This window comes from Quercus lobata, chromosome 3 (genome assembly GCF_001633185.2).
Source record: "Quercus lobata isolate SW786 chromosome 3, ValleyOak3.0 Primary Assembly, whole genome shotgun sequence".
Classification (NCBI taxonomy): Eukaryota; Viridiplantae; Streptophyta; class Magnoliopsida; order Fagales; family Fagaceae; genus Quercus; species Quercus lobata.
The window spans coordinates 23540692-23612780 of NC_044906.1; the positions used below are offsets into that span (position 1 = coordinate 23540692).

Consider the following 72089-nt stretch of genomic DNA (forward strand, 5'->3'; position numbering starts at 1 on the left):
GTATGATTATCACTACATTAAATGAACTAGAGACAAGTATTTCTAGAAGGCTAATCATGGCAATAAGGAAAAAATTATATTACCTGGAGCTACGTATCCAAATGTTCCGGCAAATAAAGTCCAATTGGATGAGTCAGGCTTCAAAAACCTAGCTGTGCCAAAATCCGAGATATGTGCCTCATATTTTGAATCCAACAAGATGTTTTTGCTAGATATGTCTCGATGAACTACGGGAGGTGAGCAATTGTGATGCATATAAGATAAAGCATCAGCCACGCCTCTAACAACATTTGCCCTTTTGATCCAATCAAAACTAACAACCTCTTCTTTATTGCTCAATAAATCTTTCACACTACCCCCTTCTAAAAACTTGTAAACCAAAAATGATTGTCGTGGATGAGAGCAAAAGCCAAAAAGCTTTACCACGTTCCGATGCCTAATTTTGAGAAGAGCACGAATCTCGTTTTCGAAACCCTTTGTGTTGGTAATATCACCATCTTGTACTGAATGAAGTTTTTTCACAGCAACAACTTGACCTGATTGTAGCTCTGCTTTGTAAACACTTCCACACCCTCCCACTCCAACACAATGTTTAGAGTCAAATTCCTCTGTTGCTTCAATGATGCTTTCATACACCATTTTCCCATCATAGCTCCAGATTGCAAACATATTACCATTTTGTGCTTCTCTTGTATTACTTAGCTTGTTCCTCAGTCTTGGGCGCTTCAAAACAACGTAAAGAATCACAAATACAATCATTGAGAGAAACAATATGCTTAAGATAGGAACAATAAAGATAATCACAACTTTATTTCGCCTTTTCTCACTGGGATTCTTGCTCCAAGTAATGGAAGAGGGGCAAGCCTTTAAACTAGAGGCATTACCACACAATCCTCTATTATTTCTTAATGCTTCAAATGGAGCCTTGCTAAAGGCCTTATTGTTGGGTAAAGGACCTTCCAAGCAATTGTATGATATATCAATATTGGTCAAGCTTGAAATTTCTCCAAAAGTGGCTGGAATGGAACCAAAGAGCTCATTATGGGAGAGATTCAATGTTTCTAAGCTTTGCAATTCTCCAAGCTGTAGTGGTATTTTTCCAATCAATAAATTCTCACTCAAGTCAAGCATTTGAATAAACCGTATGTTGTCAATCTCAGTGGGAACACTCCCTCTAATTTTATTTTTGCTTAAGCTCAAGTTCAATAATTTTTTGCACCCTAGTATTTGTTTAGGAAATGCTCCTGTTAAATTGTTGGCTGAGAGAATAAGAAATTGCAGATCAGATAGCATTCCAATTTCCATTGGAATACTACCAGAAAGTTGATTATCACCCAGATTAAGGTGAAACACTGATGTCAACTTTCCTAATTCCTTTGGAATCTGCCCAACTAGATGATTGAAGGAGAGATCAAGTACGTGTAGCTCAGTGGATCTTCCAAGCTCAGGAGGTATTACACCAGAAATTCTATTATTGGAGATTTTTAAGCTTTGCAAACTTTGGCACTGCCCCCACTTTTGAGAAAGTTCCCCATAGAAATGATTATAACTCAAATCGATATAAATCAAATTTGGGTATATGCCAAAGTCTTCTGATAAATTTCCTCTTAATTGGTTTCTCTCAAGTCTCACTCGTACTAAGCTTCTGCAATTTCTCAAACTTATTGGAATGAAACCTATGAAATAATTGTCATATGCTGTGAAGTTCCGAAGGGATCCACTATTACAAACATTTCGTGGAAGATAACCAGACAACATGTTTTCTTCCAATTCCAAATACAGCAAATTTGTAAGATTATTAAATTCGAAAGGTATGGAGCCATTAAGTTCATTTGTGAACAACTTTAGAGTGGTAACAAGTTTGAGCTTTCCTATTTCTGATGGGATATTGCCTGATAGCATATTTATACAGAGATCCAAGACTGTGAGATTCTTCATGTTCCCGATTGAGGATGGGATAGATCCCCAAAAATTGTTTTCACTAATAGATAGTATATTCATGTTGGTCAAGTTGCCTATAGAAGTAGGGATTGGGCCAGAAAGATTGTTCCTATACAGACCCAACTCACGAAGAGATCCTAACTTTCCAATTTCCTGAGGTATGGGTCCAGAAAGTTTGTTTTCATAGAGATAGAGAGTACTTAGGTTGCCTAAGTTTCCTATAGAAGTAGGAATTGGACGAGAGAGATTGTTATCGAACAAACTAAGATAAGTAAGAGAACTAAGCATCCCAATTTCATTACAAATGGATCCAGAAAGTTTGTTTCCACAAAGATCTAAAAGGGTTAAGTTGCCCAAGTTTCCAATACAAGCAGGTATCGAGCCTGTAAGGATGTTTTCATCCAACCAGAGACTCCTAAGAGAAGTTAGCTTTCCGAGTTCTTCAGGAATGGAACCAGAAAGTTTGTTCCAAGAAAGATCCAGAATGAACAAGTTTCTGAAGTTTCCTATTGACACAGGGATTGAACCTGTGAGATTGTTACTATACAAAGATAGCTCATTGAGCAAGTTGAGTTTTTCGAGTTGATGAGGAATGGATCCAGTGATGTTATTTTCATGGAGATCTAATATGCGAAGGCTTGTTAGTTGGCCTAATTCAGATGGAATTCCTCCAGAGAGATGATTGACTGATAAATTAAGGTAGATTAGCTCAGAAAGGTTGCTCAAGTGGGAAGGAATGGTACCGAAGAGTAAGTTGTCGCTAAGATCAAGACTTACGAGACTGTGTAAGCATGAGAAGCTGAAAGTGTGAAGCGTACCTTTTAAAGCAGAACCTATGAGGTTGATCTGAGAGATGCTACTAAAGTTGTTGCAAGAAATTCCAACCCATTGGCAAGGGACGTTTCCAACCCATGAGGACAATTGAAACTGGCTATGGTTATCAAGGCTCGCTTTCCATTCCAATAGAGCCTCTGCTTCTGGTCCCATATTGGAAGGAGAAGTTGCAAAGGGAGAAGAAATAGCAAATTGGGAAGAAGAAGCCAACACAAGAATGATAATTAGGACAGTGGTGAACATAGCTCGAATTAGATTATTAATGGAATTGGGAAGCGGTTTCTCTAGTAAGGAGATCATGGCTTTTATGAGTTGCATGCGAGAACAGAAACGAATTGGGTGATCAGTGAAGGAATGGCTTTATGGTTATGTAGAGGTGCATAGAATGAACTAGTTTATATAGGAAATTTTCCACATTCTATTAGGTGAATCTTCTGTCAGGAGTAGGACTTTCACATTATTTTATTTTTTCCTTGTAATTTGGTTACAAGAGATATCACTAAGAAGTAGACAGTGCTTGAAATTTAAAAAGGCCTCGAGAGGAGCTGTTCTTTAAATTATATACAATGACTTGCGGGATAAAAAAAACAACCATGAGCTTGACTATTTTGTAACAACTAATTGTGTGGTTAATTTTTGTCCAAATAAGAAAGAATAATGTTAGAGATATAAACTTTTTTTTAAAGATTTTTACAAAATACTGATGTAGTAAATAGTTATTGATAAATGAAAAAGTAATATTAATAATAAATCTAAATGAAAACTAATAATAAATTAGTTATATCAACGGTTTGTAAAAACTGTCAATAAAGCCACAATATTAAAGCTTGACCTTATGTCAATAAAGCCTGAAATTGTGGGGAAATTAAATTAAAGCTTGACCTTAAATAGTCATGAACATGGCCTCTTTTATCAATTATCGTGATAGGGGCCTTCAAAACAATATATTTTATCCTGCTAGTTGTTATTAACAACTATGAGCTTGACTCAAGCTCATAGTTGTTGAGTCAAGCTCATGGCTGTTAATAACAACTAGCGGGATTAAAAAAAAAAAAAAAAAAAAAAAATATCCATGAGCTTGACTTAAGTCAATAAAGCCTGAGCCATGTAGTGACTATTTTGTAACAACCAATTGTGTAGTTAATTTTTGTCCAAACAAGAAAGAGTAATGCAAGAGATATAAACTTATTAAAAAATTTTTTTAACAAACTGTTGATGTGGTGAATAATTATTAGCAAATAAAAAAATGATATTGATTGTGAGCTTATATGAAAGCCAGTAATAAGTTGGTCACATCAACTGTTTGTAAAAATGTTATAAAATAATTTATGACTGTAGCGTTACTCAACAAGAAATTATACTTAGTAAATACTAAGTTATAGTCTAAGATCTTTCTCAAAAAAAAAAAAAATTTATAGTTTAAGATTACAACTAATTTTGTAAATAAACTTTGTCTAAACAAGAAAGAATAATACTAGAAATACAAACTTTTTTACAAAAAAATTTATAAATCGCTAATGTGGTAAGTAGTTGTTGGTATGTGAAAAAATAATAATAATGGTGGGTCTAGATGAAAACCAATAATAAGTTGGTTATATCAACAGTTTATAAAAATGTTGTAAAATGGTTGATAGTTGTAGCATTACTTAACAAGAAATTATACATAGTAAACGCTAAGTTATACATACCCCCTCAGAGACCTTGAAAATGTAAAATATACCAAGTTTAGTTAGTTTTCTCTCAAAATTGTTTAGTTGTCCCTTAAATTTTATTTGGGCTCAAATTTCAAATTGATTTAGAAAAAACCTATAAAAAAAATAAATAAAAACAAACAAACAAACAAACATCTTGCCCATATCTATCTAAACACAAATCACAAAACATTTTTTTAATAAATTGCTAAATCAGCCATTTAGGGGGGAAAAAAAAAACCTTTGTTTCAAAATTCTTGTATTTGTGTCTATATATAAATATATATATATATATATATATATATATATACCAAATGGGGGTAAGCTACAACAAAGGAGTGCCGTTCAGAGGGCACTGGGGGCGGAAGCATAAATAGGTTACAAATGTAGTTCTAGTACAAGTGTAAACTAGGGGAGGGGAGGAGAGAGACATTTTGATTACAAAGTATTTCTGTGTACTAAGTAAAACTAAGCCTCTGAGGTAGCTGTGAAAACTGAGCCTGCTGAATACTGAGGAGGAGGCTGCCTTTTATAACTGGAGGAAGCCTTGGATCCATTCAGGAGACTGCTGGAATCACGGGAGGTGAAATGCTTTTACCTTCAGGTGAATATCTTTTCAGCCGAAAGCAATAGTGATTTCCATGATTCTGTCAGGGCACTGTTGAGTGAACAGTAACTGGTCACTGTTTATGAACAGTGTTTTGTCCCCTTACTTTTCAGGAATAGTAACTCTGCATAGTGTTCTGGACTGTGCAGTGAATAGTGCTCTGTCGGTCAACTCTGCTAGTGCGGGTACTGTTCTGAGTAGTAACCGGATTTGCAAAGGTGGATCTTGAGCTTTTCTGGGCTCCTGGAGCTGTTTAAGAAGCTTTTAATCACTGTCCAAGTTGTAACCATCATAAGGATCTTGGGAATCCTAGAATGGGTCAATTGGGACACGATTGCAAGATGCTTCTGAAGAGGCAGGAGAGTTCTTTTCTACTGACTCTAGCTGAGCAGATTGGAGAAGTAGCTGTTGGGCAAGATCCTTGAGTTCTTTACTAGATTTTCCGGAGATCTGGACGGAATCTAGACTTGATTGTGATCTTGTGCAAAGAGCTATTGGCTTATGTACTCGAAGAGGAAAATCTTCATATAGTTTGGAGATAGCATCAGTAGGCCTGAATTTATCCCACCATTTTGTAAAGAATTCCCTATCGAGCAGGTTCTGGTTGATTGCATAATTCCACATGCTTATCCAGTGGATCTTGTACTGTACTGTCATATGCAAGATGGCTGGAAACTGGGAGGAATGCTTGTCTGTCTGGAATCTAGAACTGAAATATCTTAGTGCATCCTGTAGGGGTTCTGGGAAGTTTTGAGGAATTGATCCAAACATATCCCATCACTTAAGGAACCACGAAGGTATCTGTCCTTTGAATTTCCTGTCAAACTGAATGAACCATGAGTGATCATAGGTCTCATTTTGAAAGAATAATACCTTTTCAAATGCATCCATATAGTCATAATAATTGTACAGGGGTTCTGAGCCCTTGAGTACTGTAAGTGTTCTGAGAGTGGAGGGGTGACCCCAATCTTTACAGCTTACAAAACTCTGAATTATGAACTTATGATATAGGACAATTGAGGGATTATTTCTATCTCTGATGTCTTCTATCTTGGCAGACTTTTCTTGGGTAAGAATGCCTTTATAGAATCTGATGCTCTTCTCTGGGCTTTTGGGAAGGAAATGCCATTCATGAGGCAATACTTCCATTGCTAATGCTAGCGGATCCATTATATGGGCCAAGTGTGGCTCAATATAAGAAATATGCTGAACAAAAGGTTTCTTGAGGTAAGAGGCTCTTCCTGTTCTGGGAGGGAGAGTAAAAGAAGGTTGCTTAGTCACGATCGGGCCAAAGGGTTCTTCAACTGTATATGGAGAAGTTACTACTTTCGGAGGCAATGTGGCTAAAGCAGAACTGTAACTGTGTTGTCCTTGGGGCCGTTGGTAATTTGGTTTCGGGATTGTAGAGACCAAATAACGATTAGCAATAATGGAAGGTGACACAGGTGTAATCTTAGGTGAACTGGAAAAGGGTACTAAAGGGCCAGGGTTCGGTGCCTGACTGGTACTCCTAGTGGTTTGCTGTTTAGGCAATTTGGGAGGTTGGGGTTGTACGGGTTTCTTCCCGGACATTTTGTGCTGGATTCTGCAAAAATTCACGGGTTAGGAAGTCAGGGATACTGTTCTGAGTTCCTGCTATGAATTCAATGTCAAAATCGAAAACCGAAAGAATGGCTTGCCAACGTGCAAAAATCTGTTTTGATACAATGTTTTGAACATCTTTTTCTAAAACATGTTTTGCAGATTTACAATCAATTCTTAACAAAAACTTTTGATTCAAAAGATCGCTTTGAAATTTTGAAATGCACAATACTACAGATAAAATTCCTTTTTTAATAGTACTATAATTAAGCTGAGTGGGAGTCCAAATTCCTGAGTGAAAACAGACAATTTGTTCTGGGGAAGTGGGACTAGCACGCTGAAGGAGAATGCCACCATAACCAATGTTAGAGGCATCTGTCTGAACTACCTTGAAGGAATTTTCTGAGGGGATTCCAAGGCAAGGGAGTGTCTTGACATATTTTTTGATCTGTTGAACAACCAAAGTATGAGTGGGTGTCCAAGGAGGAGGGTTGGTTCGGAGTCTATCAAAAAGCGGCTTGCATTGTTGCCTAAGATTTTGATAGAAATCAGAAATGTAATTGAGGGATCCTAAGAACCTTTGGAGTTGGGTCTTTTCTAGGATCTCATCAGGGAACTTTGCAGCAAACTGGATGGCTCTATCTATGGGTTTGATAACTCCATGTTTTATATCAAAACCTAAGAACCTGACACTTGTTTGGAAAAGCTTAATCTTCGGGGCCGAGACAACAAGACTATTCCTTTTGATGGTTTGGAAGAATGTTCTAAGATGCTTCCAATGTTTGTCTAGGGATTCAGAGAAGATGAGTACATCATCAATGTACACAATGGTATGGCTGGAGAATGGATTAAAAATCTCATTCATGATATTTTGGAATTCAGAAGGTGCATTTTTAAGACCAAAGGGCATTACATTCCATTCGTAATGGCCAAATGGCGTGGTGAAGGCTGTCTTGTACCTATCGGACTCTCTGATTTGTATCTGCCAAAAACCACTCTTCATGTCGAACTTACTGAAAACCACTGCTTTACAAAGCCTGTTAACTAAGTCTCTTTTGTTGGGGATTGGATATCTGATCCATTCTAAGACTTTGTTAAGGGGTTTGTAGTTGATGACAAGTCTAGGGACACCTCTTTGTATCTCAGCATTTTTCTGGACATAAAAAGCTGGACAAGACCATGGTGACCTAGAGTTTTTGATGATTCCCTTTTTAAGAAGATCCTCTATTTCTGCCTTGCAAGTATCCATGAGTTCCTGGTTCATTTGGATTGGTCTGGCTTTGGTAGGGATGTTCTTTTCATGGAAATCTTTGATATATGGTAGTGCAACTTCGTGCCTTTTCCTATGCCAAAAGGCTGTGGGAAGATCAGAGCAAACTTCATGCTTGAGTTTTTCTTCAAACTTTCTGATGTCTGATTGGAAACTTTTGCAGGCTAATTGCTCATCAACTCTTTTGTAGCTTAGTTCTTTACTAAGGTACTTAAGGTGTTGGGTTTTGGCTTTGATAAGGTTAAGGGTCTTGGAGATAGAAACCTTTTGGAGACTATTGATGTCTTTAGGTTCAGGGCTCCTAAGAAACTTAAACTTTACTGGCTGGCCAAAAGGATAGGTAGTGATTCCTTCACTGTCCGTGGTGAAAGGATATAACAGACACATGAATGGGTTTCCTAGGATGACCCTATCTGTCATATTCTTGACAAGAACAAAGGTGGTTTTGAAACACGCATTGTCTTGGCAAACATGTGCTTTTGGGATTTTGAATTCAATCTGCATCTTTCCTCCACTTACGGAAGTTAACCGTTCTTTGGTTTTCCGGAAGTATTTAGAGGGAATGATTCCTTCTTGAATGCAGTTGAGATCAGCGCCTGAGTCTATTAAGGCTACTACCTCAAATTCAAAATCTTTGCTGATGACAATCCTGACTTTGGAATGCCATTTCTGGAAGTTAATTCTACTGATGGTTTGCAAGAACGATCCATTTGATGGTTCTGGCTCCATATCTGCAGTAAGGTTAACTGTATCATCTACTTCATCATCGGAAGGGTTTTGTAATGAGATTCTGTCCTCATTGCCTTGATGTGAAGTATATTCTAAGTTTTTGACCCTAAGGTCCATGAGGCCATGATCTACCCTAAGGATGACTAATTCTTGCTTAAGGTTTCTCACTTCTGATTTAGTATCCTTAATCTCTTTTTGGAGGTCTTGGACAGTAATCTCTTTTTTGGATTTGGTAAACCTACTGTAGATTTTTTCCAAATCAACTTTGGGTTCCTGAAACTTAGGTGTGGATGTACTGGCTTCCTTAACTAAGGTTCTGTGGAACTCACTAAGTCTTCGAGATTTCTCTTCTGGATCCTTGATCTGTTCTATGAGATCTAGGAGCAGCCCTTCCTGCTTAGAAAGGACCTCAATAGTGTTGTTCCTGCAACAACTATCTGTGCAAGGCAAGACATCATCTGGACTACTAGAGGAGCCATCTGAAACTCTAGGAGTGGATGAGGATTGGTAAATCTGACAGATTTCTCGGTTAATAGAACTATTGGGAGACTCACTTTCTGGATGGTCAAGTTCTAAGGTTTTGGAGATATCTGCAGAGATTATAGTATGGGTAGGGGAGATGCCTGGACATTCTTTCTTGAAATGTCCTTTCTTACCGCACTTAAAGCATTTTCCTTTTACCTTAGGTTTGAGGTTTTCTATAGGGTTGGGGTTCCCTTTCTTATAGAAGTCATTGTTTTTGAACTTTTGCCTTCTATATTCTTTTGAAGCTATCTCCTTCCTATGGAAATCCTTAAAGGCTGGGTTTCCTCTATATTTGGATATCCATTTCTTAGGAGGAAGTGGGGGTGTATTATCAAGCTGGTCATCTAGATGTTCTTTTTCATTTTCACTTTCTGAGGAGGGTTCATTAGAACTGCTAGAGGATATGTGGGCTTCTAAGACATTTACTTTTGGTGAAGGAGAGACAGGTTTCTCTACTTCTTGGGATGGATTCCTAACACTTGTGGGTTGGTTAGGTTTAACTGGAAGTTTGGTTTTGACACAGTTCTTTTTATGCCAATTGAAATGTTTCTCAAAGTATTCAAAGAAAGGATAATCAGCTTTTACCTCTTTCATGAACAACTTCCATTTCTCCAAAACTTCAACTTTCTGTTCCTTGGTATGGTTGGCTCTATAGGCTTCTCTTTTAACTCTGTTCTTTTCAGAATTAAATTCCTTTTCAAGAGCGTCCATATCAGGGATGAACTCTTTTGTCAACATTAGGAGCTGATGGTCATATTCAGTTTCTTGCTGAATAGGATTTCTAAAATCAGATCCTGATGGTGAGGGAGGCTTAAGACTGTCCTGAATGTTGCTGTCTTCTTCTTGATCAGCAACTGAGTCTTGTTTGGCTGTGTAACAAGGGGTACTAACCTGGGAGTGGTCTTTAACACCTTGAAACTGTGGACCTAAGTCTCTTCTAGATGTAGGAAAGGGAGCTCGTGTTCTAGACGAACTACACTGGGATGTAGGCCTATCTCTCAAAAGGATAGTTGGCTGCCTAAAAGGTTGGCGTAGATCTACGGATCTAGACCTTGGTTCCTGGTATAATTCTACCGAAGCTCTGGGCTTGGGTTCATCATACTCTAAGGGTGACCTGAACCTAGACTGGTCAAAGCTAAGTCTAACCATTCCATCGGCTAGCTGCTGGACAACATCTAGATCTGGGTTCCTTACAGGGTTCTGGATCTGTAGAGGATAATTTTCATTCTCTAAAGTCCATTGTGCTGGGAATGTTATTTCAGACCATTTCAGGGTTTTTGGTACCTGAACGGTGGATCTAACATCTGAGGTCTGGATAAGAGTGGTTTCACCTGCCTTTCTCTTATCTAATGCCTGGATGGACATGTTTGTCCTCATGCACTTATAATACACTCTGTATATAAGAGCAAGCTGTTTGGTGCCATGTAATGCAAGGATTCCATGGGTTTTTATATTGAGGGTGAGGACCTTCAGGACGTGAGGGTCGTCAAGTGCAACTGTGAGGTTTGGGAAACATTCGAAGTGAACTGGACCGTTACTCAAACTGGATTCTATGGTTCCTAGGAGACTGTCATTAAATCTGATAAGACGAGTATCCCTAAGGGCCATGAGGATCGAGTTGTTCAAACCTTCTCTGATCAATGGTTTTACTCAAACTTGGACAAGTCCTATATGGAGGAATTTATGATCTTTTTCCCTGTGAGCTTTTATGGCTGCAGGGGATAACAAGTAGCATGTTTCATACTCCTTGTTGATGCTGTAAACTTGTTCTATAGTCCTAACATGGTAGTCCGTTCTGAAAGACTTTTTCAAGGACCATGACGAAGACTTATAGACTTGGGTTGTGGGAACTTTGGGTATGTTCCAATCTCCTAACTTCTGATCTAGATCTGAAAGCTGGTACGACTCTGAGTTGATTGTTCCATCTTCTTGTGGAATCTCAGGAGGGTTTGTACTGCTAGATCTTAATGGAAGTGGAAGAGTCACTCCTTCTAAACATCCTATTTATCATTCTGGATTACAAGCCTAAGAAATCAATTACAACCTAGACTATCTTTATCTTCCAAACACTGGATCTATCCTTAAATCTGAAACAGGGTGTGTATGGATGCCTTCTGTAATATGTTACCAACTTACCGCCGCTCGGACGCCTTTTGTGTTTTCTGCTACTATTGACCGCCGCTTGACCTATTACTAAGTGTATACGAACCTTTACTTTCCCTCAACAACGCCTCAACGCCCTCCTGGCTAACGGCTAACAGGGGAAACTCTCGGTTCACACTCAACCTCGGTACTTAGACTTACTGGGTAGCAGACGAACGCAAAACCGGGCTTACTCCTAGACTTACTGGATAACATTTCCTCACAGAACTTAGCTTAGTACACATCTGCAACAAATTGTGGGGAAAGAAACAAAGAGAAGAAGAAAAGGACAACTGGGAAGCAAAAGATTAGCCTAAACAGGTAATCACAAGATAATAAACAGTTTGAATGAACGGGAGGCTCAGCCTACCACCAAAAGAAAGAACAGTAAACACTGACTAAGATGAAGTAGTAGATGAAGAATGCAACATATGGGAGTGGAAGTGCTATCAGAAAATAGATGTAGAACAAAATAATGTTTGTAAGTTACTGTAATTATTTTGAATTATAATCAAGTTGGCCGGTGATACCACCATAGTTATCCATTATTTTATGGTTATTCATTACTTTGAAGTATGTTATTATATAGACATATAAGAAAAAAAATCTTAAAGAGACTAACTTGTAAATCGGGGGTCATGGCCCTAACTTTTTGAAAATCTTTTTGAGAAAACTAATGTGAATACTCTTATATTCATGACTTTTAGGAAAATTAATGCTTTCCCCTTCACAATTACTTTTAAATTATTTTTTTAGGTAAATTACTTCTAAATTCTAATTGTACCTTAAGTAATGTAAAGAGACATATAAGAAAAAAAAAATCTTCAAAAAATTAAGTCATGGCTAAAATGTATGCCTAGTGAGTGTCTCTTTGACATGATTAATTTTGCCAATTTATTTTATCATTCAGTTTTTTTTTCTACTATTCATGGGTCTCACAGTACTTTCTGGTACAATTCATAAGTTCATTGTAATTTCAACTAACTTTTACATTTATTTACAGATAGTGCTTGAAATTTAAAAAGGGAAGAAGATGAATTGTTCTTTAAATTACACACTTATGTCAATAAAAATGAACGGTTCTACGACCACAAGCTATTTTACAATTTTTGCTATAATTTAATTAGTGGGACCCACCATTCATGTGAAAGGAGGAAGTACGTATTTATGGTACTCCGGGAATACACAATAATTTCCCGTGTAATAGTATACGTTACTAAATTTTTTTTATTAGTTTTCCACTTAAGTTAATAAAGCCTAAATTAGTGCTTAACTGATTTTTTTTTTTTTTGTTGAGAAACAGTGCTTGACTTAAGTCAATAAAGCGTAAATGCACAAGTAACTAACTCGCAAAGGAATTTACCTATTCGTCAATTATATGGAAAAATGGAAAAAAAGGGGAACCGTTTGTTTTGTCAATAAAGCCACAATATTAAAGCTTGACCTTAAGTAGTCATGAACATGGCCTCTTTTATCAATTATCGTGATAGGGGCCTTCAAAACAATATATTTTATCCTGCTAGCTGTTATTAACAACTATGAGCTTGACTCAAGCTCATAGTTGTTGACTCAAGCTCATGGCTGTTAATAACAACTAGCGGGATTAAAAAAAAAAAAAAAAAAAAAAAAATCCATGAGCTTGACTTAAGTCAATAAAGCCTGAGCCATGTAGTGACTATTTTGTAACAACCAATTGTGTAGTTAATTTTTGTCCAAACAAGAAAGAGTAATGCAAGAGATACAAACTTTTAAATTTTTTTTTTTTAACAAACTGTTAATGTGGTGAATAATTATTGGCAAATAAAAAAATAATATTAATTGTGAGCTTATATGAAAGCCAATAATAAGTTAGCCATATCAATTGTTTGTAAAAATGTTATAAAATAGTTTATGGCTGTAGCGTTACTCAACAAGAAATTATACTTAGTAAATACTAAGTTATAGTCTAAGATCTTTCTCAAAAAAAAAAAAAAAAAAAAAAGAAGTTATAGTCTAATATTACAACTAATTTTGTAACTAAATTTTGTCTAAACAAGAAAGAATAATACTAGAAATACAAACTTTTTTACAAAAAAATTTATAAATCGCTGATGTGGTAAGTAGTTTTTGGTATATGAAAAAATAATATTAATGGTAGGTCTAGATGAAAACCAATAATAAGTTGGTTATATCAACAGTTTGTAAAAATGTTGTAAAATGATTTATAGCTGTAGCATTAATTAACAAGAAATTATACATAGTAAACACTAAGTTATACATACCCCCTCAGAGACTTTGAGAATGTAAAATATACCAAGTTTAGTTAGTTTTCTCTCAAAATTGTTTAGTTGTCCCTTAAAATTTATTTGGGCTCAAATTTCAAATTGATTTAGAAAAAACCTGTAAATAAAATAAATAAAAACAAACAAACAAACAAACATCTTGCCCATATCTATCCAAACACAAATCACAAAACATTTTTTTAATAAATTGCTAAATCAACCATTTAGGGAAAAAAAAAAAAAAAAAAAAACCTTTGTTTCAAAATTCTTGTATTTGTGTCTATATATATATATATATATATATATATATATAGACATATAAGAAAAAAAAATCTTATAGAGACTAACTTGTGGATCGGGGGTCATGGCCCTAACTTTTTGAAAATCTTTTTGAGAAAACTAATGTGAATGCTCTTATATTCATAACTTTTAGGAAAATTAATGCTTTCCCCCTCACAATTACTTTTAAATTATTTTTTTAGGTAAATTACTTCTAAATTCTAATTGTACCTTAAGTAATGTAAAGAGACATATAAGGAAAAAAAAAATCTTCAAAAAATTAAGTCATGGCTAAAATGTATGCCTAGTGAGTGTCTCTTTGACATGATTAATTTTGCCAATTTATTTTATCGTTCAGTTTATTTTTTCTACTATTCATGGGTCTCACAACACTTTCTGGTACTATTCATAAGTCCATTGTAATTTCAACTAACTTTTACATTTATTTACAGATAGTGCTTGAAATTTAAAAAGGGAAGAAGATGTTCTTTAAATTACACACTTACAAATAAACGGTTCTACGACCACAAGCTATTTTACAATTTTTGCCATAATTTCAATACAATGAATTATGAGTGTTTACCTATCATTTACATATATATCGACTTACTATTTATTTTTATTTTTTCTCATTACTCACACTTTGCCATATTATAATTATGATAAAAAAAAGGTTGTGTAATAGGGAAAATTATTAGGTACTCCCAGAGTAGGGATGGCAATGGGGCGGGGCGGGGCCGAAGGATGGGGTCTTCGTCCCCGCCCCGCATGGTTTTATCTTGCCCTATCCCCGCCCCGCCCCGCATGACGGGGAATACTTTCTCACCCCATCCCCGCCCCTTGGGGCCCCACGAAGCCCCGCCCCACCCCGAAACACTCTACTTTTTGTTAATTTACCCTACAACTAGTACAATTTTTTTAATAAAACCTATTTCATTAATAAAAATATACTTGAAATTACAACTAAATTTATCTCATCAAATCAAATCAATTTTTAGAAAAAATTGAATAATATATCCAAGTGTTTATCAAGACAATCATTAAAAATAAAAATAATAAAAATCTCATAGTATAACACAACAAAATAAAGGTAGAGAATCACATTGGGTAGAATAAATATGCTAATATTAATATGTTTGTTTAAATAGTAGAGTTTTAGAGTATGAAAATTTTACAATTATAACTTTAGTAACGCGGGGCGGGGTGGGGATGGGGAGGGGCGGGGCGGGGTGGGTCTAAAAGCCTAAACCCATCCCCGCCCCGCCCCGTGGTGCGGGGCTAAAATCTTGCCCCATCCCCGCCCACCGCCTTTGCGGGGCGGGGAAAACCCGCGCGGGGCGAAGCGGGGAGGGGGGGTTAAGCGGGGCGGGAAAAAATTGCCATCCCTATCCCAGAGTACCATAAATGCGTACTTCCTCCTCTCACATGAATAGTGGGTCCCACCATAAATTTAATTAGTGGGACCCACCTTTCATGTGAGAGGAGGGAGTACGTATTTATGGTACTCCGGGAGTACACAATAATTTCCCGTGTAATAGTATGTGTTACTAAATTTTTTTTAGTGCTCCACTTAAGTTAATAAAGCCTAAATTAGTGCTTGACTGATTTTTTTTTTTTTTTTTTTTTGAGAAACAGTGCTTGACTTAAGTCAATAAAGCGTAAATGCACAAGTAACTAACTCGCAAAGGCATTTACCTATTCGTCAATTATATGAAAAAAAAGGGGAACCGTTTGTTTTGTCAATAAAGCCACAATATTAAAGCTTGACCTTATGTCAATAAAGCCTCAAATTGTGGAGAAATAAATTGCAGCCTAATAATTTCTGTAATTAGTGCTTGACTCTAGTCAGTAAAGCCTGTATTGCAAAAGTAGCCATGACCACTTTTATCAATTATCGTGATATGGTTTCTCAAAAAAAATAATTATCGTGATATGGGGATTATAAAAAATAATATAAAAAAATAAAAAATTACCGGGATATGGGATTTAAAAAATATATTTTGTCCCGCTAGTTGTTAACAACCATGGGCTTGACTTAAGTTAATAAAGCCTGGGCCCTATAGTGACTATTTTGTTTTGCGCCCTGGACACGTCAAATAGGCTTCGGCTTGGTTTACCAGCTAAAGACCCCAACATGGATAACATGTTCTAATGAACTTTAACTTAACTTATAAGTTAGCCGTGTGATGCATGACTAATTTTGTGATATTTTATGTAAAAATAATTTAAAGAATTTTGTACATATATTATAATGAAAAAATAAAGTAAATTAAAGAAAAAAAAAAATATATATATATATATATATATATATTGAGATATTAAAAATTAGCTTAGTAGCTTTTATGGATATTTGTAGCATTCTTAAGTTAAGAATTTTTTTTTTTTTTTTTTTTTTTAAATTCAGGAAACCAAAAATAAATGCAAAAAGACCTAAATCATATTTAAGACTCTAATTTAAAAAAAAAATTACCCATAGGTTTTTGGCGGCTTGATGGTGGTAGGAGGCCAATATGACGGACAGGACGGCCCCCCAAATTTCTCTCTCTCTCTCTCTCTCTCTCTCTCTCTCTCTCTCTCTTACAAATATTGTTGTGGGGCCCGGCCCAAAAATAATGGGCTAGTCTAAATTCAGGCCCTTCCGAGGAGCGTCCTGTCCGAGGAGAAGCCACAAAAAGCATTATTCAGGCCCAACTACGATAAAAGAAACCTGTCCGAGGAGTAACTCCTCCTCGGACAATACGAAGTCCGATCAAAGACCACGCCCCTACCATTATAGTTCATTCTCCCAACATATAAAAAGAATAAAACCCAAAATATCCCATGGAAAGCTGCCACCACCACATTAAATGTGCCACAACCACCCTTTTGGCCGCATTAATGAGGAAAAGACCCCTGAACAGTACTACCTTGGCCACTGCAACTCACAAGGGAGTGATATGGGCGTCCGATGGGACAGGTGCTCAAGTGGAGGCTTAGATGATCAACAAGTGTAAGGTTCAGATAAGAAAGGGAGAGCTATATAATGTAGTAAAGTCCCTCAAAGAAGGGGGACGAAGAAAAAATGTATGCTAACTGAGAAAATAGAATCTGCTGTTAAATATCCATCCTTGTGTTCTTGTTCCTGCAACAATATTGTCCAAGTATCAGACCGAATAGGCTCGCTGAGGCTAAGTTCTTTGACCCATCCTCTACGAAATATTTATTGTGGGTTGCTGGGTTGCGCCTTGGGCCAAGGCCTGATCAATAGGATTTGGGCCAAGAAATCGTGTAACCATAATTGGCGCCGTCTGTGGGGAGAACTAAGGCATCAGCTAGCACAACGGTCGAGCATGGCAGAACTAGGTCCACACCAGGAGGATCCTCACCAGGCTGACTCCCAACCGACACAACCCGCCAAGTCCCAGAGGCAAAATAACCTAACCAACCCAGGTGGCAGGGGGAATCGTGAGGGAAGTGTGCATACTATTCGGACGAGCCAGAGTCACACTCAGATAGGTAGTCACGTGTCCCAGAGGCGAAATAGTCATCAGGCCATGCAGCGAGAGATAGATGATCTAAAAAGGAAGTTGCGACGTGTGCAACGAAAACGATCTCCCTCTGACTCAGGCGAGTCTTCTAATGCGGAGGATGCGAGCTACCAACGGAGGTCAAGGACCCCCCCAAGTGAAACCTTCTCTTACGAAAGGGAACCACGCCCTGTACGGAAGCACGAGAGCCCGTCCAGCAAGAGTTCGGGGAACGATGCTATGAAGAAGGCGCTGGACCAGGTTTCAAGGTCACCCTTCACACGTAGAATCGAAGGGGCTAAGCTGCCTAGAAACTTCAACCAATCGGTGTTCGCCATCTATAACGGCCGAGCAGACCCGGTAGAGCATGTGAGCCAGTTCAACCAAAAAATGGCGATCTACTCACAAAATGAAGCCCTAATGTGCAAAATCTTCCCATCCAGTTTGGGATCAATGGCGATGAGGTGGTTCAATAGCCTGAAGACAAATTCCATAGGCTCCTACAAGCATCTCACTCAGGCTTTCTGCTCCCGCTTTATCACGAACACCAGAGTTCCTCGACCCCTCAGCTCGCTGTTGTCCTTATCCATGCACGAAGGGGAAACCCTGAAAGCCTACTCGGATAGATATTGGGAGGTGTATAACGACTTGGATGACAACCATGATGATGTCGCTATCAGCACGTTCAAAAGTGGTCTCCCCACCGAGCATGGCCTAAGGAAATCCCTCACTGGTAAACCAGTTGCCGACGTTCATCAGTTGATGGACAGAATCGACAAGTATAAAAGGGTAGAGGAAGATCAGCTGCAAGGAAGGGGAAAGGAAAAGGTCATCCCCCCCAAAGCAAATGATTTTAGGTCGGAACGGTATAACCCTAGCCAGCCAAAGAGAGATTTTTCGCGACAGGCTGGACAGAGCAACCCGCAGACAGTGAATGCCGTATTCAGGGAGCCAGTACAACAGGTGCTGGAGAAAGTAAGGAATGAGCCCTATTTCAGATGGCCGGGAAAGATGGCTGGGGACCCTTCCAAACGTAACCAGAACCTGTACTGTCACTATCATCAGGACCATGGGCATACTACTGAGGACTGCAGGAATCTATGGAATCACCTAGATCAGTTGGTCTGAGAAGGAAAGTTGCGTCACCTGCTGCACTCATCGAGCGGCCATCCCGGCCAAGCAACACAAGAGCCTCGAAAGGACGTGTCCTTAAGACCCCCCACCGGGACAATACATGTCATCCTCGCCGCACCAGGACGGACTGGGCCACCCCTCCCCAGGGTACTGGCTGTTGGTCAACTCCCCTCCGAGGACAGGCGAAGGGAACCCAAAAGATCTAAAAAGGGAAGCTCATTGATACTAGGATTCTCGGACGAGGATAAGAAGGGAACTATTCAACCTCACGACGATGCCTTGGTGGTTACGTTGAGAATTGGGGGCTTCGATGTAAAAAGGGTGTTGGTGGATTCGGGGAGTGCGGTAGAGATAATGTACCCTGACCTATACAAGGGGCTGAACTTGAAGCCGGAAGATTTGGCAGCTTATGATTCCCCCCTTCTCAGCTTCGAAGGAAAGATTGTTACGCCAAAAGGGCAGATCCGACTACCCATACAGACGGGGTCGGAGGTGGTGGAGGTGAATTTTATCGTGGTCGACGCTTACTCACCCTACACCGTAATAGTCGCCAGGCCATGGATCCACGCCCTGGAAGCCGTAACCTCCACACTTCACCAAAAAGTGAAATACCCATCCAGAGGACAAGTAGAAGAGATCCGAGGAGATCAGGCCGTGGCCAGGAAGTGTATGGTGGCCGCCATTTTACATCGGCCCTTAGTCGAGTCCTCGATCCCAGAGAGCTTATAGCAACCAGCCACCTCGGCAAGGCAAGGCAAGGCGATGGTCTGGCCGAGGAGATAAGGTGTGAAAGTTTAGATAAGATCGCTGTCAACGACGACCCGGAGAAGTTCTTTCAGGTCGGCTCTGAATTGCCTTCTCAAGAAAAGGAGGAACTGGTCAGATTTCTCAGAGAAAATGTCGACGTGTTCGCATGGGACACCTACGACGCCCCGGGAGTTGATCCTAGCCTCATTTGTCACCACCTGAACGTCAGCCCCTTTTCCACTCCGAAGAAGCAGCCACCCCGACGCCCTTCAAAGGAACATGCTAGTGCCGTAAGAGACGAAGTGGCAAAATTGAAAAGAGCAGGGGCTATCAAAGAGGTCTTTTATCCCGAATGGTTAGCGAACACGGTGGTGGTAAGGAAGAAGACAGGGAAGTGGAGGGTCTGCGTGGACTTCACGGACCTGAACAAGGCGTGCCCGAAGGACCCATTCCCCCTACCCCGAATCGACCGATTGGTGGATGCAACCGTGGGACACCCTCAAATGAGTTTCCTGGACGCCTTCCAGGGCTATCACCAGATACCCCTTGCGCTAGAGGACCAAGAGAAAACGGCTTTCATGACGCCCATCGAAAATTATCATTATAAGGTGATGTCGTTTGGGCTGAAGAACGCAGGCTCAACCTACCAAAGGATGATGACTCGGATGTTCGAGCCACAACTAGGCAAGATCATTGAGGTTTATATAGACGATATGGTTGTGAAGAGTAAAAGGGTGTCCGAGCACGTGAAAGACCTCGGAATAATCTTCGCTATCTTAAGGGAGCACCGGTTGCGGCTGATGCTTCCAAATGTTCATTCGGGGTCGGATCTGGGAAATTCCTAGGGTACATGGTCACCCACAGGGGAATAGAAGTAAGTCCCGACCAAATCAAAGCCATTAACAGCCTACAGGCTCCTCGGAATCCGAAGGAAGTGCAGAAGCTCACTGGCATGATTGCGGCATTAAACCGGTTCATATCGCGATCGGCGGATCGATGTCGGCCTTTTTACCTCCTGATAAACAAGTGGAAAGGGTTCGAATGGTCGGAGGATTGCGTTCAGGCTTTCCAGCAGCTTAAGGACTACCTGTCCCGACTACCCATCATGTCCAGCCCTGAGGCAGATGAGGTGCTGTTTGCATACGTCGCTATAGCTCCCCATGCTGTAAGCTTGGTGCTGATACGGGATGATAATGGGGTGCAGCGACCGGTTTACTATGTGAGCAAATCATTACATGAGGCCGAGGTGCGATACCTACCTTTAGAAAAGGCAATTCTGGCGATAGTGCATGCAACCCGGAAGCTTCCTCATTACTTTCAGGCGCATACGGTCATCGTTCTAACTCAGCTTCCCCTTCGAGCAGTGCTTCGAAGCGCTGACTACACAGGAAGGATCGCCATGTGGAGCGCACTTTTGGGGGCCTTTGATATCAAATATATGCCCAGATCCTCCATCAAAGGACAGGTCCTCGCAGACTTGGTAGCGGAGTTTGCTGAGCCCTCTATAGAAACAATAACCGAGAAGAAAGACATGGATGGTAAATCGGTTAGTGCGATTTCAGCAGGGGGGACCTTGCATTGGAAGGTCTACGTGGATGGCGCGGCCAACCAGAGAGGATCTGGAGTCGGGATAGTTTTAATATCGCCAGACAGGGCCACCATTGAAAAATCACTGAGGCTCGGATTCTCGGCTACGAACAATGAAGCCGAATACGAAGCCTTACTTCAGGGGATGACGATGGTTCAAAGATTGGGCGGAAGGACAATAGAAGCATTCTCGGACTCCAGATTGGTTGTCGGACAAGTGATGGGTGAGTTGGAAGCCAGAGATGCTAGGATGCAAGAGTATCTGGGACAAGTCAAACGGCTACAGACGAGTTTCGAATCCTTCAAAATGACGCACATTTCCAGAAGTGTAAACACCCATGCAGACTCGCTGGCCACTCTCGCCACGTCCTCGGCGCGTAGTCTGCCGCGAATTATCCTTGTTGAAGATCTAGTCCAGGCAAGTCCCATCCGCAGAAACCCGGCCCAAGTCCATCAGATCAGAAAAAGTCCCAGCTGGATGGACCCCATAAAGAGCTTCCTCCAAAACGACATCTTACCGGAGGAAAAACTGGAAGCCGAGAAGATACGCAGGAATGCTCCTCGGTTCTGGCTATCAGAGGACCACAAACTATATCGGCGCTCTTACTCTGGACCGTACCTACTCTGCGTACATCCAGAAAAGTCCGAGTCTCTACTTGAGGAGTTACACGAGGGAATTTGTGGAAGCCACACCGGAGGAAGGTCGCTGGCGCACAGGGCACTCACCCAGGGGTACTGGTGGCCGAACATGCAAAGAGAGGCCCAAGAATACGCTAAGAAGTGCGACCAGTGCCAAAGATTCGCCTCGAATATCCACCAACCCGAAGGGGTTCTCAACCCCCTCTCTAGCCCATGGCCGCTCGCACAATGGGGCCTTGATATAGTCTGACCTTTCCCCAAAGCTGCGGGGAACAAGCGATACATAATAGTCGGAACCGATTACTTCACTAAATGGGTGGAGGCTGAACCCTTGGCCAACATTAGGGACGTGGACGCCCAAAAATTCATCTGGAAGAACATCATCACCCGCTTCGGGACCCCACGTACACTCATTTCCGACAATGGTCTGCAGTTCGACAATAAGAACTTTAGGGAGTATTGCCGCGAGTTTGGAATCATTAACCGATATTCCACCCCCGCCTACCCTCAAGGAAATGGGCAAGTCGAAGCCGTGAACAAGGTCATAGTGAACGGACTGAAGAAAAGACTGGACGAGGCAAAGGGGAGATGGGTAGAAGAACTCCCGCACGTCTTATGGACCTATTGGACAACGCCGCGACGGTCGACCGGTGAAACCCCCTTTTCGATGACTTTTGGGGCTGAGGCCGTGCTCCCAATCTAGAACAACTTTCCTACACTAAGGTCCCGATCGTTTACCCCAAACGGTAACGACGAGTTATTGGGCAGGAGTCTGGACCTAGCCCAGGAAAGAAGGGAAAAAGCAATGATTCATATGGCCTATTATCACCAGAAGCTGAGATAAGGGTATGATGCTAACGTCAAACTGCGGCCTCTGGCTCCAGGTGATCTCGTGATGAGGAAGATCCTTGGCAGCGCAAAAAACCCCTCTTGGGGCAAGTTGGGGCCCAATTGGGAGGGACCATACCGTGTCACATCCGTGGCCGGAATAAGTGCCTACTACCTAGAAGATTTGGATGAAAAAACTGTACCTCGACCATGGAATGTAAATAACCTCAGAAGATATTGTTATTAATGAAAGTGGCTTAGCACACGTTTTGTTTCATGACTATCCACTGCCTGCTGGTCTACTAACAATTATTCATAGTTTTAAACAAAACCTAAGTCCTGCATGGATCCTCGGACCACAGACTTAGGGGAAATTATTACTCATGACAATTATTCATAGTTGTAAACAGAACCTAAGTCCTGCATGGCTCCTCGGACCACAGACTTAGGGGAAATTATTACTCATGACAACTATTCATAGTTTTAAACAGAACCTAAGTCCTGCATGGCTCCTCGGACTACAGACTTAGGGGAAATTACTACTCATGACAATTATTCATAGTTTTAAACAGAACCTAAGTCCTGCATGGCTCCTCGAACCACAGACTTAGGGGAAATTATTATTCATGACAATTATTCATAGTTTTAAACAGAACCTAAGTCCTGCATGGCTCCTCGGACCACAGACTTAGGGGAAATTATTACTCATGACGACTATTCATAGTTTTAAACAGAACCTAAGTCCTGCATGGCTCCTCGGACCACAGACTTAGGGGAAATTATTACTCATGATGACTATTCATAGTTTTAAACAGAACCTAAGTCCTGCATGGCTCCTCGGACCACAGACTTAGGGGAAATTATTACTCATGACAATTATTCATAGTTTTAAACAGAACCTAAGTCCTGCATGGCTCCTTGGACCTCAGACTTAGGGGAAATTATTACTCATGATAATTTATACAAGTTTTAAACAGAATCTAAGTCCTGCATGGCTCCTCGGACCATAGACTTAGGGGAAATTACTACTTATGGCAACTATTCATAGTCTTAAACAGAACCTAAGTCCTGCATGGCTCCTCGGACCACAGACTTAGGGGAAATTATTACTTATGATAGTTTTAAACAAAACCTAAATCCTTTTTATTTTGACCGATTACCTTTATCTATGTCGTTGCAAACGTTTATAAAAAAAAAAAAAAAAGCGGTACTGGCATGCATCCATAGAAGGCAAAGCAAACATTTTATATTAATATTCCGAGGACATTAAAAAGAGAGGTCCTTACAAAAGAACGGAAAAATAGGACGACTCTCATTCAAAAAAAAAAAAAAAAAGAATACAGAAATTAAAATCCTAAAAGCTAAGCCTTAGCAGGAGGATCTTCTTTTTGCTCGGGCTGAGGAGGAGGAACCTCGATGGTAGAGTCTGTGGCAGGATCCTTCGCCATATCAGGCACAGGGACGGCATCAGGCACCACCAGATCCTGCTCAGAAGCCACTTGGGCGCCATCAGGATTCTCTCGGATCTCCTCAGGATAGAAAATGTTCTCGGGCAGTCTTAGCACTGAATCGGCAGGAACTCCTGCAGCATCAAGGGCATGAGCCCATGAGATGCTGTAGTAGTCCCTGCATACCTCGGGGATCTCCTCGGATAGCCTGGCCTCCGTTTCTTCGGCCCCGAGTTGGTGAGAAGCATTCTTTTCAGCCTCTGTGGCTTCTCGGATCAGCTGGGCCTCCTCTTTGACCCGCCGCAGCTCATCCTCGACTTTTTGCAGAGCAATCTTGAGATCCAGCACTGCCTGCTTCTCGGTAGCAAGGTTGATCTGGGTCGAGTACAGCTCTTTGCGCTGGTCCTCCGCCTGGGTCTCGGCACTTTTCAAACCAGCCTCTGCACTTTTGCGCCGTTGCTCCGAGTCCTTGAACTTCTCCGTGAGTTCAAGGTGATCGTGCTTAAGGGACCCCAAGGTTTTCTCCATCTCCGTCCGAGTCTGGGTCTCAGCCTCAACCCGACTGCGGTTACCACGGCAAAACTCCTCAGCCACAAATACCTGCTGAGTAATCTACGAACGAAAACAAGATTGTCTTAAAAATCTAACGAGGTTAAATAAATCAATGAAACAGTAAGAGGATTACTTACCATCGCGAGATCCCTTTTAAGGGATAGGAAGATCTTGGGCTGAGAGAACCGCCTATAGGCCTCCATGTCCCGAGGAAGGAGTAGGGGTTGCTCTATGGCATCAGCCACGTACCCTGCCCGGCCTCGGTTATACTCTCAGACCGAAGCATTGTAGGGGATGGCAACCCCATCCAGCTCCAACTTGGGGTTCCATGCACGCGGGGTAGCGCGCACTTCAGCAAGGTTCTCCTTATCCCGGCTCTCCGAGGAGTTACCCCTTCTGCTCCTTGGCGCCCGAGTGGTCTTTTGCTGCTTGGTCGGCTGGGCAACCACCTCACCCTCCTCAGGAGTGTCAACTGGCCTTTTCTTCTTCAGGTTCGGATTAACCTTAAGGCCAAGGTCCGAGGAGTCCTGAGGGACCACAGGAGGAAGGGTTTTGACCTGTGACGGAGTTGGTCCCTTTGATGACTGACCTTTCGATGACTGACCTTTCCCTCGGGAGGCCATCAACTCCTTTAGAGTTTTTCCCTTTCCTGCCATGGGCTCTATCTCTTCGTCCGAGGGATCGTCCGAGCAGATGACGATTGAGGGAACACCAACTGCGGAATGTTGGTCCTGCTCTCCTTCAGGATCAGAAAGCTCCACCAAAGGAGTTTGCTGAACTTCCTCCTCAAAATAAAACTCGTCTATCTCTTCCTCAAGGGAAAGACGAGATGATTCAGCTTCCTCTTCAACCGGAACAGCAACGCCAGGCTCGTTTGGCGGAGGTAGCTGCTCTGCTAAGTAAGGATTTCTAACGTCGGGTAGCACGACTGGTGGCAAATCACGTTGAGCTAGGAACCCGTCCTTGGACACATCAATCTTGGCCAGCCTCGGACTGCCAGCCCTTATGGCGTGACCGATAGCCTGGAAAGAGCTGCTCAGAGATTGATAGCCCAGAACCAGATGGGCCGCACGCAACTGTCCGTCCTCGGTAACGTAAATCTCCGACCTAAGAAGGTAGTTCAACGCTAGCACGTTCACAAAGTTTATCCGAGGAGCGACGTGAACTTTATCTGCAAACAACCAAGAAAAGTGGGGTTAGTTCATGAAATTTTCCAATTACAAAGAAAGCGAGAAAAGTAACCCCCCAATACTAAATCCTTTCCCAAAAAGGATTGACCCTAAAGACGCCGCACCTGGGGTTCCTGCCCGAGTTGGACAATGAATACCATCGAACCACTCCCCTGAAGCAATAAGGAAGTCATTCTTCACGGTCTTATTGGATATTGGGAGACAAGAGATCAACCTAACGACCTCGGATCGGGATTTAAGATAATACCCTTCATCCCCGAGGCGGTGACACTCGTACAAATAAGCCACATCGTGCCAAGTAAGGCCTAGATTCATCCGCTCGTCTAAGACATCTACACAGCCTAGTATCTTGAACATATTCGGGGCACACTAATACTACGTCAACCTATGGTTGAACAGGTATTCCCTTGTTATCCTACGCATGGGAAGTGTCATCCCTCCCTCTATGAAAGCAATCATAGGGATAACAACTTCTCCCTCACCTCTATCTGTCAATACTCCTTTAAGAGGACAGTACTGCAGCCCCACCCCCGGGGGAATGTGGTATTTTGCCCTAAAGGCCTCCATAGCGGCCGGAGTTTTTACTAATTTTTCGAATCTACCCATCTGAGCTGAACTGGAGGAATGAGGGTAAAGACCGAGAAGAAAGGCAGAGTCCGAGGAGGGAATTGAAACGGAGAAATGAACGAAATTTACTGGTACCTTCACAAAACGCTCAATGGGACACCTGGAAATCTCTCTTGGAGGAAACGCTTCACGAAGAACGGCTACGGTGGCTTAGCGGGCGCAAGTACTCGTAGATCTCTGGGGTTCGATGGAGTTCTCTGGAATCCTCTGAGGTTTATGAAATGCAGATAAAAAGAAAACACTGAACCCTTCTGACGTCTTATATAGCCGGGAGGAGAGAGAAAAGATCGCTCCTGCCTAAAAATACGAGAAAGAACGATGGCCGTCTGATCCACGCCACACCGTTGGATGAGGGGGACACAAAACCTCCAGAAGTAAATGGCCGCGCCTCGTAAATTGTAGCGCGTCCAAAGTAACTGTCCGCACGCGCGCCCCGAGCTCTCCTTACTCCCATCCTCTCACTAACATCAAAACCCCGCTTTTCTCCTCGGAAGGAGATAAAAACCGGAGTTTTGAGGGGCTATTGTGGGGCTATTGTGGGGCCCGGCCCAAAAATAATGGGCTAGTCTAAATTCAGGCCCTTCCGAGGAGCGTCCTGTCCGAGGAGAAGCCACAGAAAGCATTATTCAGGCCCAACTACGATAAAAGAAACCTGTCTGAGGAGTAACTCCTCCTCGGACAATACGAAGTCCGATCAAAGACCACGCCCCTACCATTACAGTTCATTCTCCCAACATATAAAAAGAATAAAACCCAAAATATCCCATGGAAAGCTGCCGCCACCACCACATTAAATGTGCTACAACCACCCTTTTGGCCGCATTAATGAGGAAAAGACCCCTGAACAGTACTACCTTGGCCACTGCAACTCACAAGGGAGTGATATGGGCGTCTGATGGGACAGGTGCTCAAGTGGAGGCTTAGATGATCAACAAGTGTAAGGTTCAGATAAGAAAGGGAGAGCTATATAATGTAGTAAAGTCCCTCAAAGAAGGGGGACGAAGAAAAAATGTATGCTAACTGAGAAAATAGAATCTGCTGTTAAATATCCATCCTTGTGTTCTTGTTCCTGCAACAATATTGTCCAAGTATCAGACCGAACAGACTCGCTGAGGCTAAGTTCTTTGACCCATCCTCTACGAAATATTTATTGTGGGTTGCGCCTTGGGCCAAGGCCTGATCAATAGGATTTGGGCCAGGAAATCGTGTAACCACAACTGTCAATCTTAGTTTTTTTTTAATAATTTTTGTAATAGTGAAACAATGCATTTCATTTACAATTTACAACATTTTTGTTTCTCTCTATCTCTCCCCATGACCTTATCTAGTTAGTTACTACTATTAGTCTCTTTTCTTTTTTTTTTTTGCTTTTTTTTTAAATACTAAAATAGTGGGTATGCTAAAAGACATGAAGAAGAGAAAAATGTGTGGTGCAGATGAGAGATTAATGAGATAATAGTACAAATGAGTTAATGTGAACTTTTCGGTAACAGTAAAAAATGTTTAATGAAAAGAGATAAAAAAAAGACTAAATGTAAAATTATAGTGCCACATAGCAGAATCTCATGCACTTCCACGTGGGGTCTCTACTTAAATATATATATATATATATATGGATTGCCCGCATGATGCACGGATAACGTTGTAAGTTTCTATGTAAGAAGGTTATGGAAAATGTTGAACATATATTAGAGTAATAATATGAATTATTGTTTTGATAACATAAAGGATTTTGTTGAATTAAAGTAGTACAAATTAAGGTGATAAAAAATATAGACTATAACATAATTGTTATAAAAATTAGAAATTAGATGAAGCAAATAGTTTGTCATAAAAAGCGAAAATTTTAAGTTGCACGCATATAACCATTACAATTTTTTTTTTTTTTTTTTGGGTGCTAAATTGATATGAACCCTTTGAATTTGGAAATACACTTCAATGACTATGGTGTGTATTTTTATGAGAAAACAAAACAATACAAAACACCACAAAATTCAATTTTGGTTGTAATCCTTTTCGAGTTCTTTCTCAATTGGATACCTCAAAGTTACATGCTTTAAGGGTTGAATGCCAATCATTCAAAGTTATGTGCAAATATGGGATTAAAGGTTAAATACAAAATTACTCTGATAAAGCACTATATAACAGAACCTCATGTTTTAAAATAATATATATGAAGTTATTTTTATGGCTGCACATTTCCTTTGTGACAGAATCATTATTACAAATAGTTTAACAATGAAAGAACACCAAATGACCAAATACGGTGCTATGGAACTTAAGAGTAGATACCAAATTGAATTATAAAATATTGCACATATGGTAATACATGGTGCCAAGAGTGAATTGTCACAAATTCCAAATAATTTGAAAATAAAAAAGAAAAAGAAATCAGATGAATTTTTAAAGCCATATATGGTTACCAACTTACAACTATAATTCCATTTAAATATAATTGTACATGTTTAAGGCCAAGTGACTCAATATTGTATCTTGGAAAGAAATCTAAATTGACGCAAGACCAAATGGGGTCCCGTTGTGTGTGTTGGGTCACCACCAGCAACCATCACCATATTCACCCTTAATTGGCATCAGCAAGCAGCCAAGCACCACAGGTCAAATTGTTTTTATAGATATGAAATCATTTGCTAAAATAATATCTGTAGACACATGCCATGTTAGATTTATCTAGCTAATATCAATTCTCCAATCTTATACAAATCCTTGATGTGTTTTTTATTTTTTTTAATTGTACAATGAGTAAATTGATCTTAACGCAACCAAAAATTTCAAGGAATATATAAATAACACTATAGGCTGCCAATTCATGTACTCCATAATTAACCCAAATAAAGAAGAATTACCATGTGATATCACCATGACCGATCTTGGATTATTCCATCCATGACATTCACTTTCTTCTTCAATGCAAGCTTCAAATCCTCGATTGTTGTGATTTAACGATGTCGTATCTTCACACACAAATAGAAAGAAAGAAGGAAAACAACTATTTTCTTGTCAAAATGAGTATTAGCTTTCAATATAATTTTAGTTACAGCCATTTGCTTGTCAACATCTGGAGAGAGAGAGAGAGAGAGAGAGAGAGAGAGAGAGAGAGAGAGAGAGAGAGAGAAAGCGAGAGAGAGAGTACCAGAGGAAGTGTCATCCAGCAAATTAAGGACACAAATACGAATGGTGATTCCCAACATGATGACAACCCACAAGGTTCAATATACTTTTAACCCTGCCTTCTTCACATTAATGCTTTCACATTTGTATTCTAGTTCTAGTACTTATATAAGAAGATTGGGAATAGAAGAGGTTAGGCAATGCCAGAGTAACATGACACCAAATTGAATTATAAAATATTGCACATATGGTAATACATGGTGCCAAGCGTAAATTGCCAACCAACATCATATGCCACTTTTTAGCTTATACGTGACACAATTTTAAGGGGTCATTTTTTCTACATGACAGCACCTTCTTAATTATAAGAATCAACTTTCTCTCAACTTCTGCTATTATATATAGTATATGATGACTAGTATTATACTCATGAGATGCGCTAAATCAAGAATTATGTGTGTTTCAAAAAAAAAAACAAATCAAGAATTATGTGTAAATTAATGAAAACAAAAAAATAATTTTATTTTAATTAAAATTAAATAGATAATAAAAATAAAGAAATCTTTTACTCTATTTTTTTTTAAATGAGATAACATTTTACTTTAAATTATATAGTGAATGAATATTGTGTAAGATTAAGCTTTTATTAATAAATAAATAAAAATCATATATAAGTCCAAAATTAATTGAATGGAATATGGTAGATAACTATGCAACTTGAAAGTTCATTTAGACCCCTTAAACAGATTGTTTAACCTAATTTATTAACCAAGTGATTACTTAGTTTAATTATTCAGATTTAGGTTAAACACAAATATATCATATCATGCAAAGATGTGGAAAAGTAAATAATATCATGATATGATTATCTAAGAAAACTGATGAAACTAACCATTTCAAGGTAAAAACCTGGAGAAGATTTAACCTAACTATCTTCAAGGTAAACCAAATCCACTATAAGAGAATCGAAGATTTTATAAAAGATTTAACTCTAAATCTAATGCTACCTCTAGTAGTAACTGACACGACCATGTTCAAGTTTCGAATCCACAGACTCCTTCTCTTCTTGGATTTACAGCAACAAAACCCGCCTTGCTTGTGACTTTAAGACTCCACTCAAAGGTTTCAGATCACCTTTACTTGTTGATCTTGATATAGCAACTAGTTCTACCAATCCTTGATTGTAGTTTTAGCTCCGGTAAATTCTTATGTTGTTAGAAGGCATAGAACGTCTCAAATCTCACAGTGTAACACACAAGTCTTCTTCAGCACCTCCAAAACGTAGCTAGGGTTTCTCTTTTATATGTGAAGAAGTTTAAGTGAAACCCTAAATGTTTTCACAAGCTTAGGCCCATTTAAAAATTCAACAGAAAAACTATGTCTGCGATTTTTGATCAATCAAGCCTAATTCTCGATCGGTCGAAAAAGGCAAAACCTCACTTTTCTTTTCTGCAAACAGCTGGACTTGAAAACTTGAAACACCCTTATTTAAGCATTGCCTAAACACCTAGACTAGACATGTTTTGATCTTGAATTGCCAACACAATACAATAATGATTCTAAATATTTAATTCTTAAATCTTTAGAACCTAACACAACTAATATAAAAGGAGATGCCAAAAAATATTATAAAGGGAGTTTGCATAATTAAAGCCCATATTTAAATGAAAAACCTTGAATTCAATCATTTAAAAAAAATGATTGAAAGCATATTTAAGTGATAGCCTCAATGTAATAGTTAAGAATTATGAACAACTCAAATTACTAAACATTAAAAAATAAAAGTAGATAAATTTACATAAAAATTGAATTTTGTGTTTGAAAGTGAGGGAGGAGGCACCAAATTTCACCCTATCAAAACCAAATATGTAAATATAAATTTCAAGAAATTTTTTTGAGAAAAACTCAATACCAAGATTATTGTTTGATTGAATGTTTTGAAACCTATAGGAAAACTCCCTGAAAAAGAAAAAAAAAAAAAAAACAAAAAAAACAAAAACAAACAAACAAACAAAATTGGGAGTTTACTTTTTGAAGCAATGATAGATTCTTGGACATTCAAAATATTAATAAGAAAAATCATGAATTTGGCCTTATATTTAGGCGAAAAACACATTTTGGTCCCTCTATTTTCAGCCGATTTCCGTTTTAGTCCCAAAGTTTTTTTTTTACTGCTTTTAGTCCCTCTCCTGAAACACGCTTCCATTTTAGTCCTTGCCGTTACATCAGAAACAGATATTGCAGACGTGGCAAACGGCAAAGTTAAATAATAATAAACTAATGTCCACGTGACCTAAATTAATAATAAAAAATATTTTTTAATGCCACATCAGCATCTAAATTAAAAAAAATTAATTTATTAATTTTAACTAAATAAAAAAAAATTTAAAAACAGAATTAAAAACTAAAAATCTTATGAATTGAGATCTAAGTGTGCCTTGAACAAGAACAACAAGAACACAAACCCAGATCCAAGAACACAAACCCAGAAATTATTTAAAAAAAAAATAATAATCAAACCCAGAAATTCCAATCTCAAAGCCAACCCACAACCAAAATAAAACCCACAACAACCCAGGCCAAGAAAATCAACCCAGAAAATCAACAAACAACAAACAACAACAAAAAAACATGAATTCCATCAACTTGTCAACAACCACTTTCACCTTTCTAGCCCCATATCTCTTCACCCTCGTTGTCTTCCTCCTTTTCTTGGAACAGATCTCTTACTTGAAGAAGAGAAAAAACATCCCAGGTACAGTTCTAGTGTTTCCATTTCTTGGCAACGCAATCTCATTGGTCCGTCACCCTACAAGGTTCTGGGACCACCAGTCATCTCTCGCCAAGTCATCCCCAGCTGGCTTCTCCGCCAACTACATCGTCGGCAGATTCATTCTCTTCATCCGTGACTCTGAGCTCTCCCACAAGATCTTCTCCAATGTGCGCCCCGATGCTTTTCACCTTGTGGGCCACCCTTTTGGCAAAAAGCTCTTTGGCGAACACAACCTCATATACATGATGGGACAAGATCACAAAGATCTCCGCCGTCGGATCACTCCCAACTTCACTCCCAAAGCTCTCTCCACCTATACTTCACTCCAGCAGATTACTATTCTCCACCATCTACAAAAATGGGATCGACTTTCTTCGGGAAAAGCGATTCCGCTTAGATTTCTGGCTCGTGATATGAATCTCGAAACTTCGCAGACTGTGTTTGTCGGGCCTTATCTAGCCCCCGAGGTGCGCGAGAGGTTTAACGCCGATTACAACTTCTTCAATGTTGGCCTCATGAAGCTGCCCTTCGATTTTTTTGGCCTGGGTTGTTGTGGGTTTTATTTTGGTGGTTGTGGGTTGGCTTTGAGATTGGAATTTCTGGTTTTGATTAGTTTTTTTTTTTTTTTTAAATAATTTCTGGGTTTGTGTTCTTGGATCTGGGTTTGTGTTCTTATTGTTCTTGTTCAAGGCACACTTAGATCTCAATTCATAAAATTTTTAGTTTTTAATTCTGTTTTTAATTTTTTTTATTTAGTTAAAATTAATAAATTAATTTTTTTAATTTAGATGCTGATGTGGCATTAAAAAACATTTTTTATTATTAATTTAGGCCACGTGGATATTAGTTTATTATTATTTAACTTTGCCGTTTGCCACGTCTGCAATATCCGTTTCTGATGTAACGGCAGGGACTAAAATGGAAGCGTTTTTTAGGAGAGGGACTAAAAGCGGTAAAAAAAAAAAATTAGGGACTAAAACGGAAATCGACTGAAAATATAAGGACCAAAATGTGTTTTTCCTCTAATATTTATAATGAACTAAAAATCTAAAGATGAGAGTCATGGTATAATAAAACTATTGTCCATAATCATTCCAATATTTATCCAACAAACAAAATTTCAACCACGGAAAACTTCAACCAAAAAAAAAAAATGATAAAAAGTTGTTTCTATTTAAAACAATAAATTTAAGTTGTGAAGAAGTTGATATAAAAATCAAGTTGTTAACGTTAATTACAAATATTTTTTCTGTTATACCATAAAAATCATTAGCTTTTTTTTTTTTTTTTTTTTTTTTTGTTATCCAAAAATTTGATATTTATCCAAAAAAATAAATTAAAAATATATATATTAAAAAAAAAAGTAGATAATAAATTTATTATCAATTCTTCCCTTGTGTATATCCTCCCAATGAAATTGTTTTTTTCTTTTTTAGTTTCATGGGATTAGCTATACTTCTACATACACAACTACACATTTTAATATTTTATGCTTTGGATTTTTTTTTTCCTTTCTATCCTATTATTTTAGGCTTTATTGATAATATTTAGATAGACAACTGTAGGTTGTAGTTGTATGACACCAACCAACTAAATTTACCTCTCAAAGAAAAAAAATCAAATAAATACATGTAGTGTAGTAATTAAACAATAAGAAAGTTGCTGCTTTTTTATTTTTATATATATATAACACACTACACTTAAAAAATAAGGATTATTTTCTATAAAAAAAAAGGAAAAGAAAAAAGGATTAGATGGATTAGATGAAAATTTTGGATTATAATACACTACATGTAAAAAAAATAAGGATTAGATGGATTAGATAAAGAATTTGGATTATAATCAAAATTATCAACTTTGAAATTATAGGAGATGAAAAATATTAAAATCTAAAAATCTAAAAAAATTTCCGCAATTTGGTAAAACCACTTGGCGCAATTGTGGTTTCTAAACCCAACTTTTAATATATAGTATATGATATTAAGTAGACGTGAGTTCCAAATTAGTTTAACTAGTAAAGTTTCTTGTCATCAAATAAGAAATTTGATATTCAATCCCTGCTTACATGAAAAATCAATTGATGACTTGTGTAAGGACCCATTTCGTAGCCCAAGCCCAAATTGAATGATCTTGGCCCAATGAGTCCAGTACAATGAATTTGTAGAGAGTAGGTCAGAGAACTAGGCCTTAGTAAGTTGGACAACGGCTAGTACTAGATTAAATGACAATCAAACACAAACAAGAGATTCTGATATCAATAGACTTATAGTCCGAGGAGGTCTCCTTTTTATAAATTGATCACAATTGGGTACAAGTGCGATTTAGATTGCTACAATGTTCTCTCTGATGAATTTTTTGATCCCCTTCTCATGGAGGGTCTCTCACATTATATAGCTCCGTTTGGACCATCTTGATCCTACACTTTTTGATCATCTGAGCTCTTACTTGAATACTTGTCCCATCGAACACCCTCTTTGGCTTTCTGTGGGTTGTGGTAGTCAAGGCAGCACTGTTCAGAGGTCTTCTCCACATAAATGCGGTCAGAAAAGTAGTTGCAGTGCATTTATTGAGGTGGTAGCAGTTTTCTCTTAGATATTTTTGGGTTTCCTTTTTTCTCGTATGTTCATGAGGCACGTCCCTATCATTGGAGCTTTTTGAAGGGTCACTCTAATTGCTGAAGTATATACTTAAGCTACCTTCATCATATCCGAGGAGGAGTTCCTCCTCGGACCGCCTTCCATTTGTTCCTTACTCATGAGACTTTAAATTGGAACTCCTAATAACTATTTGTTCCTCCTCGGACAATTCAACGTCCTCGAACAAAGCCCAAGGTCCAATATATGATTCTGGGCCCATATCTGTACAACTTGGTTTGATGATAAAACATAATCATCATATATGGAGCGAATGCCATAAATTTGAAACACTATCTTATCTTGAAATAATAATAATAATAATAATAATTGAGTTGCTAAACTATCCACTTTTGAGAAAAAACTACTTTGGAGATTCATACACTTAGTGTAATTATGCAAATTAATTTAGTGCACTCCAGTTAATTACTTCTTTTTATATTAACAAGCATATGTTTATTGGCAAGGATCAAATCTTTAGTACAAACGGCTGATCAAGGCTTCATAAAATTTAGGTTGTGCCACTTCTAATCAATTCAACAAACAGCAATGGCATGTCTATAATCTGAAAAGTATACTTTAGATTATAGAATAAATTAAATTAAATTACTCCAAGTAATAGTAAAATGATAAATCACAGAAGCACTAAGAAAAAAAATCACACGAACATGCTAATTTTTTGTGGAAAACCCTCTAATATGGAGGAAAAAATTCCAGTCAAACAGGATCAATCTCTATAATAAATTATATATTAGAACATTCAATTTTATTTTTAAAAATTGAGTTTATAATAAATTTGGAAAAATAAAAGAAAAACACTCTAAGAATTGATACAACACTCTAAAAATTATTTATAATAAATCTAAGAAATTTAGAAATAGAAAATTGGGTTAATAATATGCATACTATAGACATTTTGCTAGTTAGTATTTAAAAAAAAAAAAAGAAGAAATATTTAATTTTGATACTTTTCTCAATCCTACTTAGTTGTAATAATAACAATATACACAATTCAAAACATGGAACAATATTAAAATTATTAAACCTAATTCCATTATCTTTTATGTTGAATACAAACAAATAATCAATCAACTGAAAATCATAGCTTTAATTAAGAAAACAAAAAAAACACATGAACCCAAATAAAAAACATTTAAGGTGAGGAATTAAGACCAACCTACTAAGACGCAAATACCAAAAACCTCAAGACTTAAAACTTCCAAATTTATAGAATCCCCAAATTCTACTTCAAAACCAAATAAAACCCTTCAAATTCAACAAATTTATATATAACATACCATATAAAGCTTTGATTTTTCTCCAAAAAAATAGAGATGCTTCATCTACCATATACAATATAAAATAATTAGTAGACATTTCAACCCAAAAACCAAACCCACGAAAACAATGTCAATATAAATATGGAGATTAACCCAAATACTCAAAAGAAAATCAATTCTAAACATAAGAAAAGAATAAGATAGAAAAAAAATCTCAGGCACATATGAAAGCAAATAAAAAATTCAACATAAAAGATAAAATTCATTAATAACAATATAAACAAATATCCACATATGTTGAATTGAAATTCTTTAATTATAACTGCAAGACCTGCTTAAAGGAGCAAGTAATTGGACCCTCAACTTATTTGTTGGTGGGCTTAATCTAAATCTTAGTTATAGGGTTCCAACTCAGGCTTGGTTGTTCCCTCTCAAGCTCAGATCTCCCATAAGTTCTCTTACTTCATTCTCCTTTACCTAGTTTTTCCTTGATCACTCACCTTACCCCCAAATTTCCATCCCCCAAAACAATGGCATAGTCCCCCTTTTATATACATGAGCGAGTGGGGTGGTTATCATTTGTATTCCCACTCACTCACGTATTCCCATATCTCCCAGAATCCCAAGAGATCCTCACGAATTAAGAGGATTCCCTAGAAACTTGTTCCTGAAGTAGGTTAGTGCTCGGTAGTGGATTCTTTTTGTTGTCGTTCTTGGTTACCGATCTCATTCGGACCGAGTACGAGCTTCTTTTATGATTGTTCTCGATTCCCCTCGGGAAGGGTTGAGTGGAACTCTTAATGCTCGGTTGGCAATTGAGTCCAATGTGAGGAAGCCTAGGACAGTCCTTCCATGACATCCCAGGCTCATCACACTCAATGGGCTCTGGGCCTTACTCATGTGGTCAGCCCAATCATCCTGGGCTCATCACACTCAATGGGGCTTGGGCCTTGCGCCGGGCCTTGCTCGTGTGGTTGGCCCAGTCCACTGGGCCTAGTTCACCCACAATAACAATATAAACAAATTCGACATAAAATTCATTAACCAAAGAAGCAATCACCTTTCATCTCGATGGAAGGACCCTATTTTCTGGTTGGAAGATAGTTTGAAGATTTGGAATGTCACTATCATGTAGTTTAATGAAATTGTATGAAGATGGTACCTAAACATCACATCCATGCTTGGAAATTGTAGGTTTACTCATGGGAGCCGTTAATTTGTCATGATGTTGTTGATATGGGATGGTCAACACTTGGTGACCAGTGTATTAATGACAAAAAACTTCTGGCTTGCTCATACTATCGCAATTCTGTTGGAGTTTGGGTGGCAGATGTATTGGTGCTTTCTGATCAAGTTGAATTCATTATATAAATATATATATATATATATATATATAGATGATAATGATGAGTTTGAGTTTAAGTTGGACTTGTTAATAAAATAGAGTTTCACTCCTTATTAAGTTTGAACTAAACAAAAATAATTTTATTTTAAAAAAATAATAATGATTTATTTTTTATTTTTTAAATATTTTGCAGATGTGGAAAATCGTGAGAGTTTCAGAGGTTTCGATTATATATATATATATATATATATATAGATGATATAACATACTAAAGTCTTCGCACTATAAGTCAGAATCCTATAATGCTTACAAACAATACTATATCCCAAAATACCACAAGATTCAACACAAAACATGTTCCTACCTAGAATATGCAACCCCACGAACAAAATTTGGGTCTAGCACACCTAGGGCCTACAACCTACAAGAGCCCAAACTTCAATAGAACTAACTATTGCCTCCTTAAAAGACAGCAAGGCCAAAATCGTAACCTTTGATAGAACGAGTTCCCCAATCTATATAATTTATATAATATCTTAAACTCAAAACATAATATTTATTATTATTATGCTCTTGTTGAGCCATATCAGCATAGCATTTTGATCCAATTTAGTCCACTTTGGTTTATTTTGGTCCAATTGGTCCACTTCAATCTATTCTGTTCACTTTGGTCCATTTTGGTCCACTTCACTCTATTTCATACTACTTTGGTCCACTTTGGTCAACAGCTTTCATATTGTTAGATATGGACATACATGAATACACACACACACACACACACACACACACACATACTTTAGAAAAATGCCTTATCTATAACAATTTTACAACAAATCCTACCTGGCAAGTTGTTATTGGTTCTAATCTTGGTTTATCACTGATGCCACTTTTTTACTCATTAATAATAACTTGCCACCTAAAATTTGTTATAATAATCATTCAACAGTTAGGAAATTTGAAGACCTAACACCTTGTCATCTAAGATTTATGATAGTCTTTTTCCTCTTTTGTTATCACTTAACTTTTTGTTTTTTCTTTTTCAATTTGGGTATGGCCTTGGAGTTCTGTATATGTTTTAGGTTGGGTATACTTTGAATATATTTTATATTAAATTGAATGAAATCACTTGATTTAAAACTTGTTTAAAAATATTTTTAGGCTAAACTGATTATGGAGTTAAGCGTTGTTATTTCAATTTATGTGTGATTCTTTAGTTTGGTACACATTTGGGGTTAAGTTACTTTGATTGTTCTTCCTATATATTCTTTCTACTGTATGTTATAAATTTTGATAAATATATGCAAGTTGCATATGTTGGAAAGTAAGTAAATAATTATTCAATTGTAAAATCTATTAGTAAATGATGGTTTTTAGACCCCTTAAAACACAATTGAATTAACCTAGGTAATTAGCCAAGTTGTTGCTTAGTTCAAATTAACAAATCTAGGTTATCACAATCACAAAGATTATATCATGCAAAGCAGCAGAAAGATAAATAACACAAATATATGATCACCCAGAAAACCAAACTAGTAAAAACCGGGGGAGAATTTAACCTAGCTATCCTCAAGGTAAACCTGAATCCACAATCTTGAAAGAATCGAAGTTCATACAATAAGACTTACAAGCCCCCACACTCGACTTCTTATTGCTACCAACTAGTAGAACTTACTAACACGACCACGTGCAAGCTCCAATTCCACAGACTCTTTCTTTCTTGGATTCACCACCAGATACAAGCACACCCGCTTGTGTTTTCTTTAAACTTCAATGGCAGCAACCGAGTTGATCATCAAGGTGTAGATAATATCTCCTCCTTGAAAACCCTAAATTTGTGTAAAGGAAAGCTCCTCTAAATCTCACAAGAGATTTACACAAACAACAATATGAGCAACACTAAAATGTGGCTAGGGTTTGCCTTTTATACTTAGGACAAATTAGAAAACCCTAAACGTTTTAAACAACTAGGGCTGAGTTGGAAATCTGCAGAAAAAAACATTCTGCCCGAGATTTAATCGATCGAGCCTAAGCTTTGATCGATCAAGCCAGGCCGAAATGCACAATACTTTCTGCATTAGCTTGATTCTAACTTTACATAAAATATACAACTTTTAGCAAGACTAAAACACTTCTAAACACATTGTGTTGATCATGGTTTGCCAACAATACACATTAGAGTTCTAAATACATAAATACCTAAGTCTTTAGAACCTAACAGTAAATAACTAAATGAGTTAATTTAATTATTTGTCCAAACCTATTAGTACATGAAGTCTTTTAAGTAATTTTCAAATTAATATTAATCAAACGGAAAGATGTTTTAAATAATCTTATGAATGCTTTTAGTTAAATTATTCATAGCAAAAAGAACATTTAAACAATATTGTTTTCTAACTAAAATGTTTAGACAAAGAATTAGATTGACTATTTTTTTTTTTACAAAGAATTAGAATTAGATGGACTAAATTGATAATAATTTTAACATGAAGAACTAATTTGACAATTATAGTTAAAATTAAAGGACTAAATTTAAACCATTAGATTTTTTTAAAAAGAATCTTAACAATTTTATTTTAGTCATGAATGATACGAGATATTATTTGCATTTCCCTTTCCAATAATATCGCCTTGATATATATATATATATATATATATATATATATATTTATATTTATATATATTCATAATTTAATGTTAAGCTCCATTTGTTTTGGTGGCGATGATGCTATTGTTAAGTACTGGGATGTTACTTCTAAGATCCCACTTTTAGAGCTTTAGTGTCATAAGGATTATGTGCGTTGTGATGATTTTTCACCTATTAGTAATGAAATGTGCGTCACTAGGTCATATGATCACACGGTTAAGCTTTGGGATGTGAGAGTGATAGGTTCAAAATCTGTTATGGAGGTTAACCAAGTAAAACCGGTTGAGAGTGGGTTTTTTTGCCATCTCAGGGGTTAGTTGCTACAGCGGGTGGGAATTCAGTTAAGATATGAGATTTGATTGGAGGTGAGAAGATGGTTTATTTGATGGAGAGTTATATAAAGACTGTTACATTAGTTTGTGTATGGAGATTTGGGAAGGAGAGTGCGGAGGAAGGGAGGGAGTATAGGGTTTTGAGTGTGGGATTGGATGGGTATATGAAAGTGTATGATTATGGGCGGATGAAGGTCACATAATAAGGTTCCTGCACCACTTATGTCAATTGGGTTTTCGTTGGATTGTGGGGTGAGAGTGTCAAAGTTCTAAAGCATCAGCAAGTTCTGTTACATGTGCATCAGGTGCCTCAGGTGCCACACTGATGCAGCCCAAGCTGCATCATAGTGCAGCAAACAATGTATCAACAGAGCATCAGTGTACATCAGATCAAGCAAGACCCTTTGATGATGTAGCAGCAAGTGCCAAAGTAACAAATGTGAAGATTGAAGAGCTAACTACTTGTTTAACTAGTGAATCTGGTATAGCCCAGTTGAAGAGAATTAAAAGTTGTGTAAATATGCCTAAACTACAGAATAAGGATGTAGTATAGTTGGTTTTGTGTTGTAAGCTACTTGTAGTTTTGTTCCTAACTAAAGGTAGGCTAATGACTCACGTGTGGTAGTTAGCTAAACTGTTAGAGTGTGTTCACACGTGCATACCAGTTTGTTCAGGCAGTTACATGCTCCGTTTGGTATATATATGTGTACAGATCATTCCATTAATAACAGATTATTCATTTTCAATCATTTACTTTCTTATATGGTATCAGAGCAAAACCCACAGAATTTCTCTTCTCTTTTCTAGGGTTTCTTAGTTCAATTTTGGGGATTTTCTCATCCGCCATTGTCATCTTCCTCGAAGCTTTCTTCATTCACCACCGTTGTGTTCTATAAGCTCCTTCAATGGCAGAAACAGCAGCGGGCAATACTTCCACTACAGAGGCTTCATCTTCTTCGCAAGATTCATACAATCTTAGTGATCCTCTGTTCTTGCATCCTGGAGAAAATCCAGGAGCAATTCTCACTTCTCAACCATTAATTGGAGGAGAAAACTATCCAGCTTGGGCTGCATCAGTGTGGCACCTGAGGCACCTGATGCACATGTAACAGAACTTGCTGATGCTTTAGAACTTTGACAGAGAGTTATTGGGATTTTGAATGGGATAATGTATGTTGAAAAAAGGAAGATGAATGGGGAAATTGTGGAGAGTGGTTTGAGGAGCTTTTCGAGTTTAGGTTTGGAGATGGAGAGGAGGGTTCTAAGGACTGCGTCTATTTTCGGTATCAAAGTCTTTTCCACTATCTCCTTAATTTAAGTTCTTTATTTTTGTATTTACAACACCACTCTAAACATTTATACAATAATAGAGTACATGTTTTTCATAAGAAAACAAGAGCAAGAATAGAAAAGACACCCTTGATAAAAATGCGAACTTTGCTTTTGTAAGATTGAGATGTGCTTCCCAAGGTAAAAGATTGTTATCCAACACACCACCCTTATCGAAGTTCACTATGTATTTCAATGTGCTTGTGATACTCTCAGTTTTTCTTCTATTTTGCTACTCTCTTGGTGGATTTTTCATGTTTTTTACTCTTTTTTTTCCTCTAATGGTTCGTTTCCTCAAGTGCAGATTACCAAAATTGTACTTTAAAGTACAATTTTGATCACATTAAAATACATTCCTGATCATAGGTTCTCTCTTTTTATCATTTGGTTTGTTTAATATTTAGTTGTTATTAGAAGTGGGTACTTAAGTTTCAATATATATATATATATATATATATAGAGAGAGAGAGAGAGAGAGAGAGAGAGAGAGAGAGAGAAGAGTTTTACACATTTGAATATGTTTCTCAATGTGCATACCAACTATTTGGTTAATTGCCTAAGACAAGGCATAGCCTTAATAGATTGTAGTAAAATTCTTGAAATTATTTGTATCCATATTTGAATATTAAAATCACATCATTGTATGAACATACAACCATTAGTGGAGACAGGAGGCCACCCCTGACTTTGTAAAAGTCTTATTTATGGCATTACAAAAACAAGAAAGATAAAGTTTAGTTACAAAAGTAATTGTAGCTAAATGCTACAACTTTCTTTAAAAAATTAATCTTACTCAATATTTTGAAAATTTAACCGTTGGATTGCATGTTCTTTACGCTCTTAATACACATATCAAATTTTATACCAATCGGATATTATTTACTATATGATATATAAGCTTATGTTTTATGCATAATTTTAAACTACAAAATTTGCAGTTTAAACAATTTATTGATAACATAACTATTATTTTTTAATTTTATAGAAATTTTGCAAGCATGGAGGATTTTAAAAGAAATACAATCCAATGGTAAATTTGTCAAAATTCACATTTAATAAAAAGATATTAAATAAGATTATAGTCTAATATAACAACTAATTTTGTAATTAAATTTTGTCCAAACAAAAAAGAGTAATACTAGAAATACAAACTTTTTTACAAAAAAAAAAAAACTTACAAACTGTTAATGTGGTAAGTAGTTATTGGTAAATGAAAAAGTGATGTTAATTGTGGGCCTATATAAAAAAAATAAGAAATTAGCTACATCAATAATTTGTAAAAATGTTATAATTAAAATAGTTTGTGGGTGCAGCGTTACTCAACAATAAATTATACGCAATAAACACTAAGTTATAGTTTAAGGTTACAACTAATTTTATAACTAAATTTTGTCCAATCAAGAAAGAGTAATACTAAAGATACACTTTTTTTTTTACAAAAATTTTTACAACTGTTAATGTGGTGAATAATTATTAGTAAATGAAAAAAGTGATGTTAATAGTGAGTTTAAATAAATACCAATAATAAGTTGGTCATACCAACAATTTGTAAAAATGTTATAAAATAATTTGTTATTATAGCATTACTAAAAAAAAAAATCCTTAATAAACGCTAAGTTATACATACTCCCGGAAATTTTGAGAATGTAAAATATATTATTTTTTTTTTTTTATTATTATTATTACAGATCGTTGACAACGATACTCAAACCTATATAAATTAGACGAAGTGCACAACCTTACTAACTGAACCATCCGCAGCTGTCGTAAAATATACTATTCGTTTAGTTAGTTTTCACTCAAAATTATTTATTTGTCCCTTAAAATTCATCTGGGCTCAAATTTCAAATTGATTTAGAAAAAACCCAAATAAAAAAAAATATCTGGCCCATATCTATCCAAACACAAACCACGAAACAACTTTTTAGTAAATTCCAAAATCAGCCATTTAGAAATTAAAGAAAAAAAACAGTAAAATAACTTCGTTTCAAGGACTCCTCTGCCATGTAAATCAGAAGTATTCCTAATAAAGAGAAAATCCTTACACGGTGGTCACCATTTTGACTTTTTAGTTCCAGCCCACCTCCGTTTAAATCAGAAATAGCAGTTTGGTCTGTCTCTCTCGCTCTCTCTCTTTTTTGCTAAGCTATCTCTCTCTCTCTCGCTCTCATCAATCAACTCTCTGGCTTTGTTTGTATATAAAACCGTGTGTGCATATGTGAAAGTGTGAAATTCCACAAAAGACTTTGATAACTGTTTGGTTTGTGCTTTACAGCTTGCTCGCACTTAAATGCTTTGATGATATTAATTTTTCTATTATTTTATTTTATGTGTAAGTGTTTTGTTAACCAAGTTGTGTTACCTGTGTATATGTTTTGTAACCATTTATGTTTTAGTTTTACAGCTGAATCTCTTCATGTTCTATTACTTTATTTTATATTAGGTTTTGATAATTGCAATATGTGTAACTATTATATTGAGGTATTGAGAGATAAAGATGAATTCAATTTACTTGTTTAATTTCGTTTGATTGCATACACTTCACTGTTAACACTTTCTTTTGTAATAACTAAGAATTGCTATATAAGTAATTTATAAATTTTAATAGTTTATATTTCAAAATATGAGTAATTAAAGTGGAAAATATTCACACTTGATGAATATTAATAAAGAAAAAGTACTCTTAATCCTTTATCACAAATGTTAAAACTTTTTGAACCCCTAAAAATGCTCAAAGATTTAAACCTTAAAACTTGGTTAGAGATTAGGACATGAATATATATGTACACACACAAGAATTTTGTTATATTTAGTTTGGCCCCCTAGAAAAATTTATTGGCTCCTCCACTGATACAAGCACAACAATTATTATGACACAAAGAAGACTATCTCCCAACTAAAGACTAATGAATCTTTTTGTTAATTTTTATTTAATTATCGCCTCAAATTTGTTTTGTTATTCAATTCAATTCTATTCCAGACTAATCACTCAACATATATTGAGAGGTTTTTTAATTTGATCCAAACGAACAATATTCTAATTTGCATAACTCATCCTAATGTAGTACAATAAAAATAAATAAATAAAGTGTGGAATACACTTGAGCATGATCACACCAACAATTGTCCCAAGGTAATCTTGCCAAACATCTCTGACAGAGGAGATCTTTTGATAGATAGCTCCCGGGAAATTTGCTGCATGGTTGGACGAGATTGAGGATTAGTTTCCAGGCATGCAAATGCAAGCTTTGCAATAGACACCACCATCCTTGCGACTTGATTTCTAGGAGGTTTGAGTCGTTGATCCAACACATCCTTCAATAGTGTACCATGGGCAGTTGAAGTTGTTGCTGATGATGAAGATGATGATGAGAGAAGTGAGATGAGAGCTCCTGGATGCTTTCCCATGATCACTTCCAATGTCACCACTCCAAAGCTATAAACATCGCATTTCTCATTCACTTCCATCGTATATGCAAGTTCTGCAAAACCAAAGAAATCAGCTCATCCATTTCGAGTATGGTTAGAAGGTAACCTCTAGTTGCTATATATCTTATTGTTGGATTGCATCCCTTTAAATTCTTCATTTACTATGACGGTGGATAAGTTGAAAATAAAAAATTTATCTCATCAACAGTTTTCCTCATCTTTTGAACTAAAGTGGTGGTACCTATATTCCTGCACCATGCAAATCTAGGGAACAAAGCACCTATATTTAAACCCAACCATGGTCTTCTTTTTGCCAAAATAATTGTGATGTTGCTTTACATTTTTATTTTTTTTAAAAGGATATGAGATTATTTCAATACCTATGGCTTTATCTCTGAACTTTTAATAAAGTTCATTGATCTTTTATCTCAATCATGTACGTGGCTTTATCTTTGAACTTTTTATAAATTCATAGGTTCTTTTACATTAATTTAATGATAAGCTCGCTATACCTCCAAAAACAATGATCAGCAGTAAAACAAATGAAATGCACATGGGCTGCTCGGAGATCAGCCATGCCAATAGAAAATAACTACTTGGAGCAGCATATCCAAACGTGCCGGCAAATAAAGACCAATTGGATGAGTCAGGCTTCAAAACTTTAGTTGTGCCAAAATCTGATATGTGAGCATTGTGTTCTGAGTCCAACAAGATGTTCTTGCATGATATGTCTCGATGAACTATTGGAGGTGAGCAGTCGTGGTGCATATAGGACAAACCTTCGGCCACACCTTTAACAATGTTTATCCTCTTAATCCATCCAAATTTTGTTGCCTCTTCCTTGTTGCTAAGTTTCTTTCCCAAGCTTCCCCCTTCCAAGAACTCATAAACCAAAAATGAGTGTCGCGAATGTGAACAAAACCCATAAAGCCTTACAATGTTGCAATGTCGAATTTCTGTCAATGCACGAATCTCATTCTCAAAACTATCTAGATTGGCGATTCCGTCATCCTCTAATGGGTGAAGTTTCTTCACTGCAATTACCTGACCTGTTGGCAGTTCAGCTTTATAAACACTTCCATACCCTCCTACTCCAATACAATATTTGGGGTCAAATTCTTTTGTTGCATCAATGATGTTTTCATACACCATTTTCCCATCATAGCTCCAAATGGTGAACATATTATCATTCCGTGCTTCTCTTGGACTGTTCTGATTGTTCCTCACCCTTCGGCAGTTGAGAAGAACATAAAGAAACCCAACTACACTGAAAATAAGAAGCAGGGCACCAAAAGAAGGGACTAAAATCAAAATCACAACTTTTCTACTCTCTTTGCCATTAGGGCCATTACTGATTGTCGAGGGGCAAGCATTCAAACCTGTAGCGTTTCCACACAGGTCTTTATTATTAATGAATCCGTCAATTGGAGCCTCAAGGAATGGTTTGCTGTTGGGGAGAGGGCCCTCCAACTGATTGTAAGATATATCAATATTTGTCAAACTTGACATGTCAGCAAAAGTCGATGAGATGGAACGGGAGAGCTCATTATGAGAAAGATTCAATGTTTCCAAGTTTTCCAAATTTCCAAGCTGTGGTGGTATCTCTCCCATAAGTAAATTCTGACCGAGATCAAGATTTTGAAGAGAGTATATGTTGCCAATTTCATAGGGAATACTCTCTGTAAATCTATTTTTGCTGAAATTTAAGTACTGTAACTTGGAGCATGCCTCTAACTGCCTAGGAATTGATCCAGTTAGATTGTTTGCCGCCAGATTAAGAATTCTTAAATTGGACAAATTTCCAATTTCTGGTGGTACTCTACCTAGAAGTTCATTATCAGCTAGTGTAAGGTTGTACAATAATGTTAGCCTCTCCAACTCCCTTGGAATCTCTCCAGCTATATGATTAGAGGAGAGATCAAGTAGATGTAGCTGAATCCTTCCCCCAAGCTGAGGAAGTATTACACCTGAAATTCTATTGTTGGAGATTTTCAGACTCTGTAAATTATGGCACTGACCCCACTTCGGAGAAAGTTCTCCATAGAAATTGTTATAACTCAAGTCAATGTAGTTCAAATTGGGATATACCCCAAACTGTTCTGATATATTTCCTGTTAGCAGGTTTCTTTCAAGCCTTAATCTATACAAGCTGGAGCAGTTTCTTAAGCTTATTGGGATGGGGCCTGTCAAATAATTGTCATGTGCTGTGAATAATTCAAGTGATCCACCAATGCATATATGTTGTGGAAGAGAACCGGACAACATGTTGTTACTGAACACCAAGTACTTCAAATATGTAAGATTATTCATTTCTACAGGAATGGAGCCATTCAATTTATTCATGAACAATCCTAGATGGGTGAGAAATTTGAGTTTTCCAAATTCTCGTGGGATGGGTCCGGATAATTGATTTCCCATAAGGCGCAACTTGGTGAGAATGGTTAAGTTTCCTATAGCAGAAGGAACGGATCCATAAAAGTTATTGCTAAAAAGGAATAGAACAGTTAAGTTTGCCAAGTTTCCTATAGATGTAGGGATTGATCCTGTTAGATTGTTTATTGACAAATCAAGCTCGCTTAGAGATTTTAGCATTCCTATCTCTTGGGGGATTGTTCCAGAAAGTCCATTGTTATAAAGTAAAAGAGTGGATAAATTTCCCAAACTTCCTATTGAAGCAGGTACTGAACCCGTTAAATTGTTCTTAAACAAAGCTAGCTCACTGAGTGAGCTCAATATTCCTATTTCATAGGGAATGGATTCATTAATATTGTTTTCAAATAAGTAAACTATTCGTAGAGTTCTCATTAGGCCTATTTCAGATGGTATTCTTCCAAATAGTTGATTGCAAGACAAATCAAGGTAGATGAGCTTAGAAAGGTTACCTAAGAATGAAGGAATAGTTCCATATAGTGAGTTGTTGCTAAGATTAAGACCTAAGAGATTGGGGAAGAACGAGAAGCTGAAAGCATGGAGGGTACCTTTTAAACCAGAACCTGTGAGGTTTATCTGTATGACACTTCTAAACTCATTGCAAGAAATTCCACTCCAATTGCAAGGGCTGTTTCCAACCCATGAAGAAAAGAGAGACTGGTTTTGGTTGTCAATGCTTGCTTGCCACTTTAGAAGCGCCTCTACTTCTTGTCCTTCTGTTGTTGCTGTTGGAGATGAAGTTACAAAGGAAGCAGAAAATGATGCAAAGATGAGGATGATAATATATTTGAACATGACTAGTAAAGCAGCTATATAATTGGAGAGCTATTTGTGTACCAAAGATGCTATGAATTTAAGTTGTGAAAATTTATTTGTGGCCAAAACTTCAAAGGAAGAGGGATGAATTAGAGAATAGAATGAATGGCTCGAAGTATGTAGACTCATTTGTCACGGGCTCCATTTCTTAAAGGTTAGCTCAAAAGATTCCTTTTACATTGTTTTTTTTTGTTTTCTATTTTGCTTTATGTTTTTCCCATTCTTCGTCGCCTATTAACTGAGCTTGGAAAGAAAATAGCTCCATGTTTATCAGGTGAACATAATATTGAAAACAAATATACCATCTTCTTGATTTAAATCACCCCACGGAAACTTTTTTGTGTTATATTTTTTTGTTTCAACCAATCAAGAATCAATGCACCGAGTTTCCCTTCAAAGTCAAAAGTCAAACCTGGTGGCCTATGATATCCTAGATTCAGCAGTACCTCCCTAGATGTATGAATTGGAACAACCATGAGCTTGACTTTCTATCGAAAAGGTGTATAGTTTTCCAAGGTTTCAAACATCTTAGGCCACACGTTTTCCACTTTTCCTAGGTTAGGTGGGTTTTCAATTATCATTTTGCGAACCAAACTAAGACAAGAACATAAATATGGATCATCTTGCAAGCAGTATTTCACCAGTGCACGCATATCTTGAACATGCCAATTGAACATAATATATCATGAAATCCACGCTCAACAATGTGTCGTCAAGTGAAACAGACAGATAATTTTTATATCTTTTTTGCAATCACATTCAAGCATTGTCATAAAAACTCATATTAAATGAGGCTTACGCCAAACAAAGGATAATAATCTTAAAATATGTAGTTATGCAAGCTTTGTCTTCCACATTTATTCACAAATCACAACAAAATCAATTCCTTATTAAAAGATTCATATTTTAGGTACATCATTCCCAAAGTTCCTGATAACAAATGACAGAAAGTTTGGTTCAAGCATTTCTTCAAACAATATGAGGAGAATTGAGAAAACAAAAAATCGAAATTTCATGACCCCTTATCGAAATGACAGAGAAATTCTCTTACCACCCGCCTAGCACTTTCGTGCCTCGATCACCTCAGATTCTACAGCTTGCCAGCACTGGACATCAAAACAGAGGAGTTACCTCCTTCAATATATACAGTAAGTATAGATGATAGACCGATTGTAGTTTGCTAGCATTCCAACACCATGATTTTTTAACGCCAATTATGGCATGCAACTAGAAATGACCCTGACAACCATTATTATCATCCTATCAATGGGACGTGTATACATTAACAAATTGGTGAATTACAAAAACTTGAGTCACAATGAAATTAAGACAAAATTAACAAGATAAAATGTTGAAATTTCCCATTACGAAATAATTGAAATTGGGTTTGAGGTTCTTTGCAGGTACTGTGGACAACATGTGGAACCCATTATAATGATGATTATTTTCAAGATCCTCTCAGTATCAATCCAAGTAGATTTGAAGAGCCCATACCACCGTATGTTTTTCTTCCCTTCAGAGGAGGCCCAAGAACCGTAACTTGCCAAATTGAATATACTCCGTTTATATTAACAAGCATGGTTATTGGAAGATCAAAACTTTCATAAAATTTAAGTTGGGCTGCTTCTAATCAATTCAACAAGCAGCGATGCCAAGTCTATAATCTGAAAAGTATGCTATTGAATATTACGTTTTCCGTCCATTAATGATGAAATTAAAAAATTACATAAGCACAAAGAAAAAATGTTCACACCAACATGGCAATTTACGTAGACAAGATTAATCAATACCTATTGATGATGCAAAAAATTGTCAGTTGAAGTTCTTATCAATACAGATAGAAGAAGGTGAAGGATTTGATGATTAAGTTAGAATGGAATTCAATTGAAGTATATTGCAAAAGAATTCAACTTGGGAATAGGTTTTGGGATAAGAATTCGGGCCTGTTTGTTATTGTTGTTTAAACAACAATTTTTAGTGTTTAAACAACATTAAACGCATTTTTACACACTTTTTCACTCACACGTATTTCCAAAAAATATAAACAACGTTATTAGAAATCTCTTACCAAATGAACTCGAATTATCTACCTCTCTCCCTTTAGTTTGTGTGGGTTTTGTAGTCCTTGTCTTCATTGTCTGAATAAATATTTGCATTTATGGGTTATGGAGCCGTTGATATTAATGGTTGGCTCTTATTGTCTACCAACGACTACTTGTCTGTTAATGCCCGTACGTTACTCCTTAGCTGTCTTGAGCGTTAAATGTCTTGTATGGCTTCATCTGCCATTGATGTCCATATGTTACGCCTTGTATTGAATAGCATTTAATTCATCCGTTTAAAGATGGACGATCTTAACAGTCATCAATAATGAATGCGGAGGCATTATAGACTTCAATGGTCTTTTGCCCATTGGTCTGTTGGTTATGCTTTTGCCTATCTAGCGCGTTAACCATTACTTATGTCATTTATGGGGAACTCATTTAATATATGTTGTAGTTGTTCATCACATGGATGATGTTGGTTTGATGGACGATGCCGTTTTTCTCTTCTTTTTCTATATGATGGACGAGGCTGATTTTCTCCTCTTTAGTTGCCCCTTTATTCCTGCCATCGTATTTATGGACACAGTTGGAATATGAAAGGGAACGTCACTTTGACTTACGGACGCAGTTGGAATATGAAAGGTAACGTTGCTTTGACTTCTGTACTCGTTGCATGTATTATGATGGATGTTTTCGGTCTCGTCATGACACATATTAGTTTGTGATTATTTGGACGTGTTGGAGCCATTTCTTGGGTTTCTCGCACATTTTTTTTTATTCATCTTGTATGGATAAAGATAGTTTGTATCATGTATCAATGATACTTTCTTAATGATTCGTTGTGTATGAACAACGATAGTTTGTATCGTGTATCAACGATACTTTTTTAATGATTCATTGTGTATTGACAATGATAGTTTGTATCGTGTATCGACAATATTTTTTTAATGATTCATCGTGTATGGACAATGATAGTTTGTATCATGTATCAACGGTACTTTTTTAATGATTTATCGTGTATTAATGATGAAAATTTGTGTTGTGTCTTAACGATTCATCGTGTATTGTCAATGATAATTTGTGTTGTGTATTAATGATTCATCGAGTATTAATGATGATAATTTGTATCGTGTATAAATGATTCGTTGTGTATTATCGATAACAATTTGTATCATATATTAAAGATTCGTCGTGTATTAATGATGATAATTTGTATCGTGTATTAACAATGAAAATTTGTATTGTATATTAACAAAGATGTATCATGTATCAATGATATAATTTGTATCATGTATTAATGATGTATTGTGTATTAACGAGAATGTATCATGTATCAATGATATAATTTGTATCATGTATTAATGATACAAATTAATAAGATAGAAAGAAAAATATTGCTAATGTGGAAAAATATGGGAGTTCCAAATCCTACCTGACAAGCTCTAAAAATAAAAAAAATAAAAAAATAGTTAGAGATTTCGATTTTATAATATATATATATATAGATTATGGTGAGAGGACTTCAATTTATTTATTTATTTATTTTAATTTTTTTTTTTTTAATCCAGGTAGCTGTTAACAGCCATGGGCTTGACTCAAGTCAATAAAGCATGGGCCCTATAGTGACTATCTTGCTTCGCGCCCTGCACGCGTCAAATAGGCTTGGGCTTATATGGAATCTTCACTGCATATAATTTTCATCCGGTAATAATGTCATATTCATCACATAACAATATAACATAAACCGATCCTAACCCAGAATTTTACCACCTAAATACCCCAACCTGGATAGCATGTTCAAAATCTGTGATATATGAGAGGTGCTACGTCCACAATATTTTTACAACATTTTCACAGCTAAGATTACTTTTTTGCCTCAACAATAATAACCAGTAACAACCTGCCACTTAGGATTTGTTGTAAAAATGTTGTGAATATATCATTTCTCGTGATTATAATGCCTAGAGGCTATATGTGGATGAACTTTGACTTGATTTCTATCAATATAAATAATTGAGTAACTTTAGTTAACTTACTGGTAAATGTTTTTTTTTTTTTTTTTTTTTCTTTTGGTTGTTGAATAAGGAACTTGACCTTTAATTCTTGTTTACATGAAAAATCAATTAGTGTCATGGCATGATGATAATGGACAATCATTATGGAGCGGACGACATAAATTTGAAACACTATAATTACTTGTAAAAACAAATAATAATAATAAGTGAGTTGCTAAACTATCCACACTTTTTGAGTAAAAACTACGTTGGGGATTCATACTTAATTATGCAATTTAATTTAGTGCACACTACACACCAGTTAATTACTTCTGTTTATATTAACAATCATGGTTATTGGCAGTATCAAATCTTTAGTACAAACGGCTGATCAAGCCTTCATAGAATTTTGGTTGTGCTACTTCTAATAACCAATTCAAGAAACAGCAATGACATGTCTGTAATCTGAAAAGTATACTTTAGATTATAGAGTAAATTAAATTAAATTACTCCAAGTAATAGTAAAATAAAAAATCACCGAAGCACAAAGAAAAAGAATCACACACGAACATGCTAAATTTTTGTGATAAAAACCTTCCAGTATAGGGGAAAAAAACTTCAAGTCAATCTTGATCAATCTCTATAATAAATTACAAATTAGATCTCTCAATTTTATTCCTATAAATTGAATTTATAATAAATTATAAAAATACAAGAAGAACTCTCTAGGAATTAATACAATTTCATCGCAACAAAAAATGGAATCCTGTGAAATCAATAACGCAGTAGCAGATTTGCTCTGAACTCTATGCGGTAGTAAGCCTCCAATTTATCATTATTTTGTATGTTTGGACATGGGAAATTTTTCTCTCTCTTACTACACATTAGTGCGAAGATTGCAATGCTCTGTCTTGCCGCACTGGACTATCTTGCGGTTTGCACTGCTCTCATATAACACCACACACACACTGCAACTTTATATATAAAGAATAAAGTTGCCGCCCCATTGCTATTCGATTTTTAATAGAATAGGATTGCCTTTGGTGAGGGCTGATACAGCCTTCAAATATGCAAGTTTATTAGACAGCCAGGAGTTTCTGTGATTGGATCTTTAATTAGATGCCGTGCACCTCAAAAATCTCCCAACCCATCGAGGATGAAGATTTAATCGTAGGAGTTATAACAAGTTATAATTTCAAGTGAACAATATTTCTCTATGCTATAACATATACTGAAATCTTAACACTATAAGTCAGAATTCTATAATGCTTACAAACAATACTACAAATCATACACCCCGAAAAAATACACTCAAGGATTACACTTATTTGAGCTCAATAATTTATGGGGAAAAAAAACTTTTCAATAATTTAAGATCTAAAGACAAACTATTGGTAAAGTTTAAGAACTAAAATAGTATTTTACCTTCTTTTTTTATTTATTTTTTATTTTTTTATTTTAGTTCTCCTCATCATATATTGATGTTGGCAAAACTAGGAAGCGCATCACCAACCAAATAAATCTCGCTGCTATTGGAACAATTAGATCCTTCATCCTTGAATAAAGAAAATTGAAAAAATTAAGAAAAAGAGAAGAGGTGAATGCTATCAAATTACATAAATATTATTAAAGTTATAACTTGAATTTATACCAAAATCAAGCCACATCAACAAATACCTTTACAATTGTCCCATAGGTTCTTCAATGTCACTTTCTAATGTAATACGAAATTGGATTCCAACTGGTTTATTGATCAAATGTAGTTCGATAAAGCAAACTGAGGGACAAACTATGAACAAGATCATAAAAAATAAAAGCTTCACATAATCACTACATCAACCACTGTTAAACAATAAACCCAAGGTAAGCATGTCAAACAGCTCTGACGATATAGGTGCTCTTCCAATAGATAACTCTCGGGAAACCTCCTGCATGTTTGGCCTAGATTTTGGATTGGTTGCCAAGCATGCAAATGCAAGCTTCACAATAGAGACCACCTTCAATAAGACTTCATTTTCCGGAGGTTCGAGGCGTTGGTCCAAAATGTCCTTCAATAGAATACTGTGGGCAGCTGAACTTGTTGCTGATGATGACAACGATGATGAGAGAAACGAGATGAGGTCTCCTGGATGCTTTCCCATAATTATTTCTAATGTTAACACTCCAAAGCTATAAACATCACATTTTTCATTCACTTCCATTGTGCATGCAAGCTCTGCAAATAGAAGAATTTAACTTATCCAACACTTTTATAATTGGTATTAGGACTGAGCAAGGACCCTGCCCACCCGAAAACCCGACCCGACCCGAACCGAACCGAACCGAGATGTTTTGGATCGGTCTGAGAATATTCGGGTCGGGTTTCGGGTCTCATTTTCGGGTTATTTCGGGTTAGGGTCAGTTTCGGATCGGGCTTCGGGTCAGATAAATATACTACTCTGAACCCGAATTTTTTTTTTTTTTTTTTTTTTGAATCAAACCCTACTCTGTTTCAAGCCGCCTCCCTCAGCTCTCTGCCTTGTGGTCCTCTCGCCGCCTCCCTCAGGGCTCGGTTATCTCTGTGTAAGTCATCCTTCCCATGTTGTTCTGTTTGGGTGTGTGTGATAGTGTTGTTTTGTTTGTGTGTGTCTGATATTTCTATCTGTGTGTGTTTTGAAAATGGGTAAGAGGGTAAGGGAACAGTGAGTATCGGTAAGAGGAGGAACTTTGAGTTTGCTTCTGTTTTACTCACACACTTTTACTCGTTTAGTGAATGTGAATGTATTAGTGTTTACTCTGGGTTTGCTTCTGTTTCAGTTTTTAGGAACTGGGTTTTTGTTATTGCTTGTGGATTTGCTAAAATCAAAGTCATTTTTTAAAAATGTTTTTTGATTTATGATCATGTTTCCTGATCTGGGTCGTTCTTAATTTCTTATAATTTTAATGGGTTTTCTTTGTATTTTAAATTTTTTTATTGTGTTTTTCTATTCAGTTTGAGCTCTGATCTGATGGGGTATGTGGGTTTTTGTTGTTGTTTATCATTGGTTAGTTGCTTCATCATCTATGAACTTTGTTATTCGGCTGTTACTTGTTTGATCCAGCCTTTATGTGGTTAATTTTTAGATTAGTCTCATTTCCAAATTCAGGAATAAAAGGCATTTATCCAAATTCATTAAAAAAAATGATGCTCCCTTGGTAATTTTTTGTGGGTAGTTGTTTATTTTTGTTTTGGAGGTGAAAGATTCCTCCCTTGGTGTGTCAAAACAAGTTGGTTATTTTATTGTTTGCTTCTTTTTGCAGGCCAGAAGAACTTCGAGTTCTATTTGAGAGATTTGGAGCTGTCAGGGACGTGTATATTCCCAAGGACTATTACAGAGGGTGAGTTTTTATATTGAATTTATTATATAAAAGGTTTGGTACAATGATTGAGGGCAACACAAATAATTAGCATAGTATATGATCTCAGCCAAAGACATTACCTTTTGAGCATATGGTCTGAGAATTAAATGTCCCCACGTTACAGTTTTTACGCTCGAATATGGAGACTTGTCTGAGTATAGTCATTGTCTCATTTAGGCTCATATTTAGATCTAACATGTGAAATAAATTATAAAGCTGCATTCTAGGTATAGCTAAATTGTCACTTTTAGTGGTCTTCCAGAAAGTTTCAATCTAAAATCAAGTGAAGCTGTAGGTCATAAAAATCCTTGAAAGCTTTGGTCACTATCACTCACGATTTCAGTTCCTATTTACATGTGCACGGATGTGTGCACAAAATGATGTGTGTATCAGAATTTGACCAATAATGCATAATCCAAATTCCAAAGTTCTTAGTATTGATTAATTTGATTAATTTCTCATATGTTATTCTAGTAACACAGCTTTTATAGTACACCTAATTATAACTAGCTGGCCCCCTTGATTTGTTGCATACCCAATAATACATAATACATTACATACCTGCATAATACATTATATTCTTGGTGATACATAATACATTACATATCTGCACCTCTATTCATATGTTCATGCTTGCAAAAAGTGTTTCCTTTTGATTAGAATTTGAGCTTTCTCTTGCTTTTCTTCTTCTGTTTTCCATCATTAAGTTGTATGCATTTTTATATACATGGCATTCCTCCTTTTTTTCTTTTTTTTAATGAATTGTAATAGTTGCTACTGCTCTAATAGAACTATAAACAAATGATTATGCTTTTATACATATACATCTCTATGTTTTTCTTTTGTGAATGCATTGTTTAATGATTGATTTGTTTTGTGTGGTACTAGGTCATGGATTCAATGGAGCCTACACAACCTAATGTTGCCACTACAAGACCAACCATGAGACCTCCTCGTCCACCGCAGGTGATATCTTCTTCTAATCCTAATAAAAGAAAATCACCATCAACCGCTTGGGACCAATTTGAGAAGTTTATAGATGAGGAAGGTAGAACTAAGGCTAGATGTATATATTGTAGCAAGAAGTACATGGCTGATAGCAAAATTTATGGGACTTCTAATTTAAAAAACCATACACCCATTTGTCCTGAATATCTTTATAATGAATTGCATGATGGACAAGACCCATTGTCCAAGGATGTAGAGGAGGGAAATCTAGTGCCTAGGACTTTTACAAATGTTGTAGGTAGAAAAGTTCTTGCTGAAATGATCATATTGGATGAGCTTCCATTTAGGTTTGTAGAGAATCAAGGATTTAGAAGGTTTTGTAATGTCTTCCAACCTAATTTTAATATCCCATCTCGCTTCACGGTAGCTAAAGATATGAGTCGGATTTATTTTGAAGAGAAGGATAAGTTGAGAAATGCCTTGAGAGGTCGTAGGCTTTGCCTTACCACTGACACATGGACTTCAATACAAAATTTTAATTACATGTGTCTTACTTGTCATTTTATAGATGATGATTGGAAGTTACATAAAAGAATTTTGAATTTTTGTATTGTTGATAACCATAAGGAAAACCATTGGCAAAATGGTTGAATCTTGTTTAGAAGAGTGGAATATTGAGGGGATTTTCACCTTGACGGTGGATAATGCTTCCTCAAATGATGTAGCCATTAGTTACTTGAAAGAAGCTACTAATAGGTGGAAAGGTACTGTTTTGGGGAATGAATTTGTTCATGTGAGGTGTTGTGCTCACATCCTGAATCTTATTGTGACCGATGGCTTAAAACATCATAATAAGTCCATTGATAGGGTGCGTCATGCGGTTAGATATGTGAAAGCCTCTCCAAATAGGTTACAAACCTTCAAGAGGTGTGTGGAGAAAATGAAAATAGAGTCAAAGGCTATTCTATGTTTAGACGTGGCCACTAGATGGAACTCTACCTATAAAATGTTGGAAAATGCTGAAAAGTTTGAACATGCATTCAAGCGGATGGAATATGAAGATCTTGAATATATTTTACATTTTCAGGATGGGAACTATGATAGGAGACCTCCAAATGAGGATGATTGGGAGACTTGTAGAAAATTTGTTAAGTTTTTGAAACTTTTTTATAATGCCACAAAGAGGTTTTCAGGTTCCTTGTATGTGACATCAAATTTTTCGGGTCGGGTCGGTTTTAAGGCAGTTAAACCCAATTTCTATCGGGTCGGGTTTCGGGTCACAGTAAACCCGATCCGACCCGACCCAATATCAGTCCTAATTGGTATGATGCAATGGGAATCGTGAGAAAATCGTTTTCATTACCCTTGTAATTTTTTTATTTTTTATTTTACAGCTATCCACCCTAAACTATTGCACCACTTGTCACGTGTACCCTAAATTTCATAATCTTTCAAACAATGCTTTGATTTGAGAATAATTTCTGATATCCACCCACCGAAATTAGAGTCCAAGTTAGTGATGTACAATATTGCAAATCAGGAGCGGTGGCAAGTGAAGCTTAGGGGGTTCAAATGAACCCCTCGAGCTTGCAAAAAATAAATAAAGAATTATGTATAATAATTTTAAAATAATTTTTTTTGATCCTTTAAAATAAAATTTTGAACTCCTTGGCCCAGTTTTTTTGAAGTTCAATTGAAATAAGTTTGAATATGATCCTCTTGACAATATTTTAGCTTTTTAAAATAGGAAATGTTACACTAAAAAGCAATTAAATAATCAGACAATTGTGATTCTAAAAAAAAAAAGAAAAAGAAAAAGAAAAAAGGAAATAGACAAGGGGCATGGAACAGGGGAATGATTTAGTGAAGATAAATGCAAATGTTAACACAACAAAATTTTTCTCAAAACAATTATAAAGACCAATAGTTGTCAAAGTTGAGTTGAATTGGTAAATAAAATAATTGTAACGAGTAAAGACATAAACTAATAGATAAAAGCATTTTAAGCAATAATAATTAAAGTTCACCTATAACAACAATGATTAATATGTTTATTGTATTTATAAACAATAGATAGTTTATAAAATTTAATCTTAGCAACAATAATTAATATGTTTATTGTATTAAGAAATAATATATCAAATGAACTTATAGTTTATCTTTTGTTCTCTTTCCAGCACTATGGACAAATTTGTAATAAGAAAACCACATCAACTGCAAAATTCATTTCTTACTCAAGATTCATCTTTTTAGTTTTTGTTGAACTCCCTAGAAAAAAAAAATCCTACAGCCGCAAATGTTGCAAATGCTTTTATGGTAATTTAGGGTTGCACATTACAAATGCTCTCATTGTTTATGGTACGCATATCTAATATTATTAGAGTTTATGGGGGATAGAATTTTATATATATATAAAAAATAATAATAATAATCTAGAAAATGAGGTGGATTTTACATTTTAACATTAAATTGCAGAGTTGATGGTAATTTTTGAAGTTTAGGATGAATAATGCATATATACATATAATTTATATATTAGGGATGGATATAATTAATCCTCATTTTTTTTATTTGCTTATTTTCCTTTTTGGGCGAACACACCCTTTTAAGTTAATATCTGAACATAATTATTTTCAGTGCACAGGCTTAGGCAAAGGCAAGGGGCCATGGCCCCTGGCTTTCAAATTCCTCCCTTCCCCCTCCATTTTATTAATAAGAAAATTTTAATACTACGTAAATTTTACTTAATAACCATTTCATGTTTGTTTCAAATGTAAAAATACTCATTTCAGGTAGTAATGTCTAATTTTTTTATTTTAAATTTCACTTTTTATTGTATATAACTCATGACTTTTAGGAGCATTTAAAGCATATATTTTCAAAAATATATAAATAAAGCTCTTCAATAAATACTCTTTTCTTAATGAAAATAGACTCTTTGCCAAAACACACTATCAGTCCGTAAACTTTAGCTTATTTTAGTTAAAAAGTGATAATTTTTAACTCTTTATAAACTTTAAAATGATAATTTTTGTCTCTAACAAACTTTTTAGTCTTTTAAATTTAACATGATTGTTTTAGTTCTTAATGTATATCGTACGTGGAGATGACCTGCCATGTTTTAGTATGGTTACATCATCTAAGTGACTATAAAAGATTACTTTAAACCTTAGTGACTTAAAATCACTCACATTTTGTATTTAGAGATTTAGGGATATGCATGCATGGATTTTTTTTTTTTTTTTTCCCAATAGAAGAATTGATGCTATGATCTTTATAAGTTTGTAACATGTTCTACAATGTTATCAATAAACCAAAATATATATATATATATATATATATTTATTTAGTATTGTTATTCTTATGTATATCTTATATTACATTGAAGAAATTAAGGCAAAAAAAAGAAAGACATTTATTATTTAATTTATCAGAAATTATTTGATTTGTACATGTACATTTTATGTTTTCAAAAATGTTATACTCAAATATGTAAATTATAATTTATTTAACAAAAAAGGCTTAATCTAAAATGTTCAAAGAATATATTAATTAATATTAATGTAATTTAAGGGAAAATTACAAATAACTAATGAAAAAAAATTTATCTTAAATTATATAGAAGTGAGTGGATGGAGTTTTTTATAATAATAATGATGATGATGATGATTTTAAAAACATGATTTAACTCTAAATTCTACATACATATATACATACATATATATATATATATATGTGTGTGTGTGTGTGTGTGTGTGTGTGTTATTATTTTGTACTTTTAAAAATTTGTGAGATATTTAGTTTATTGCTGTGAAAAATTTTGTGACTCTTCTATTGTTTCAGTGACTAATTAATTTTATAGTAAAGTTAATTATCATAAACTGGGTTGATTTTTCATACATATTGAAGATGTTGTAAGGTATTCATAAATTGATCACTTAGCTATTAATTGGCCCATAAACTAAACATAGCCATATTTGGAGTGAACCATGATCCTCATGTGATATATATATAAAAAAACATCTTACTCTAATACCATGTTATATTACTAAATCTCTTAAAAGATTAAGCTATTAGGAGATGGTGAATTTATTCATTTAATTTAATAACGACTATGCACTTTGATTGGCACATGATTACATGAACTAGAGGCAAATATTTCAAGAAGAATATGCATGCAAGTAGGGAAAAATTAGGAAAAGGTACAAATGAATTACTTGGAGCTGTGTATCCAAATGTTCCGACAAATGAAGTCCGATTCAATGAGTCAGGATTTAAAAACTTAGCTGTGCCAAAATCCGAGATGTGAGCCTCATATTCCAAATCCAACATGATGTTCTTGCTTGATATGTCTCGATGAACTATTGAAGGTGAACAATCATGATGCATGTAGGATAAAGCATCAACCACGCCTTTTACTACATTCACCCTTTTGACCCATTCAAAATTAACTACCTCTTTTTTATTGCTCAATATCTCTTTCAAGCTTCCCCCTTCTAAAAACTCGTAAACTAAAAATGAGTGTCGTGGATGTGAGCAGAAGCCATAAAGCTTTACTACGTTGTGATGCCTAATTTCTAGCAGAGCATGACTCTCATTTTCAAAAGCCTTTGCATTGGCAATCCTATTATCCTGTATTGAATGAAATTTTTTCACAGCAACATCTTGACCTGTTTGTAGCTCTGCTTTATAAACACTTCCACACCCTCCCACTCCAACACAATGTTTGGAGTCAAATCCCTCTGTTGCTTCAATGATACTTTCATACACCATTTTCCCATCATAGCTCCAAAGTTCGAACATATTACCATTTTGAGCTTCTCTTAGATTGTTTAGCTTGTTCCTCTTACCTTGGCGCTTGAGAACATGGTAAAGAATCCCAAATAGAATCAATGATAGAAACATTGCGCCTAGGATAGGAACAATAAAGAAAATCACAACTTTATTTTGCCTTTTCTCACCATAATTCTTGCTCCAAGTAATAGAAGAGGGGCAGGCCTTCAAACCACTGTTATTTCTTAATGCTGCAAACAGAGCCTCACAAAAGGCTTTATTGTTGGGAAGAGGACCCTCCAATCGATTGTATGATATATCAACACTGATCAAGCTTGACATTTCAGACATTTCACCAAAAATGTAGGGAATGGAGCCAGACAGATCATTGTGGGAGAGATTCATCGTTTCTAACCTTTTCATATCTCCAAGTTGAGGTGGTATTTTCCCGATAAGTGAATTCTCACTTAAATCGAGCATTTCAAGAGAGTTTAAGTTTCCAATCTCAGAGGGAATAGGCCCCCTAAGTTTATTTTTGCTTAAACTTAAGTTCAACAATATTGAGCACCCTTCTATTTGTTTAGGAATTGATCCAGTTAAATTGTTGGCTGAGTGAACAAGATATTGTAGATTGGATAGCATTCCAATATCATTGGAATACTGCCTGAAAGTTTATTATCACCCAGATTAAGTAGAAACAATGACGTCAACCTTCCTAATTCCTTTGGAATCTGCCCGACTATATGATTGAAGGAGAGATCAAGCAAACGTAGCTGGATGGATCCTCCAAGCTGAGGAGGAATTACACCAGAAATTCTGTTATTGGAGAATTTCAAGCTTTGCAAACTTTGGCACTTCCCCCACTTTTGAGAAAGTTCTCCATAGAAATTATTGTATCTCAAATCAATATATATCAAATTCGGGTAAATTCCTAAATCTTCTGATATATTTCCTCCTAAATGGTTTCCGTGCAAGTTCAATTTTATTAAACTGGTGCAGTTTCTCAAACTTTTGGGAATGGAACCTATGAAATAGTTGTCATATGCTGAGAAGTTTTGAAGTGATCCACCATAACAAACATTTTGAGGAATATACCCGGACAACATGTTGTCAGAAAATGCCAAATTCTTCAAATATGTTAGATTATTAAATTGAAAAGGGATGGAGCCAGATAATTTATTCATGTGCAACCATAATAGAGTGAGCTTTGTCAAGTTCCCAATTGATGCAGGGATTGAACCAGTGAGATTGTTTAGGCTAAGGTCAAAATTGGCTAAATTTCCCAAGTTTCCTATAGAAGCAGGTATTGGACCAGAGAGATTGTTCATGAAAAGAGCAAGATCACTAAGAGATCCAAGCATCCAAATTTCATGGCAAATGGATCCAGAAAGTTTGTTTTCGCTAAGGTCTAAATTGGCTAAATTGCTCAAGTTTCCTATAGAAGCAGGGATTGAACCAGTGAGATCGTTCATGAACTGAGCAAGATAACTAAGAAAGCCCAACTTTCCAATTTCTTCAGGTATGGGTCCAGAAAGTTTGTTTTCGCTAAGGTCTAAAATGGCTAAATTGCTCAAGTTTCCTATAGAAGAAGGGATAGATCCACAAAGATTGTTCTCCCATAGATAAAGAGTAGACAAGTTGCTCAAGTTTCCTATAGAAGCAGGTATTGGACCAGAGAGATTGTTCACGTACAAAGAAAGCTCACTAAGAAATCCCAACTTTCCAATTTCTTCAGGTATAGGTCCAGAAAGTGTGTTATTGTTGAGGCCTAAAGCACTCAGGTTGCTTAAGTTTCCTATAGAAATAGGAATTAAACCTGGGAGATTGTTGGTAGATAAATAAAGGTATATCAGCTTAGAAAGGTTTCCTATAGAAGAAGGGATAGATCCACAAAGATTGTTTTCCCATAGATAAAGACTAGACAAGTTGCTTAAGTTTCCTATAGAAGCAGGTATTGGACCAGAGAGATTGTTCATGGACAAAGAAAGCTCACTAAGAAATCCCAACTTTCCAATTTCTTCAGGTATGGGTCCAAAAAGTGTGTTATTGTCGAGGTATAAAACACTCAGGTTGCTTAAGTTTCCTATAGAAGTAGGAATTAAACCTGAGAGTTGGTTGGCAGATAAATCAAGATAGATTAGCTCAAAAAGGTTTCCCAATTGGGAAGGAATGGTACCATAGAGTAAATTGTTGCTGAGATTAAGACTTATGAGACTGTGTAAGAATGAGACGCTGAAAGTGTGGAGTGTACCTTTTAAACCAGCACCTGGGAGGTTGACATGAGAGATACTGCTAAAGTTGTTGCAAGAAATTCCAACCCAATGGCAAGTGATGTTTCCAACCCAAGAAGACAACCGAAACTGGCTTTGGTTGTCAAGGCTGGCTTTCCATTCCAAAAGAGTCTCTGCTTCTCGTCCCATCATTGTTACTATATTGGAAGGTGAAGTTGCAAAGGAAGAAGAAATAGCAACATGGAAAGAAGAAGAAGCCAAGGCAAGAATGATAATGAAAGGCGCGGTGAATAAGCAATGGGAAATCGGTCTCTCTATTAAGGACATCATGACTTTTATAAGTTGCATGCGAGGATATAGATTGTTGGTAGATGGCAGAAAGGAATTGGGTGATCAGAGAACAAATGGCTTTATGGTTATGTAGGTCAGTAGGTGCATGAAGTAGTATATATTGACATTCTCCACATTAATTAGGAGAATCCTCTGAGGGCTTTAACGTAATTTTATTTGTTTTTGCCAGGTGTAACATAATTACTGTATGTATGTCGTCTGAATGATTTTTTTTTTTTTTTTTAACTTTAATTATTTTATAAAAAAATAGAAAAATGAATATGCGGCAAGATATTATTAGTAAGAATGGCAACGGTCAGATTCGGATCGGATTTCTTTATATCCGGAGACGACCCGCGGGCTTATCCGAATCCGGTCCGTTTAATAAAACGGGTTTTTTGGCACCCAAACCCGGCCCGCGGGCTCCGGCCCAAAATCACAAACCCAGAAGAAACCCAGAAATCAGTCATCAAACGAATATACAAACCCAGAAATCAGTTACAAACCCACAAACCCAAAATCAAAAATCACATCATATACATGTAATTTTCTTGGCAATCACTGCATTTTCTTGGAAATTTTGTTCTGCATTTTATTGGAAACTTTCTTGCCATCCAAACGGATGCCAAGATCTAACAAACCAATATGTACAAAAAATCCAACAAATCCCAGAAATAAAATTAGTAAATCTGAAAATCCCAGCAACAAAACACCAAAACAACCCAACAAATTTGGCTCACAAAAAAAAAAACCAAACCCAAATTTTGCTCACATAAACACAAAAAGAAAAAAACCCAAACCACACCAGCGGAGAATGATGGGTGTGTTCACGGTGGATCTGTAACGGACGAAGCGCTTGATCGCTTGATTGTGGCTGGTGACAGACTTAGACTGGCCGGCGGAGAATGATTGAGAGTGAGTGACAGCTTGGACCGGCGGTGAGATTGAGAGTGAGTGGGATTGAGAGTGAGTGAGAGTGGGAGAGGAGATTTTGGTGAAAACCAAGTTTGAGATGAGAGGTGGCTGTGAGTGAGTGAGGTGTGGGCTGAACTATTAGGGATTATAACTATATATATTGGGGGTATTTTAGTAATTTAGGATATAACAGGGTCAGGTCCGGGTTCGGGCCGGGTTTTTAATAAAATTCGAAACTGGCCCGGACCCGTTTTGGGTTTTTTTTTAAAAAGCCAAACCCGACTCTATTTTTTATCAAACTGGGTACTTGCGAGTCAGACAAAAATTTCCATCCTTAATTATTAGTGGTGTATAAAGTTTTTATTTTTTATTTTTTATTTATTTTTAGAGATAATTACAATATATTGTTAACACGCAGTTCGAACATTTTTCTCTTTAAATTCCCAAACATTTTGTATATGGGGAAGTGCTATATGGTTTTTGTGGGGCCAAAGAAAGTGTAGCCCCGGCCCAGGCCCAGTTTATCTTATGGTCCGCGGCCCAAGCCGAGGAGAGCCATTGCCGAGGACGACCTCCTCCTCGGCACTTCACTAAACGCCCAAAGAGAGGAACAAAATGAGTGTAGGGGCAGGGCTAGGGAAAAAGCAGCCAACACAGTAATACGTAATTCGGCGTCTAATAGGCCCATACCCATGCCCATGCGCCTTTCCAGCAACTCCCAACCACTCTAGGTATGGGTCGACTGGACAGGCCTGCACCCCAAAAAGTAAAATCAACATGTGGACACAAAAATGAGGATGGAGCACCAGTATAAAAGGAGAAGAAAATAAAGCTCTAGAGGAGGGGGGGGAACTCCGGCTAAAAAAGGGAAGGGGTTTAGTTAGGGAAATAAAACCCGCCCATGCAGTATTTCCCATAGGAACTACTACCAAGCATATCATCTACGCCCAAGGCCATACCTTTGAAGCCCACTCTCTACAAATGATATTGTGAGGGCCTCTTTTCGTACGAGCCCAATACTGTCTTGGGATCGTAACAAATTGGGCACCTACAATTGGCGCCGTTTGTGGGAAGGTTTATGTCTTGGCATAGATGATGGTTTGAGACAATACCCGTGTCGTTTCTACCAGCCACTTACAGTGCTCTAGCGTAAAGCTTCGATAGAGGGTTTGATCCTTGACTAGGGGCTACACTTATAGCGTCAGCCACGTAGATGGTTCAAGGGGCTCGGCCGAGGATTTCATTCCCTTAAAGTCAAGGCCCCACAGATGAGAAAAGCAAAAGTACAAGTTTTGGACAGAACCAAGGCCTTGTATGGTCCTCGGACCCAAGCCTCTGGGGAAACCAACTACTTAGAAGCAAAGTACAAGTTTTGGACAGAACCAAGGCCTTGTATGGTCCTCGGACCCAAGCCTCTGGGGAAACCAACTACTTAGAAGCAAAGTACAAGTTTTGGACAGAACCAAGGCCTTGTATGGTCCTCGAACCCAAGCCTCTGGGGAAACCAACTACTTAGAAGCAAAGTACAAGTTTTGGACAGAACCAACGCCTTTTATGGTCCTCGGACCTAAGCCTCTGGGAAAACCAACTACTTAGACGCAAAAATACAAGTTTTGGACAGAACCAAGGCCTTGTATGGTCCTCGGACCCAAGCCTCTGGGAAAACCAACTACTTAGACGCAAAAGTACAAGTTTTGGACAGAACCAAGGCCTTGTATGGTCCTCGGACCCAAGCCTCTGGGGAAACCAACTACTTAGACGCAAAAGTACAAGTTTTGGACATAACCAAGGCCTTGTATGGTCCTCGGACCCAAGCCTCTGGGGAAACCAACTACTTAGACGCAAAAGTACAAGTTTTGGACAGAACCAAGGCCTTGTATGGCCCTCGGACCCAAGCCTCTGGGGAAACCAACTACTTAGACGCAAAAGTACAAGTTTTGGACAGAACCAAGGTCTTGTATGGTCCTCGGACCCAAGCCTCTGGGGAAACCAACTACTTATAAGCGAAGTACAAGTTTTGGACAGAACCAAGGCCTTGTATGGTCCTCGGACCCAAGCCTCTGGGGAAACGAACTATTTAGACGCAAAAGTACAAGTTTTGGACAGAACCAAGGCCTTGTATGGTCCTCAGACCCAAGCCTCTGGGAAAACCAACTACTTAGACGCAAAAGTACAAGTTTTGGACAGAGCCAAGGCCTTGTATGGTCCTCGGACCCAAGCCTCTGGGAAAACCAACTACTTAAAAGAAAAACTACGTTACATGGGCCTTAGAATCTATCCGAGGAGAACTCCCCATTAACAGTTGGGTTAATCCTTACACTGAATGGATTCCCCAGACTACCCTCGGATCCTCAGTACCAAAGGGATTGATGCAATATAGTGCAATATGCTATCAAAAACACAATTGAGGTCCCTCACTGCTCGGCTACCCTCTCGGATGAATTATTTAGAGTTTATCGTTCTCGGACATTTGTCTAGCAGGCATCGCGCAGCGCTTAGCCGATATCCCGGTTAGTTCCAAGAGTTTAATTTATTGAGGATTACCATTGTTATACTTGATAATGTCAGTAAGTTTAAACTAGTAGGAGTTTGTTTTAAGGCATTTTTCTGCTTCAAGTATCATCAAAGGCAAGCGTATATCTAATATTCATTCGCAAAGTAATTGCTGCCGAAAGGAAAAATATTTAGAAAGAAATAAACTCATCTTTTATTAAGACAAAGAAGTAGTACAGTGTACAATGAAAAGCTGGAATAAGCTTATACCAAGGCCAACTACAAAAGTGAAAAGAAAAGATACAATAGAATGAAGAAAAGCCGAAAAAAAAAAAGTGCAGAGGAGAGATTGACTGTTGTTCCAAGATGTTGTCTAAGGAAACTATTCCTCGACACTTTTACATGCCCATAACTCAGGCAGCCAAAGAACCCAACTTGGAGCCCGCACCGGTGAAGAAAAGGTGCAGGGAACCTGACCTCAGGCTAACACCATCTGAAGAAACGGTGCAGAGAGCCGGAGATGGAGGAGCCCCCGCAGAACCACGTCTGCGACAAAGCAGACGGCGCTGATGGCGGAAAACCCTACTTCTGATGCGTCAAGAATCTGACGTGGGCAGTACCTGCTTCGGATTTTGGCTAAAAGAGAGGGAGATATCATCCCCACCTTACCAAAATGGAAGATCACCTTGAGTCTGTGTCTACCTTGTCCAAACCACATCACCTTGAGCCTTGGAGGAGTCCGGCGCCTCTGCGGAGGGGGTAGTTTCTTCACCCCTACATGTGCCTTAAGCATATTGCACCAAAGGTGGGGAACGTTAAGTATGGAGACTCTGGTTATGGCTGAAGGGTTACGGTTGTGAAGAAGATTGATGGGTTTGTATGTAAAAGGAGTGACCTACTGTCTTACTTATTTAAAGGGAAAGGAGGAGGTATTTAATGTACGCAGAGTTCCAAAGAAGGCTACAGACAGGGAACGGTGGGCTCAAGTTCCAATGCCATTCTTGACCGTAGGATCTGAAGATCCTCGTGAAGGAGCACCTCGAGCGTAGGGGTGCCAAAGGACCCCGCGTGAGTAGGTGAGGGAATGCCTCTTAGTTTGACACGTCCCCGTGTAAGAGGGAAATTGCAAATATTAATGGAGCGCAGAATCAGAGTAGGCTATGATGTGGGCCCAACATTACCAAAACCCTCCTCCCCAACTAAAAGTCGGGCAGCAGGCTTTTGAGGGGCTATTGTGGGGCCAAAGAAAGTGTAGCCCCGGCCCAGGCCCAGTTTATCTTATGGTCCGAGGCCCAAGCTGAGGAGAGCCATTGCCGAGGACGACCTTCTCCTCGGCACTTCACTAAACGCCCAAGGAGAGGAACAAAATGAGTGTAAGGGCAGGGCTAGGGAAAAAGCAGCCAACACAGTAATACGTAATTCGGCGTCTGACAGGCCCATACCCATGCCCATGCGCCTTTCTAGTAACTCCCAACCACTCTAGGTATAGGTCGACTGGACAGGCCTGCACCCCAAAAAGTAAAATCAACACGTGGACACAAAAAAGAGGATGGAGCACCAGTATAAAAGGAGAAGAAAATAAAGCTCTAGAGGGGGGGGAACTCCGGCTAAAAAAGGGAAGGGGTTTAGTTAGGGAAATAAAACCCGCCCATGCAATATTTCCCATAGGAACTACTACCAAGCATATCATCTACGCCCAAGGCCATACCTTTGAAGCCCACTCTCTACAAATGATATTGTGAGGGCCTCTTTTCGTACGAACCCAATACTGTCTTGGGATCGTAACAAATTGGGCACCTACAGTTTTTATTGGGTGGAAACTTATAGTTTGAAAATTGAAATGGGAGAAAAAGAAGAAACATATAGACAAACAAAACCTTGACCAACATAGTTAAATAAATCTTATTTCTACCACCTATTTTGCCTAATTTTTGTAGCATATAAGCATATTTCTTAGTGATGGTTTGTGATAGCTATTATTTTAAATCAAATTATTTTTTTGTACCAATTTGCTTAGTGGCTTATGATTGTTTACATTCATTAGATTAAAAAATAAGTTACACCCCAGGTGGAACCACCTGTAGATCAGGGGGTCATGGCCCTAACTTTTTGAAAATCTTTTTGAAGAAATTGATGTGAATGCTCTTATATTCATTATTACTTAATAAAACTTGTAACTCAATTTTAGGAAAATTAATGCCTTCCCCCTTACAATTACTTCTAAATTATTTTTTTGGTAAATTACTTCAAAATTCTAATTGTACCTTATGACTTATGTAATATAAAGAGATATATAAGGAAAAAAATCTTCAAAAAAATTAAGTCATGGCTAAAATGTATACATGCCTTATGATGATAATTTTTAGTTAAAACTGAAATTTTTTTGCTGAAACTATTGTACATAAAGGTAAAAGTTAGTTGAATAGTTTAGTGAGACTCATGAATAGTACCAAAAAGTATAGTGGAACCCATAAATAGTAGTAAAAATAAGTTGAAATCGCAAATAAGATGAAATTTTCAGTTTGTCCCAAACGAACACTAAGTGTACGTTTGGCAAAAATTATTTTTGCTAACTTATTTTACTATTTAGCTTATTTTTACTATTATTTATAGATCTCACTGTACTTTTTAGTACTATTTATGGTCTTATTGTACTATTTTACACAAATGGACTCTAAGTATATATTTCACTAATTAAATTAATGATGAGACTTAATACTTACATGTTAGAAGAGAGTTTCACAAATATTGAATAATTTTGAAAACGTTATTAGCTAAAGTTTTAAGAAATCTAAATTGTACATCAACCGAATTTTATTATCAAAACCTTCAAGTAATTTAAAATAAAATTTAATATTTATTTTAATTAGTTTGATTATATAATATAATATAATTTGTGTTTTAATATTGATTTACATGCTACGTACACACTGTTTGAAGTTTGAACCAACTGGCTCAATATATACTTATATTATTATCAAAAAAGTAATATCCTTTTGACATGTAACTTCTTAATTATTAAAATAGTTAATAATTATGTTTATATTACTTATGAAAAAAAAAGTAATATCCTTTTGACATGTAACTTCTTATGTCACTTTAATGGGCCGAAAAAAGCACGTGAATAAATGAATTAGGCCTTACTATGCAATTTTTTTTTTTTGGGTCACGTGCTACCCATATGGTCAGTTTTTCATCCAATAAAAGAGATAAAAATTTTGAGTTTTAATTAATTTAATTGGTAAAATCTTTTATCATCAGATAAAAAATTTTAAATTCGAAACTCGCCTATACTAAAATTTAATTTATATCTTGATTTAATGATTAAAAAAAATATATCATGAAACAAGCCTTATAAATTAAATTTATATTATATCTATTAAAAAAAAAAAAAAATTGAAAAAGAGATAGACATCTATCATAAAGATGAGTTACCTTATTTTATAAACTACAAGGGTTTTAAAAAGTCAATACTAATACAAGGGTATCTTCACATAATCACATCTAACCAAAAAATTTATTTGAAAAAAAAAAAAAAAAAAGCAAAAATGGTGAGGTAGTAATAATTAATGGTTAACATTAAATATAAGTTCTTTTAATTTGGAAATATTATCAGAAATAACATTTTCCTACAAAATCTTAGGTTATTATGATTTTTTATTCCATGCACTGCACAAGCTTTCAACTATCTGTCAATAATCGTGACAATTGGGACAAGTACAACCATGGCTTGACTACACCAATAAAATCAATCCCTATAAAAGCCATTTGTGACGATACATACATGGCCAATTTTCAATGTCGACATATAGGGGCCATCTCAGTGCCCTCTTTAGCTAAGGCGATGGGATCGGACTAGCTTGTCCTTGTAGTGAATATTCTTCACACACAGTCTTTCATTGACTGGCAAAATCACCATCATCACATAGCACATCTTGGGATCAAACGATACAGCCATCTTTCATGAAAAGAAAGTTTCAAAATATAGGTGCACCGTTGTCCTCTCTAGTGGAATAACTCTTTGATGTTTACTCTCATCAACTTGACAACTTCACTAATTTTACTCCCATAACTCACGGCACACCCGACGTATATGATACTTACGAGAATGATGTTCATTTTTCTTTTGTATGCAATTAATATTTAGAAAAATGAACATCATTCTTGTCCTCTCTAGTGGAATGACTCTTTGATGTTTACTCTCATCAACTTGACAACTTCAATAATTTTACTCCCATAGCTCACGGCACACCCCGATGTATACGATACTTACGAGAATGATGTTCATTTTTCTTTTGTTTTTTGCAATTAATATTTAGAAATTGAAGGATTTGAACCCTAAATGTTGAAAACATCAAGAACCCTAAATGTTGAAGACATCAAAAGATACTACCAATTGAACTATAAAATTCTTTTTGTCAGGATATTGCTTTTAAAGTTTGTTGCTAAAAAAATTTAAAAAGTTTGTGAATTTAGAAGAGCTTTTTACTTATTTGTTGAAAGTTGTTTACAAAGTTGCACAATTACCTATACAAGTACCGAATATAGATACGAGAATACAACTTTTTTTTTGAAAAACTTAAGGCACGACATGTTAGGGGTGTCAATGTTTGACATGATTTGTGAATACGACACAGATTTTTACAGGTTAAGCTTATACCTTAGTGGATTTTGGACCAAAAATAGATAGCCCAAAAACGACACGATAAGAAACGTATCATAAA

General features: G+C 36.7%; 6 protein-coding genes and 1 long non-coding RNA gene across 7 annotated transcripts in view; 2 read left to right on the forward strand and 5 right to left on the reverse strand.

The window, feature by feature from the left end:
- The window catches only part of LOC115980598 (MDIS1-interacting receptor like kinase 2-like), a 4065-nt gene extending 3390 nt beyond the window's left edge, over positions 1-675 (reverse strand). Inside the window, exon 1 of the mRNA XM_031102829.1 lies at positions 84-675. Coding sequence (XP_030958689.1) covers positions 84-669 — 586 coding nt within the window. The 5' untranslated portion in view covers positions 670-675. The remainder of the gene's footprint in view (positions 1-83) is intronic.
- A 19-nt stretch (positions 676-694) lies between these two features.
- LOC115980599 (probable leucine-rich repeat receptor-like protein kinase At1g35710) lies at positions 695-3075 on the reverse strand. Its single transcript, XM_031102830.1, has 2 exons — positions 828-3075; positions 695-723 (listed from the first exon to the last, which is right to left on the reverse strand). The coding sequence occupies exons 1-2, from the start codon at positions 3073-3075 to the stop codon at positions 695-697; spliced, it is 2277 nt and encodes a 758-aa protein (XP_030958690.1).
- Positions 3076-31878: 28803 nt separating this feature from the next.
- On the forward strand, positions 31879-40807 carry LOC115980600 (cytochrome P450 710A11-like). Its single transcript, XM_031102831.1, has 2 exons — positions 31879-32566; positions 40560-40807. Exons 1-2 carry the CDS (start codon positions 31879-31881, stop codon positions 40805-40807), a joined length of 936 nt encoding a protein of 311 aa, XP_030958691.1.
- A 3783-nt stretch (positions 40808-44590) lies between these two features.
- LOC115982990 (MDIS1-interacting receptor like kinase 2-like) lies at positions 44591-48465 on the reverse strand. The gene is made up of 2 exons (XM_031105761.1): positions 45609-48465; positions 44591-45065 (listed from the first exon to the last, which is right to left on the reverse strand). The coding sequence occupies exons 1-2, from the start codon at positions 48235-48237 to the stop codon at positions 44695-44697; spliced, it is 3000 nt and encodes a 999-aa protein (XP_030961621.1). The 5' UTR covers positions 48238-48465; the 3' UTR covers positions 44591-44694.
- A 5444-nt stretch (positions 48466-53909) lies between these two features.
- LOC115979371 (MDIS1-interacting receptor like kinase 2-like) lies at positions 53910-61876 on the reverse strand. Its single transcript, XM_031101393.1, has 2 exons — positions 60841-61876; positions 53910-54512 (listed from the first exon to the last, which is right to left on the reverse strand). Exons 1-2 carry the CDS (start codon positions 61874-61876, stop codon positions 54133-54135), a joined length of 1416 nt encoding a protein of 471 aa, XP_030957253.1. The 3' UTR covers positions 53910-54132.
- On the forward strand, positions 54826-56671 carry LOC115979372. The gene is made up of 3 exons (XR_004089045.1): positions 54826-54859; positions 55577-55654; positions 56564-56671. It is a non-coding gene; the product is annotated as an uncharacterized LOC115979372 (long non-coding RNA).
- LOC115979370 (probable leucine-rich repeat receptor-like protein kinase At1g35710) lies at positions 61812-64028 on the reverse strand. Its single transcript, XM_031101392.1, has one exon. The coding sequence runs from the start codon at positions 63973-63975 to the stop codon at positions 61993-61995; it is 1983 nt and encodes a 660-aa protein (XP_030957252.1). The 5' UTR covers positions 63976-64028; the 3' UTR covers positions 61812-61992.
- Positions 64029-72089: the final 8061 nt, after the last annotated feature.

Bases quoted from the DNA above. Each gene is read 5' to 3' on its own strand.
- LOC115982990 (XM_031105761.1), bottom strand. From the start codon at position 48,237: ATGTTCAAATATATTATCATCCTCATCTTTGCATCATTTTCTGCTTCC. The intron at 45,066-45,608 runs GTAGTTATTTTC...TTGGTTTTGCAG, and splicing joins GTTTGGATATGCTGCTCCAA to AACTTGCATATACGATGGAA.
- LOC115979370 (XM_031101392.1), bottom strand. From the start codon at position 63,975: ATGCAACTTATAAAAGTCATGATGTCCTTAATAGAGAGACCGATTTCC.
- LOC115980600 (XM_031102831.1), top strand. From the start codon at position 31,879: ATGAATTCCATCAACTTGTCAACAACCACTTTCACCTTTCTAGCCCCA. The intron at 32,567-40,559 runs GTTGTTGTGGGT...CATGTGCATCAG, and splicing joins CTTCGATTTTTTTGGCCTGG to GTGCCTCAGGTGCCACACTG.
- LOC115980599 (XM_031102830.1), bottom strand. From the start codon at position 3,075: ATGATCTCCTTACTAGAGAAACCGCTTCCCAATTCCATTAATAATCTA. The intron at 724-827 runs GTGAGAAAAGGC...GTTGTTTTGAAG, and splicing joins TACTTGGAGCAAGAATCCCA to CGCCCAAGACTGAGGAACAA.
- LOC115979371 (XM_031101393.1), bottom strand. From the start codon at position 61,876: ATGCTCGATTTAAGTGAGAATTCACTTATCGGGAAAATACCACCTCAA. The intron at 54,513-60,840 runs GTAATTCATTTG...TTCTATTTGCAG, and splicing joins ATTTGGATACACAGCTCCAA to AGCTTGCATGCACAATGGAA.